The sequence below is a fragment of the Zophobas morio genome, unplaced genomic scaffold (assembly GCF_036711695.1).
Source record: "Zophobas morio isolate AGI-343-1 ecotype UQ-CSIRO unplaced genomic scaffold, CSIRO_AGI_Zmor_V1 ptg000012l, whole genome shotgun sequence".
NCBI classification, from domain to species: Eukaryota; Metazoa; Arthropoda; class Insecta; order Coleoptera; family Tenebrionidae; genus Zophobas; species Zophobas morio.
Window position 1 is genome coordinate 13,338,537 of NW_026972117.1, and position 70,190 is coordinate 13,408,726.

The 70,190-nt window shown below is 33.5% G+C and overlaps 8 protein-coding genes across 9 annotated transcripts; 4 read left to right on the forward strand and 4 right to left on the reverse strand.

The window, feature by feature from the left end:
* The first annotated feature begins 4,043 nt into the window (after positions 1-4,043).
* Positions 4,044-5,264, forward strand: LOC135128332 (uncharacterized). Its single transcript, XM_064055241.1, has 5 exons — positions 4,044-4,165; positions 4,217-4,466; positions 4,514-4,785; positions 4,840-4,868; positions 5,035-5,264. The coding sequence occupies exons 1-5, from the start codon at positions 4,109-4,111 to the stop codon at positions 5,183-5,185; spliced, it is 759 nt and encodes a 252-aa protein (XP_063911311.1). The 5' UTR covers positions 4,044-4,108; the 3' UTR covers positions 5,186-5,264.
* A 9,631-nt stretch (positions 5,265-14,895) lies between these two features.
* Positions 14,896-16,199, forward strand: LOC135128333 (uncharacterized). The gene is made up of 6 exons (XM_064055242.1): positions 14,896-15,005; positions 15,060-15,198; positions 15,254-15,355; positions 15,406-15,659; positions 15,720-15,745; positions 15,798-16,199. The coding sequence occupies exons 1-6, from the start codon at positions 14,946-14,948 to the stop codon at positions 16,018-16,020; spliced, it is 804 nt and encodes a 267-aa protein (XP_063911312.1). The 5' UTR covers positions 14,896-14,945; the 3' UTR covers positions 16,021-16,199.
* Positions 16,200-21,647: 5,448 nt separating this feature from the next.
* Positions 21,648-22,727, reverse strand: LOC135128334 (uncharacterized). Its single transcript, XM_064055243.1, has 5 exons — positions 22,626-22,727; positions 22,387-22,570; positions 22,083-22,336; positions 21,997-22,022; positions 21,648-21,944 (listed from the first exon to the last, which is right to left on the reverse strand). The coding sequence occupies exons 1-5, from the start codon at positions 22,683-22,685 to the stop codon at positions 21,815-21,817; spliced, it is 654 nt and encodes a 217-aa protein (XP_063911313.1). The 5' UTR covers positions 22,686-22,727; the 3' UTR covers positions 21,648-21,814.
* A 4,478-nt stretch (positions 22,728-27,205) lies between these two features.
* On the forward strand, positions 27,206-28,518 carry LOC135128335 (uncharacterized). The gene is made up of 6 exons (XM_064055244.1): positions 27,206-27,315; positions 27,371-27,443; positions 27,499-27,609; positions 27,662-27,924; positions 27,985-28,010; positions 28,062-28,518. Exons 1-6 carry the CDS (start codon positions 27,256-27,258, stop codon positions 28,291-28,293), a joined length of 765 nt encoding a protein of 254 aa, XP_063911314.1. The 5' UTR covers positions 27,206-27,255; the 3' UTR covers positions 28,294-28,518.
* Positions 28,519-33,498: 4,980 nt separating this feature from the next.
* Positions 33,499-35,071, forward strand: LOC135128337 (uncharacterized). Its single transcript, XM_064055246.1, has 6 exons — positions 33,499-33,645; positions 33,702-33,831; positions 33,885-34,001; positions 34,054-34,316; positions 34,370-34,407; positions 34,534-35,071. The coding sequence occupies exons 1-6, from the start codon at positions 33,586-33,588 to the stop codon at positions 34,886-34,888; spliced, it is 963 nt and encodes a 320-aa protein (XP_063911316.1). The 5' UTR covers positions 33,499-33,585; the 3' UTR covers positions 34,889-35,071.
* Positions 35,072-35,290: 219 nt separating this feature from the next.
* LOC135128336 (uncharacterized) lies at positions 35,291-45,579 on the reverse strand. The gene is made up of 5 exons (XM_064055245.1): positions 45,471-45,579; positions 45,284-45,419; positions 45,071-45,178; positions 35,824-36,119; positions 35,291-35,768 (listed from the first exon to the last, which is right to left on the reverse strand). The coding sequence occupies exons 1-5, from the start codon at positions 45,528-45,530 to the stop codon at positions 35,364-35,366; spliced, it is 1,005 nt and encodes a 334-aa protein (XP_063911315.1). The 5' UTR covers positions 45,531-45,579; the 3' UTR covers positions 35,291-35,363.
* Positions 45,580-46,541: 962 nt separating this feature from the next.
* Positions 46,542-47,629, reverse strand: LOC135128338 (uncharacterized). Of its 2 annotated transcripts, none has more exons than XM_064055247.1 (5): positions 47,509-47,629; positions 47,327-47,456; positions 47,169-47,276; positions 46,810-47,116; positions 46,542-46,760 (listed from the first exon to the last, which is right to left on the reverse strand). In XM_064055247.1, the coding sequence occupies exons 1-5, from the start codon at positions 47,569-47,571 to the stop codon at positions 46,595-46,597; spliced, it is 774 nt and encodes a 257-aa protein (XP_063911317.1). In that variant the 5' UTR covers positions 47,572-47,629; the 3' UTR covers positions 46,542-46,594. The 2 variants fall into 2 exon arrangements, with proteins under 2 accessions (XP_063911317.1, XP_063911318.1); XM_064055248.1 differs by having other exon boundaries at positions 47,327-47,469.
* A 20,516-nt stretch (positions 47,630-68,145) lies between these two features.
* LOC135128340 (uncharacterized) lies at positions 68,146-69,433 on the reverse strand. Its single transcript, XM_064055249.1, has 6 exons — positions 69,298-69,433; positions 69,123-69,252; positions 68,960-69,067; positions 68,625-68,905; positions 68,493-68,521; positions 68,146-68,438 (listed from the first exon to the last, which is right to left on the reverse strand). The coding sequence occupies exons 1-6, from the start codon at positions 69,364-69,366 to the stop codon at positions 68,306-68,308; spliced, it is 750 nt and encodes a 249-aa protein (XP_063911319.1). The 5' UTR covers positions 69,367-69,433; the 3' UTR covers positions 68,146-68,305.
* Positions 69,434-70,190: the final 757 nt, after the last annotated feature.

Consider the following 70,190-nt stretch of genomic DNA (forward strand, 5'->3'; position numbering starts at 1 on the left):
AGATTCTTTCAAATTATGTACTTCAAAACTAAACACAAGGGATCTCCTAGATGATTTCAAACTACTTCAAAAACAAAACAAGCAAGCTCCCCGAGATTTTTTGAAACCATTTCAAAAACGGGGCACAACAGATTCAAGATTCGTTGAAACGATTTCAAACACAAAACAAGGGTCTCCAAGAGTCTTTCAAACTATGTACCTCAAAAGCAAACAGAAAGGGCCTCCGAGATTATTTCAAACTACTTCAAAAACCAGACAAAAAAAGTTCCCGGATTCTTTGTAACTACTTGAAAATCTAAATACAAATGATCCCCGAGATTCTTCCAAACTGCTTCAAAACGAAAACAGAAGGTATCCTCGAGATTCTCTCATACTACTTCAAAAACCAGACACCAAATGTCGTCGAAATGCTTTCAAACTACTTTAAAAATAAAACGAAATTTCAAACTACTTCAAAACCAAAACAAAATGAGTTCCCGAGTTTCTTTCAAACTATGTACTTCAAAAACCAGACACAAGAAGTATCAGAAGTTTTTTTCAAACTACTTCAAAAACCAAGTGCAAGGGGCCTCCGATATTTTTTCAAACTACTTCAAAAACTAGACACCAAAGGCCTTAGAAATACGTTCAAACTACTTCAAAAAGAAAACAAAATTTCGAACTACTTCAAAAGTAAATTACATGGGGTTCCCGATATTCTTCCAAACAGCTTCAAAACCAAAACAGAAGGGATCCCTGAGATTCTTTCAAATTACTTCAAAAACCAGACACCAAAGGTCCTCGAAATATCTTTAAATTACTTCAAAATCAAAAAAAAAATCAAACCACTTCAAAACCAAAACAGAATGGGTTCCCGAAATTTTTTCAAACTACATATGTACTTCGAAAACCGGACGCAAGAAGTATCTGAGGTTTTTTCAAAGTACTTGAAAAACCAGTTGCAACGGGTCTCCGAGATTCTTTCAAAGTACTTCAAAAACAAAACATACAGGCCCTCCGAGATTTTTGAAAGTATTTAAAAAAACAGGCACAGGAGATTCGAGATTCTTTTAAACGATTTCAAACACCAGTTACAAGGTTCCCCGAGATTTTTTCAAATTATGTACTTTAAAACCAAACAGAAAGGGTCCCCGAGATTATTTCAAACTACTTCAAAAACCAGGCATAAAAGAATTTCCAGAGATTCTTTCAAACTACTTCAAAAACTAAATACAAGTGATCCCCGAGATTCTTCCAAACTGCTTCAAAACCAAAACATAAGGTATGCTCGAGATTGTTTCAAACTACTTCAAAAACGAGACACCAAAGGTACTCGAAATATTTTCAAACTATGTCAAAAACACAACAAAATTTTAAACTACTTACTTCAAAACCAAAACAGAATAGGTTCCCGAGATTCTCTCAAACTAGGTACTTTAAAAACCAGACGCAAGAGGTATCAGAGTTTTTTTCAAACTACTTGAAAAACCAGGTGCAAGAGGTCTCCGAGGTTCTTTCAAAATACTTCAAAAACAAAACAAGAGTTGTAAAATGTTTATTTTCATTAATGTTTATGATTCATTTATCCTTTTTTAGATTTTTTATTGAAGCAAGGAGTTTTACTGAAAGTTTTTCAAACTACTTACTTGAAAAACCAGAGGCAAGGGGTCCCCGAGATTTTTTGAAACTACTTCAAAAAACAAAACACATGTGGTCTTCGAGATTCTTTCAAATAGCTTCAAGAACAGTACACAAAAGTGCTGCTAATATCGTTACCAAAAATAAAGTTACCTGTTATCTATAATCTATATTACAGTTTCCTACTTTACCTGATATGTACATTCAAGATTCCTGCAAACAAACCTACTCGATCACTATTTAAATTTTATAAAATTCTCTTATACCTGTAATTTATGACTCCGCCTTACGCTTTTCTTTTAGATATCCACATTTTCGCAAAAAAAAACAAAGTTTATAGCAACATTTTATTCTAACATAACGCTTGCCAGCGTGGCAACTTTTCCTGAAATTATTATTTCAGAATTAATTTAATTTTTTTTCTCATTTTTATTTTAAAAATAAAATAGTACTGATTCTATTTTTCATTTTTTACTGTATTAACGTTTATTCCTTCAATTAAATTAATCGTTTTCATTTAAATATTTTTATCTCAAAGACGAAGAGTGTCAAGAAATATTTCTTTATTAAAAAAAAAATAATTTTCGTTGACCATGCGGCGTACGTCAGCAATGCAGTTGAAATTGTTGATGTAAGCGTCATCGCCAATTAGAGCAGAAATTAAATAATCACTCGATATTATTGTTATAAGATTACGACTAGATTTTAATCGATCGTAAAATATCTATGACGTGAGATAAAGCAAAAGAAAACCCAATTTTTATTAATAAATTTGGAAATTCAGAAAATTTTAATTTAACTGTCACCAAGGAAGCAGAAGACCTCCTGAAACAGTGGCCAGGATATCCAATTCTATATCTCTGTCTACTTAACTTTTGAAGATTGTTATTTTCGTTATAAGTGCACCACTTTCCATAACAATTGAATGCAGTTTCAAGCACCGATAGCGTTTATGTATTTATTTTAAATAAGTAATTCGTTACTAAGGCAACTGTCAAAAAGCGTACTTTGACTTGATTGCTTTAAAATTTAGTTCAATTATTAATTTAAGCTAGTAATACATTTTTGTACGAACTTTGATTGGTAGCGCTCATTATGATACCGATCGTGTTGTCACTCTCGGCTGACGCTACGATCTTTATAACACAAATAACTATTACAGGTACTTTGGAAGTGCAAGCCGTCATTATTTAAAAATACTTCATTAATATCAGAGCTTTTCAACTACTTTGACGTAACGAACTCTGATGATATTATTAAGAATGAGATAAATTGTATTATCATTAATATGAAACAAAAATTATTATTAGACTTAGAAAGCTAGTGATTGAAAATAAAAATAAAAATAATAATAAACGGGACTTTGTTCTTCGATAACTTTTTATTTTGATTTGCTAACACAATTTAATAATACAATAAAAACAGTAATGAGTAATTTAGTGGTTTTATTAATTTACATAGATTCCTGGAATACTTGTGTGCAAGATAAGAGATCAAAAGTGAAAGCATTAAAGATTAGATAAACCAATGTCAGATAATTAAACTCATCATCAAAATAGAGTTCTATATTGTGCGATGCTTCTAGTTATTCAAGCTTTTTAATACATAAAATAAAAAAAAATTAATCTGAAACCCGGCGCATCCACCAATTTTGTAACAGTTACACATTAATTCATTAATAGGAGTAATCAAAAGACTATATCATTTATAGATAACAATTAATAAGTTTCAGAGTTTTCCAGAACACAAACATTTTTTTTGTCTTCTACCAAAGAATCATGTGCTATAAATACAAATATTGTTTCATTGAAATTTATCGTAATTAATAACGTGATTAAATATTTTTCGAACATTGCTTTGTTAAACCCAACTGATAAATCTAAGGAATGTGTTTTATCGTTAGTTATGATAACAGATTCGACGAATTTCTGAACATCTGGAAGATATAAATTTGAAAGTTATTACAGTTTAATGTGTTGTCATTTTCATAGCACTTAAACTTTTAAACTTTTTAAAGTCACATAAAATGTGGAACGAAGTAATTTTGGCAAATTTTACGGTTAGAAATATATCAGACAATATCGTAAACAAAGCATACCGCTAGATAACGATTTTATCTTTTTATTTTCTTGACGTTTATCTGAAATGACTCATTTTATTGTCGGAAATGTGACCTCAAGTATATTTAATAGATGAAAATATAGTGTGCACATTTTGATGCCATATGCAAGTCCATTGTACCACTTTTTTCCAATTATTTATTACACATAATCTAGGATTATTTCCCTGTCAAAAAATCTAAATCCACGAGTCTTACACTGCCTTGACATATTTGTGCACTGTATGCAAGTAAACCAGGATTAAAAAATTCTGGAAAATTGAAAATCCACTTATCTCTCTTATCAATCAATCAACATCGTGGAAAACGTCATTTTACAGTAATTATGTATCAATTAGTCGAAACTGGTGCTGTGATATAGTTCTGTCTACAATGCCTCTGTCCAACTACCAGAAAGCTATAGGTTATATATCAGGAGTTTTGGGAACTGTAGGAATCAAAATAAGTTTCTGTACTAACTAACTAAAACTTTATTTTTAGCTGCAAGCAATAATATGGTTCATACTTTCACTACTCTGCCTAATCTATTATTACAAAGACATAACCATTACATCACGTTCCTTATCTATTCTTGAAGCTATCTACGTGAAATTTTTAGATCCCAATTTTTTCTACTGGCATTATTCTTCAGACGACGTAATCATCGAACCTGCAGCTTTTGCTGCCTATAACTGGGTGTACATCTTCATTGATGTTCTCTGGTTTGCCGTTTCTGTAAATCAAATTATTGGTAAGTTATCAAATACATTACAAAAATTATCTAAAAAATAATTTTAGATTTTTCTACAAACTCTAAGGGGTTGTATAAGTCGATACGGTCTTTCATTGCTGCCACAGTAATCGTCTCAGTACTTGATGTCATTTTTGTGGTTTCTCTTGGAATAGATTATAATGAAACTTGTGTTAACTCTGAATGGGAGCTTAATACAGAGCTTTGCGACAAAGCGCTCATTCCGGTGTTAATAATTAGTGCCAAAGTGTTTGTTCTGTGGGTACTGAACGTAATTTTTGTTTACATGCTAAGACATATAGCTACGAAGTTACAAATGGTAAAAATTAACAACAAGATATTTAAATTTACTGTATTATGTTTTGTGTTACAGGAGATATTAGAAGTGGGTTTGCAAACTTGGTAAGTGACAGATAAAGTATACAGGGGGTTAATCTCAAGTCGTTCATAAAAGTTACAAAATCAGTTAAAATAGCCTTCGTTGAGTTAACATCAAACGTTTTAAATTTTTTGCTCTTGTTTTTGGAAAGGGTTTATTTGTATTTTTTTTTTTTCATTTTATTTTAAGGACTGTCACGCCCGTTACGATATATAGCCCGGAACCTCCACCTCCTCCTGTGAATACACTGATTGTAGAAGAGACTATAGTTGTTATGGCAGTTCAAGCTTCCGTCGATAGCCCCACTTCAGACACTTTAGATGGACGATATAGATATTAGCTGTATCATTATATGCCAAAGCTGAAATGTGTTTGTCTACTATTTTATGCGATTTTTTAATAATATGATGGACGTACTAGTTTTTTATTTATCATATACATATAGATTTTAAAGTAGATTTCGAGAACAGTAAACAAAATATAATCTCATTTGCCAAAATCGCTCTTATCTTAGCAGACACTAGCCCCGCCCACCCACCCTTTATTTTCTTCGTAGGTATAATTATATCTATTATCCATTCACGATCATTATATAGTAAAGTAGGCTTTGATATTTTTTCTTTAAGTTGGATAAACTGATTTGATGATTTAGTTTTTTATCTGTCAGTAGTCTGATTGACATTTGCTTTGAGCTCGATTGCCACTTTTCTACTTCATTTATTCGATCAAAATTATTAGACGCAATTTTTAATCAGGCACACAAATGTTTTAATTTTGTCGGCATAGATAATTTGTCATTGTGACAGATTCCCAGATCATTGCGACATTATTTAAAAAAAAAATGCCTAAAATAGTTTTACTGCAACAAAAAATTGCGATAAAAAGATGTTTTTTGGAGTTTCGAAAAGACAGGCCCGATTTTTCTTTCGAAGTAGTAACTATGAGGGTCTCGAACATATTTTCTGTAATGTAAAAATACGCTGAAAAATATTTTTTAATTTTTTTTCTCATAGGTGGGAACATCAACTGTGGCGAAAATTTTATCAACAGGGGACCAAAATTTAAAAACATCACTATCTGGCAAGCGAAAACCAACGGATTTATTTACAAATTATATGTTTCGGAAAGACATCCAACAACAAATTTGGCAACTTAATGAAAAAAACGAATATTTTACTGTAGATACTCTTTTGGCATATATATTATAGGGAACAGTTGGAATTTAAAGGAGGGCGAACCACATTATACAAAATTCTTAAGTCAATATTCTAGAGTGCAGAGACCAGTTCAATCAACTAAAAAAATATGGCTGAGAAATATCGTAAAAAAATCACCACTGTATGTTTTCTTTTTAAGTTTTTTGAGTCATAACCATCATAGAATCGCTTGAAAATTGGCACATGGATAAAATATCACTTTTTACAGGGCGCAGAGTCACTAAATGTTTGTTAGTGGTACAATTTGTTTAAATAATAATGTGTTTATTAAAATCAAAATATACCACAAATTAATGCAAAATACGTCGAATAATTTTAAAAGGAATATCAGAGGAAAATTAATGATCTATTGGTTAGCAGAGTTTTTAACAAAAACTAACAATTATTGAAAAAAATGGGTATCAATTCGACAGAATTTCAGCAGTTAGTTCAGTACTTTGCCGATAGGAGCGCCACTAAAATTTACGGAAGGGACTTCCGAGGTAAAACCCTTATCGCCTGCTCTACCATAAGCTGATTGTTAGAGTTCTCGGCTGATTTTTCTAATTTATGGCAAGGAACTCAGTTTTATAACAAGCCGCCAGGACCGGCCGTAGTAATCTATTGTTAAGGAATTTAAATTTTAGCAATGAGGTACTATCATAAAACCGATTAAAACTGGGGAACTATAATATTTTTACTCCACTCAGGATCCTGAATTCAATACACATGATTACTAAAAATTCATTGTAATATTATTGTTAATATATATTTTGCTTTGTTAATTAATAAAACTAATAAACTTATTTATAATAATAATAATAAAAATCAACTCGAAATCCGACGAACACCTATTACTGCAGTCTCCGAAGAGGTCGATGGAGCACGTGGCATCACCTCGGGAAACACTACCACAAGGACAATTAACAACGTATTAGTCTCTAATGTTTCTCAGACAAATCAGCCTCAGACCATTAGAAGACGAGAAGAACCGAAAAAGCGTAAAAAATGGTCTCTAGACATGAATTTACATATTATGCGCTTATATTATAAAATTACAAACAATGAAACTGATGTAAGTAATTATCGTACAGCTCTACACGAAGCCTTCAGCCGTGAGTACCCAAATTTTCCAGTTACCATTCAAAATTTAGCAGATCAACGTAGAGCTATAGTTAAAAATAACTACATACCTCAACTTACTCTAGAACAATTAAAAAATGAACTTTCTAAAACCATTAATCCACTTCCTGAAGATATCAACAACACAGTACCAAATACATTACTGACTGACACATCTGTCACCAATTTGTCAAAAACAACATCTCAAAATAAGATCCCAATTATACCACAAAATAGTAATAGTAGTATATTAAATACACCAGAGACACGAACTGACAGATTTACTAAAGATTTATTAAACAAAACACCTCAAAATAAGATCACAACCGTAACACAAATTACCAACACATTAACTGACAAATCACTTAACAATTCATCAAGAACAATCCAAAACCAAATTAACATCACAGATAATCTACAAAACACGTACTACAACACAGAAGACACATTAATCAAAACTGTCAACAAAAATTTTAAATTTCACATTAATTTCCAAAATGAAATTGAAGACCAATTTAAATTAACTTTCGAAACATGTTCTAAATTAAAACCAAATGATAGACAATCACTTCCCCGCCAGTGTTATTCTAAAAAGTTTCTGGCAATTGTAGAAATAATGAACTCCTTCATTTTACCAAAATATCTCACAAACTCGATCTCTTTTGAAAAACTTCATACAATTATCTACTGTGCAGCTTTAACTTGTATTCAAATTAACACATGTAAAGATAACATAATAAATACAAACAACAATCGCATACCCTCCACCCCTCATTGGGAAACACGGTTAAATTATAAAATTAATAACATTAGAAAACAACTAGGTCAAATAACACAGTACCTTAGAGGAGTTAAAACACCACACATCATGACATGTATGCATTCGATACTGACCAACAATAATTTTCATCAAACTGATTACGATGAGTACAACACAACACTATCCGAAATTAAAGATACACTATTACAAAAGCTTTCCTTATATAGCAAAAGACTTAAAAGATACAAACAATCACATCTCAGAAAAATTCATAACACTAAATTTTTAAACAACGAAAAACTATTCTATCAACATTTAACTAATTCAAGCAAAACTCAATTATCCGGTGAACTACCAAGTTCACAAGATGTAACAACATTTTGGTCAAAACTTTGGTCTCAAGAATTTGAATTTAACCAATCTGCCAAATGGATTCCTCATATATATAATAAACTATCCACAGTTACACCAATGAATGATCATCAGATAACACTTGCCGAATTAATAAATACCATCAATAAGACACACAACTGGAAATCACCAGGACCAGACAAAATCCATAATTTTTGGATAAAAAAATTAAATTGTGTACATATTCATTTACTACATCACTTAAATCAGTTCCTTCTTGACCCATCATCTTTTCCAACATTCTTATGTCATGGTGTAACATACTTAAAACCTAAAGATAACGACACAAAAAATCCATCAAAATACAGACCTATCACATGTTTACCGACAATCTATAAAATATTAACCTCATGCATTACACAAAAAATATATCAACACTGTTTTAACTCTGACATCATTAATGAAGAACAGAAAGGATGTATTAAAGGATCCTTTGGCTGCAAAGAGCAATTAATCATAGATTCCATCATCTGTGAACAAGCTAGAAAAGAAAACCGAAACATATATACTGCTTTTATTGATTATAAGAAAGCTTACGATTCTGTCCCTCATTCCTGGTTATGCAAAATTCTGGAATTATACAAGATTGATACTAAAATCTGCACTTTTCTCAAATGTTCCATGGAATTTTGGAAGACCACCCTCCAAATAACCTTAAATGAACAAACAATTCAGTCAGACCCAATAATGATCCGAAGAGGAATTTTTCAAGGCGATTCTCTTAGCCCGTTATGGTTCTGCTTAGCAATAAATCCCCTCTCCGATATCCTGAACAGCTGCAATTATGGGTTCAATATAAGAATTAACAAACAAAGAGAAAACAGAATAAGTCACTTGCTGTATATGGATGACATAAAAATATATGCAAGTACACAAAATCAGTTAACAAACCTATTAAATCTGACTGAACAATTTTCCGGTGATATTGGTATGTCCTTTGGTATTGAGAAATGTAAGACCCAAGCAATCAGAAAAGGCGTGTTTCACCAAGTACCACATATAACACAGAATAAGGAAATAATTGAAGCCCAAGAACGAAACGATACATACAAATATCTGGGTTTCTGTCAATCCTCCCACATCAATCATACCAAAACGAAAACACAGTTGAAAGATCAATACGTAGCGAGATTAAAATTAATATTGAAGACACAGTTAAATGGAAAAAATTTAATGAAAGCAGTAAATACATTCTGCGTTCCACTGCTAACATATTCTTTTGGAGTCATTAAATGGTCCAAAACTGATCTTGAAAATTTAAACATCGCAACAAGGAAAATCTTCACACAGTATAGAAGGCATCACCCAAAATCATCGATTGAAAGATTCTCATTACCAAGACAGAATGGAGGAAGGGGTTTCCAGAACTTAGAAAACTTATATCAGAGACAAATCTCAGATTTGAAGAAGTATTTCTTGAAACGAGCGGAAAGAAATGAAATGTTTCGCACCATCACAAGAGCAGATTTGAACCACACACCCTTAAATCTGTCGAACACCGAAAAAATCCACACCCCCCACACAATAGATAAAATAATAAGTGGGCTAAAACAAAAACAACTACATGGAAAATTCTACAAAGACTTAGAAGAAAATCATGTCAATAAGAAGATGTCATTGATTTGGTTAAAAAAATCAAGTTTGTATGCCGAAACAGAAGGATTTGTGTTTGCTATTCAAGACCAAGTAATCAATACCAAGAATTATAGAAAATACATCAAAGATCCGAACATAAAAAACGACTGCTGTCGCCTATGGAAAGCAAAACCTGAAACGATCCAGCACATAATCTCTTCTTGCAGCATCCTAGCACAAACTGATTACAAAGCTAGACACGACAACGCAGCCAAAATCATTCACAAAGAATTAGCAACACTTATGAACTTAATCGAAGATACGACACCCTATTACACTTACATTCCGTCTCCATTCCTTGAAAATAACAAATACAAATTATACTGGGATCGCACAATACTTACAGACTGAGGGGTCAATTCCAAGTTGGTGGCGCAAGTCAGTGGTGCAGCGCAACTTTATAATGCTAATTTGGGTATCAAATGCTGGTTGCTAGGGGTGACGGAATAAACAAGCGCAATTTTTCGAGATAAATTGCGCCAACTTGCACTGCCTACTAGAGGTGCCGCAACTCCATGGTGCAAATTTCAATGGAAAATTTCAATTTATCTCGAAAAATTGCGCTTGTTTATTCCGTCACCCCTAGCAACCAGCATTTGATACCCAAATTAGCATTATAAAGTTGCGCTGCACCACTGACTTGCGCCACCAACTTGGAATTGACCCCTGAGGGGCCAATTCCAAGTTGGTGGCGCAAGTCACTGGTGCAGCGCAACTTTATAATGCTAATTTGGGTATCAAATGCTGGTTGCTAGGGGTGACGGAATAAACAAGCGCAATTTTTCGAATTTTCCATTGAAATTTGCACCATGGAGTTGCGGCACCTCTAGTAGGCAGTGCAAGTTGGCGCAATTTATCTCGAAAAATTGCGCTTGTTTATTCCGTCACCCCTAGCAACCAGGCTTTGATACCCAAATTAGCATTATAAAGTTGCGCTGCACCAGTGATTTGCGCCGACAACTTGGAATTGGCCCCTTAGGGGCCAATTCCAAGTTGGTGGCGCAAGTCACTGGTGCAGCGCAACTTTATAACGCTAATTTGGGTATCAAATGCTGGTTGCTAGGGGTGACGGAATAAACAAACGCAATTTTTCGAGATAAATTGCGCCAACTTGCACTGCCTACTAGAGGTGCCGCAACTCCATGGTGCAAATTTCAATGGAAAATTCGACACAACTGCGTTTGTTGATTCCGTCACCCCTAGCAACCAGCATTTGATACCCAAATTAGCATTATAAAGTTGCGCTGCACCAGTGACTTGCGCCACCAACTTGGAATTGGCCCCTTAAACATTACAGCTAACAGACCAGACATCATACTTATCAAAAAACACACGAACGAAGCCATTCTCATTGACATTGCTATTCCCAACACAAACAACATTATTCAAACATACGACACCAAGATTTCCAAATATCTACAATTATCGATAGAAATGAAATCCATGTTAAATCTTAAAAAAATTTCAATTCTACCCCTAGTTATCTCTAATGTAGGTGTAGTTCCAAATAGCTTAGTTGAGAATTTAAAGTCTTTGCATTTGAATGATTCAATAATTGTCAAAATTCAAAAAGCTGTTTTGTTAGGAACATGTCATATTGTTCGTAAGTTTCTTGAACAGTCTGATCATGTCAGTCAGATTAGATTAGCACCAGTAGGTCAGAATAGTGTAGGTCACTTTTCATGTGATGCGCGGATAAATGGTCGGTAGTTAGGCTAGACTTTTGGGGATGGGGTGAGATTAGAGAATAATAGCAGACTAATTTGTATGCTGTAATTCTAGAATCTCGAAAGTTGTTCTGTTAATCTAATCAATGCATATCATTACTTGGTCTTAGTACCCGTAATGATAGAAGTCTTGCCTGAATGCCGGTCATTTCCGGGTCAGTGGTGGGTCTTAATAAAAAATTATAAAATACAGCTTTTGTTTAACACGTATAAGTGGCTAAGTGTATCTACCACTTATCCCAGAAAGGAGGTGTTTTAAAAAAGCCCTACGCCCAGTAACTTCTCCCTTCATTGTTTACTCGAAAAAAGTGCTCGTATATGTTTTCATTTGCCGAGAGATCATTTTCAAAATATATTTATAATAAAAATATGCAAGTCTCGGTGATGAAAAATGTACTCCTAATAAATTATTAAAGTACATAAAAAAATAGAAACAAATTTTATTTATTTTAAAAAAATCTCTCGCAAAGGCAGGTTCCTCTTTCTTCTTGAATCAATTATTTCGGGCAATAATGCGCCAAAGTAAAATCTGCCAATTTTATCTGCCATCTTTTTACATATATTTCTTCGTCTTTATAAATTTTTTTCTATATTTATTCCTTTGGGTGTCCATAAAACAAAATAAACTTGTGAAATACCCGTAACAAGCATTTGTCCCTGGACTTGAAAGTAGTAATCATGATTTTTTTTTAGTTTCAATTCTCTGTCTGTCAATGTACAAAATTTGATTATTTTTTTTCTAACCGCTTCTTCAGGGGACAAATCTTGCGATTTTGAAGGGCATTTAATTTCGACTAATGCACTTCTATCCTCTAGAACCCTGTCTGGACTAGCAGCCAAGTAAGGACATTGTTTTGAAATAAACAAGCCAGTTTTTATATTTTTATTTATTTCAAAACACTAGACAGCTTTTTCCTCACTTTGCTGTTCATAGTATGTATGGATATTACCTCTAAATGTACTGTACAACAGAGACTCCACAGTTTTAGCTATTGCTGTAGTCGGTCTAAGTTTGTAAATACGTCCAAACTTTGAAGCCGTAACCCTAATTTCTCTTTCTTTGACCAAATGTGCCTGTTGTCTAATGTCTATTTCAATTTGGTCTAAATTCAAAGATAATTTTCCCAAAAAAACCTCTTTGGCTGTCACAAATGTTTCTACATCCATGACAGGATTTTCTAAAAAATATTTAAACTATAATCGCAGTCGGGACCAGTATACGTAAATTTTTTTACGACATATTTTTTTACGAATACTTTGTCTAAGACGAGCTTGTTTTATAGACGAACAATATTTTTTTGTTATTAAACCAGGACCGTTTTAATCACAATATATTTACTTATCCCCTCTAAAAAATTGATTTATTCACCTCAAAATTTTGCTGAATAAATCCTATCTAAATTGTATAAAATATGATGAGTCTCTTCTTGTGATTTATCATTCCATTCATGTTTTTTGGATTTGCATATACAGGATGACCCCAAAAATTAATGAATGCGTAAATTTATTTTATTGATTTATTACAGAACCCAATGCTTTGAAATCTTGCAAATGTTTTAAGGTTATAAAGAGCATAATAAATTTTTAGTCAAAATATATTTGCTTATCCCCTCCAAAAAATTGATAACGTCAGCTCAAAAGTTTGCCGATAATCCTGTTTAAAATTTGCAAAATATGATGAGTCTCTTGTTGTAATTTATCATTCCATCATATTGATTGGATTCGGATATACAGGGTGACTCAAAAAATTTAATAAATGCGCCAATTTATTTTATTAATTTAATCAGGAACTACAAAACCGAATGCTTTGAAATCTAATGTGAAAAAAAAAACATAATAGGCATGCAGTCGTCACGTTTCCGATAGCGAGGGGAGTACTGTTTAAACTCATCAGACCAATTTTTTTGATTTTGCCATTTTTCCTTTTCTCAATTTTTCGATGTTTTAGTTTGGGATTTTTTCACTGTTTCGATTATTTAATTTTCCTTCCATTTTTAGATTTTCCAGTATTTCAGCTTTGGAATTTTGCAATATTTCGTTTCTTCAATTTTTCAAATTTTTGATATTGTGTTTTCTCGGTTTTTAAATTTTTCGATATTTTAATTTTTCAGTTTTTAAAGTTTTAGGTTTTTAGATTTCTATCTCGACTTTTCGATTTTTCAGTTCCATGATTTTTCAATTTGTCGAATTTTTAAATTTTAGATTTTTTGTTCTTGATCATTCAATTTTCTGAGTTTTCAGGCTTAGATTTTTTTTATTGTTCAATTCTTGGATTTTTAAAATTTTTGTTTTTCAAATTTTCCTATTTATCAACTTACTGGGATTGCAATGTTTTGATTTTTTGATTGTTCAGTTTCTCGATTTTTTGAATTTTTAGTTTTTGATACGATTTTTTTTTTCAAAAATTTTCAGTTTTTCAATTTATTAACTTTACGATATTTCAGTTTTACGATTTTTAATTTTTTTTATTTTTCAGTTTTCAATTTTTGACGTTTCTAAATTTTTCGATTTTTCAATTTTTCGATTAACTGATTTTTTGATTTTTCTATTTCTCCATTTCTCGATTTTTCAATTCTTTCTTCAATTGCGATTTTTAAATTTTTCGATTTCTGGATTTTTCAATGTTTCAGTTTTGGATTTTTTCACTTTTCCGATTCTTCAATTTTCTTTCCATTTTTCAGTTTTTCAAGATTTCAGTTTTGAATTTTTTCACTTTTTCGATTTTTCAATTTTCCTTTCATTTTACAGTTTTTCAGTATTTCAGTTCTGACATTTTGCAATGTTTCGGTTCTTGAAGGTATTTTAATTTTTCAATTTTTAAGTTCTAGATTTTCCGTTAATTTTTTGGTTTTCCTTAATGTTTTGATTTCTCGATTATTCGATTTTTCAAGTGTATTTTTTTAGTTTATTAAAAATTACAGCTTGTTTTATTAATAAAAAAAAATAACAGGTGGAATGTAAGAAAAGTAAGAAAATTGTCCACGGAGCTTCCTGAGTCTAATTATTTTCGCTGTAGTATCATCACTTAAACTGTGTGTCCTCTTTTGATACACTGTGTATATTTTCACCATTCTAGCGACACACATGCCTACTTAGTAGTTTTTCTGTGATAAACTCTGCGTTTAGTTCCTGCTCAACCGCTAAATTGTTTTTTAAGCTTATCCTTATCTATCACCGGAGCGGGTATTACGAAGGGAGATTACAAAATAGGTTCATAAAATTCATTTGTCACAACAAAATTGAGTGAAAATGACGAAACTAACAAAGCCTCAATACAGACTAGCAACCGTTGCCTCTGTTTTAGGAATAGTAAGTGCTTTATTATCATATTTTTTTAATTTAAATTATACGTAAATTTTGTAGCTTCAGGGGACAGCTTGGCTTGTTATGTCGATAATCTGTATTGTAGTATATTTAGAGAGCAAAAGTGGACCTCCCGATCTTCCTCAGCAAACAACCCTGGATATCTTCAATCGCGACGTTTTTAGAATTTTTCTGAATGGTTGTTATTGTTTCGCCTGTACATATTTTACATATTGTTTTATCTTATTTTTTAGGAAACTCAGGGCCTATAAGTTCTAACGGTTTTACTGTATTTATGTGGGTGTATTTGATTACTGATAGCATTTGGACAGTCGTTTCTATTTTGCAGTTACGCAGTAAGTACAAAATAGTTTGAAGTGTTTGTCGTTTGACCCACTTTTTTCAGTAATAAATAAAACCCACAGTAACTGTCTTAACTTATTCAAGTGCTGGGCAGTAATAACATTTTTAATTGCCTGCATTGATTTGTTACTAGTAGTGCTGCTTGGAGTTGATTATCATGAAAATTGTTCACTACCCTATAGGTGTACTGATGTATACATTCCCGTACTTGTTATAGCTGCGAAAGGATTTTTCTTGTGGATTATTAATGTTATTTTCGTTTATGTTTTCTACAAAATCATTAGGACCATCCAGTCTGTAAGTAACTACTATTGTTAAAAATTAAATTAATCCAACTTGTCTTTGTGTATGTTTCAGGGAAAAAATTTGAGCAGAAGTTTGCTGTGAGTGATTTTTTTATTCGTGTGGATGTATTTTAATGTCTTTGAATTGTAGAAGCGCAGATCCACAAATTCCTCGAGCGACTCTTCAGTCGTCTACCAATCGGAGTAACGGGGCAAATCAGAATAACTGGTCGAATCAGTCTGCACCCTATAATAATAATGATAATTTTTGGAGTAATAATCCAAGACCTGTTGCCTATGATGGAAGGAGTCCACCAACAAGTCCTATGTATTATCCAGTGCAGCAGCAGCAGCCATCTTATGCCAGATATTAGAAAGCATCGACATACTTTTCGTTGATTACCTTTTATTGAGGATTAAGATAAAAATTCTTAAATGACTGTATATTGCTTAACGTGTGTTGATTAATTTAAAACTGTGTCGTCTCAACTGTCGTTTTATAATTTCTAGGTATAGAAGGAAATAATTTAGTCATTAAAAGTATTAAATAAAATATTTTTATTTTACTACTTTCTAGTTCCACTTAAACAAATAATTATTTGAAATGGTCTTCACTAAGAAAACACAGAACCTCGCTCGCCTTTGAAGTACATTAGAACAAATCCAGTTTGTTAGAAAAATGATAAATTAGATTTTGTGAATTTTATTTTTTTAGTTAAGTTAAACCAAAGATATGTGTGGATGGATAAAGAGGCATGCTGTGGGTGTTTCAAGTGAGCCTTTTGCTAACCAAATTTTGTAATGAGGTTATCATGTTATCAATATTATAGTAAGGACACGTATATTTAAATAGATTCAATGTAATACTAATAATAACAATACTATATTTTTAAATTTTGTCGAAAATATGTGAACTGTTTTTGTTTTGATTGATAAAATAAATAATCTAATCAAAATATGGCCTTTAGAATGTACAAACGTTCTATAATAAAATGAAAAAAAAAAGCAGCTTAAATCGCTATGCTAATTTATGACATTTAGATAATAGTTAGACAGACAGACGTTTAAAATAAATCGCGGGGTTTGTATATTTTTTAAATGCCAATAATAGTTATATAAATATCATTCCTTATCATTCTTCTAGACTTTGGTTTATTAATTCGCTCTTTTGCCCCAGACATCCAGATTTTTAAAATTTTATGTTAGCAATATGAACGAAGGCCGTATTTTATAGACCACCAATGTTGTATTTTATAAAAATTGAACCCTATATTTTTAATAGAATTACTTTTACAGGGCATCTCAAATAAATCAATGAAATAATTTATTTTATTTATCAAAACAAAAAAGGTTCACCTATTTTCGATAAAATTTGATAATTTAGTACTGTTATTGTTAGTATACCATTGAACCTATTGAAATTGATATACGTGTCCTTACAAAAAAGATTGATAATGTCATTACAAAATTTTGTAAGAGATAAACTCACTTGAAACATGCACCCAGCATGTCTCTTTAGCTACACATATCTTTGTTTTAACTTAACATTCATAAGAGCAAATTTTATAATTTTTCTAAGAAATTGGATTTGTTGGAGTATATTTCAGAGGCGAGGGAGTTCTATCTTATACCTTTGACTAATTTTTTATAACATGAAATAATAATTTGGTAGTTATACAACACAATATTTTAAACCCTACAACAATTTTTAAATAATTAGAATCAGTAACAACATTTTCGTTTAAATTATTTCCTTCTTCCACCTAGAAATTATAAAACACATTGAGACGATACAATTTCAAATTAATTAACACAACTTAAACAACATACAGTAATTTATAATTTTTTATCTAAATCCCCAATAAAAGTTAATCAACGAAACTACGTCTGTACTTTATAATACTTGGCAAAAGATTGCTGTTGCTGCACTGGATAATACGTAGGACTTGTTGGTGGATTTCTTCCATCTTAGGAAACATGTCTTGGATTATTACTCCAAAAACTATCACTAGAGAGCGGATTTATATGCACAAAAAAATTAAGAATAGGCGCTTAAATAAGCACAACATTTTCAATAAAAAAAGTTTTATTTTAAGCAAAAAAGCATTAAATAAGTATAACACTTTCATTAAAAAAGTTTTATTTTAAGCAAAAAAGCATTAAAAACATAATCATATTACAAATCAAAGAACACTTCTTAGAACTTTGGATAAAATATTATTACAATAATCCTAGACTTTATATTTTACACACGTATTTCAGTTTTCTTTAAAACAATTTCATGCATGGTCTGCTGTTTAATTTTAGAAACTTCAAACATTTTCTTCCTTTCTACATGAAGAGTCGTTCTGACATGTTGCGTCACGTTATATTTTTTATCACTTTGAATCTAAAACAACGTACATATAGAGGACTAGCTGACCCCGTGAACTCCGTTTCACCTACAATTTAATTTTGAATCTGCAAAATCGAATGCTTTGAAATCTTGCAGATGTTTTAAACGTATGATAAGCATAATAAATTTTTATTCAAAATATATTTACTTATCCCCTCCAAAAAATTGATGACGTCAGCCCAAAATTTTGTCAAATGAATCCTATCTAAAATGTCCAAAATAGGATGAGACTATACTTGTGATTTATCATTCCATTCATATTTTTTAGTTTTGCTTATAGGGGGTGTCTCAAAAAAATTAATCACTGAGTCAATTTATTTTATTGATTGAATCAAGAATTGCAAAACTGAATTTTGAAATATTGCAGACGTTTTGAAGTTACTGTTTGACATGGTAGGTTTTCAATCAAAATATACTTATCTGTTTATCAAGCCCAAAAACTTGAAGACATCATCTCAAGATTTTGCCGAATAAATCCTATCTAAAATGTGGAAAATATCATCAGTATATTTTCGTAATTTATCACTGCATTCATATTTTTTAGATTTGCTTTTACAGTGACTCAAAAAAATATATGGATCAGTCAATTTATTTTAGTGAATAACTCAAGAGTTGCAAAAATGAATATTTTGAGATCTTGCAGACGTTTTAAAGTTATTGTAAGCATGGTAAATTGTTAAGAATATTTATTTATTACCCCCAAAAAATTGATGGAATGGCTCACTCGATTTTCGCAGATAATTTTGGGAATACAATACAGTTATTTTTAGTATTACACTGCACCAATCCAAGGTGGTATACCTACGTGTTGATAGTAAATGTTGATTAGGTCATCACAAAATTGTGTGAAGAAATGACTCAACTCGAAAATGTTGAATAAGTTTCATTATACTTTTGGTGCGAAGGAAGTTCTGTCGAAACAACGTTCGATCAATTTTTTGACAATGGTTGATATAAATAAAACTCAGTAGATGCTCATACTCGAAATACGAAGTATCTATGTACTCGAAATCAAAATATTTCTAGTTTTTCTAGATGATACTAATACTTCAGTAAGTAACAGTTGATGCTCAAGTAGCATCTCGATACAACAAAAAAGAACAACAGTGACAGTGTTCAACCATCAAGGCAAAAATCGAGTCACCAAAATATAAGTTAGTGTGGGGTAGACACCTTGCGATGGGAATCTCTATGGCCAGTGTTAGAAAAAACGCACTGCACAATTTATGCATAAATAAAAGTTAATTACATGAAAAGTTTTCGATATTCCTGCTCCTAATGTGTTTTTCAAACTGAATGCACTTTTTGACGACGTTCCACATTCATGAAAGTCACTATGTTTAGTTAAAATTCACTCTTACAACGATCCTACTGGTTTTCTAAGCTACTTTACAGACAGCTCAGTTATTTGCCACGCCGATGCTCATTTCTAGATTAAATGCTCACAAAACGCGTAGATGTTCAGTTTGTGTCCGGGGAGATACAATGTTTCCCAGTAGGTACTCAGTACATAGAGTAGATGCTCAGGTATATAAGAGTAATAATGAAGTAGGTACTTCGTACTTCGAATATGAGTATCTACTCAGTTTTATTCATACCACCCAATGTCTCGCTTCAACGTTTGACTATTATGTTGATTATGAGCACAACGCTGATCAACTTCCATATCCGAATTACCCATGAAATAAATCAATGCGGTTTGCACCTGAGGTAGTTCGTCGCACATTTGATTCGTGGACCTATGTGAGGATGTCGTCTTCTCGGCATTTTAATGAACTTCATAAAACGACACAGAATTATTTTCAGTCAATCAAATCTGTAAATTTTGTCTTGAGAATTTTAAAATATTGAAAACTTCAAATTAAATCCTCGAATAACGGTAAAGTTTGAGGTTTTGTCGAAACCAACAAAGTGAATATAGGTAAATAGAATGGCAGATCAAAATAAATAAGAAACTTTCGCAATGTGTAATTAAATTCACTTTAACCAAGATTTTTCTTAAAATAAACGACGTTTTTTTTACGAAAAAACAAAAAACGATTTCAAATGCAATATACTTTTCACAATCGCACGGAAGAATTAGTTTTGTATGACACGTCAGTTAGACGACGGGTCCGTCAGAAACTAATGAAAGTAATTCGAAGTGGCGATTCCCATACATAATTTTTAGAATTTTTTAATTTTTTACTGTTCTTTTAAGTTATCCTTATTTTTTTTTATTTATAAAGCATCCCCGTAATATAAAAAGTGTTTCAAATCGGTCAAGCCGTTTTTGAGTCTTAGCGAGACTAATAGGAACAGCAATTGATTTTTATTTTATAGATGATTAATAAATGGGGGTTGGTGGTAGAAAGGTGAAAATTTAGGGTTATGTGTATTTTTTGATGCCAAATCTTAAAAAAATAAAAATAAAAAAATTTGTCAAAAAAATAGACAAATTTTTAGGGTGGGCCACCCTTATCACTTTGGGGTTTAAAAAATAGTTTTCAGCCTATTGTCAGACGTACCGAATAGACATAAAAAATTTCATACAAATCGGTCTACCCATTTCGGAGAAGTTCGGTTACAAACAGTGTGACGCGAGAGTTTTATACATAATGCATTATTATTTTAGAACAAATTTCATTACTATAAAAAAGGTTATACTGACTCGACCTTAAAAGATAGACATATGCTGTCGCGGACTTTTGTTTAGAACTTTTAGAGGGGAACAATTTCGTCATACATGATTTTTACGTAACTTTAACCGTTTAAGCAGCGTAAGCAACGGAAGCTGTCAAAGGAGGAATAATTTTCCCGTTTTTCCGAATTTTTCATTGCTACTTCGCTCCTAATGATCGTAGCGTGATTTTATATACCTATATGTAGATATGATACATGCACTATCCAACACAAAAAGATTTTTTGAATTTGAACCAGTAGTTTCTGAGATTAGCGTGTTCAAATAAACAACAGCTTCAGCTTTATTATATAAGTATAGATTAACAACGGAAAATAGATAAAAAAAAAATAGTGGGCTTACGGTTTTCACACAAGCTCTGCAGAATATTTTGTTGTTTTCTAATTTTAATTCTGGAAAGTCCCTTATCCACTCATCCGGTGTCGATTTTACTTTCGGCATTCTTTTAAAATATTAGTAATATTACCAAAAAGAACTCAACATGTAACAAGGGAGAACCACGTATAACACTGTACTACGACAGATGCGATAGACTGATGGTTGTGAAATAAACGGTTCATTTACTTAAAAGTTTCCATTAGAAAAATTTTAAGGTAGGTAGTTGGGTACAATAATCCTTTTTTCTAGAAAATCTTCAACGGTCTTGCCGCAAAATGCCGAAAAAGAACATCTGGTTAAAAGCTTTAATTCATTATCAACGGAAGTAAGGATTTAAAGTCATAAAATCTATGGAGTAGTTTTCCAATCCTATAATAAAATTTTATTACTCAAACGACCGGAACCTATTCACAGAAAGGGTCTCGAGTAAGTGTACTTCAATGGTCAAGTCCAGGTAAAATGCATACGCTACGATACGGCTAACTAACAAGTATTTGTTATCCCGACAAAGCCGGCATTTGAACAAAATAGGCATTAAAACTCATATCATTAAATAAGCATAGATGTTTTAATATGCATAAAATTGAAAAAAAAGCAAATAAACATAAAAAAAAATGTGTCAAATGACTCCAAATTGTATCATAGTTACAGATATAAAAAAGTTTTGAAGTGCTTACATTTTTCACAAAAAACATTAAACCTAGAAATCCGCTCTCTAACTATCACTATTATTATAGGGTGCAGACTGCTTTGACCAGTTATTCTGATTTGTCCCGTTACTCTGATTTAGGCAGTTATTAGTAGACGGTTGAGAAATCGCCCGAGGAATTTGTGGATCTGCGCTACTACAATCCAAAGACATTAAAATACACCCACACGAATAAAAAAATCACTCACGGCAAACTTCTGCTCAGATTTTTTCCCTAAAACATACACAAAAAGAAGTTCGCTTAATCTCATTTTTAAAAATAGCCGCTACTTACAGATTCGATGGTCCTGATGATCCTGTAGAAAACATAAACGAAAACAACATTCACAATCCACAGGATAAAACCTTTCGCAGCTATAACAAGTAAGGCAGGAGTACAACTGAGTTCTCCTGAACCCCGTATACAATTTTCATTATAATCAGCTCCCACCAGCACTGCTAATATCAAATCAATGAAGGCAATTAAAAATGTTATTACTCCCCAACACTTGAATATGCGAAGACAGTTACTGTGGGTTTTATTTATTGCTGAAAAAAATGGGTCCATCGACAAACACTTCAAACTTTTGTGTACTTACTGCGTAACTGCAAAATAGAAACGACTACCCAAACGCTGTCAGTAATCAAATATACCCACAAAAATACCATTAAACCGTATGGACTAACAATATAGATAGACTCCTTCCTTCCTTCCAGATAGTTGGTCGCTATAAATAGTCCAATAAATGTAGCTGACAAAAAAATCCAAGCTGTCCCCTCAAGCTACAAAATTTATGTAAAAATTAAATTAAAAAAATTATAATAATAAAGCACTTACTATTCCCAAAACAGAGGCAATGGTTGCTAGTCTATATTGAGGCTTTGTTAGTTTCGTCATTTTCAGTCAATTTTGTTGCGACAAACAGCATCTACGGACTTATTCTGTAATCTCCCTTCTTAATAACCATTCCCAAAATAGATAAAGATAAGCTTAAAAAATTATTTAGCGGTTGAACAATATCTAAATAGCAATGCGGAGATTATTAAGGAAATAATATTTTTCTTTGTTGTATGAATGTTTGTTGCTAGAATGGTGAAAATGTACACAAAAGAGACACAGTTTATTTGTCGTATTTTATTCTATTTCTGGAAATTATAAATCTCAAAAAGAAAAAAAAAATCAGTATTTTTTTCTTATTCTTGATACATGTAATATAACAATAATACAGTAATTTGACACAATAATTCTCCATAACTATAAAATAAAGTACTTTTGTTTTTTCTTTAGATTGCCATAAAATTACTTGCACAGAACTTTCTTTATCTCCGAAGCATAAAAACAACACAGCTGACGTCACTAAGTTCATATTACCGTCACAAATCAGATTTTTATGCTTATTCTGTTTAAATAATAAAAAAAATGATGTAGTACTGAAGTTATTTCACACTGCTTATCAACGAAAATGGAAATATATTAATTTTGTTAGTGTACAGGTGAGTCACTAAGTGCCGCGCTCACCGGTATCTCAATAAATATTAGAAATAGAAAATAAGTCTAAGACTAAAATTGTACAGTTCTTCGAGGACCATATACTAAATTTATATAAGCTATACAGAGTGTTCTATTTTTAAGGCTTAACACACAGTTTAGTTCTTTCAACTAGAATACCCTATAGACTTTGACATTCAGATTAACCTGCTCTGAGACTCTATAAACATAGCTTATTGTCGAAATCCGATGTTTGAGCAAGGTCACATTATAATTTGATTTTCTTGAAATTTTTTAGCAATGGAAGGGTGGGTCCACCAAAAAAATCCGAATGAGGCTACTTTTAAAATCTGAGTCACAACATTTTGTGAAGAGTTAAATAAAGATACGCACTTTTTTGCGGAGGAAATAACATTGTGTTTTAATATACGGCGTGTTTATAAAAAATATGAAATTTTCAAATATCTGTATCAGAGTTTTTTTGTTGCAATTTTAAGGAATATATCGAGGTATTGAAGGAAAGAGAACAAAAAATAAAATGAAATGCAGTAATAAAATACATTTGAAAAACTGAAACATGTATCTATATCGGAAAACTGTAAGCTTAAGTTTTTTAAAAGCACTCTGTATATTAAAATTGTATTTAATTGATATCATAACAAAGCACGTACCTCTGCCTATAAAGCATTGAAATACACATCTTAAAAATATCAATATTTCAATTTTTTTTGAACCATTGATTTGATAAAAAATAAAAAAAAATGGGATGAAATGGCAACGTCCTATTTTAATTTCAAAAATAAATTATCGCTATGAAGCCTAGGAAAAGGCTAATAAGAATATGTAGAAATATACCGGGTGTCTGGAAAATGGCGGATTAACACTCCGCTACGCTCTTAACAATCAACTGATGAGTCTGGGAAAAATAGTAAAAAAATTCCTTCTCATATTTTGGTGGCCCTGTTTAATTACAATTTCATTGAGAAGGTACGAAGATATGGTTGTTTTGTTTTTGTAATAATTTGAAAACAATGTTTACTTGATATAAAGCAAAAGTACAAATCAACAAAAATCGAATAAGCAATTCAAAATGTTTGACGTATAAAAAATTGTCAAAGTTTTCAAAACCCTACGTTTAAAATCTTCAGAGTTAATTTAAGGTCCCCTGGTGTTTTCGGATAAATTTAAAGGAATCTGGTGTTCTGTTGAAAACAATCTTTTGAGCTTTTAGTTTTTATTTTTTATGAATGTGAAAAAGTATTGAGTGTCGCGGTTTTTTTTTTTTTTTTTAATTCGGTAGACTCTTGGGTGTCCATGGTGTATTATTTTGCGAGCTCATGGGGATTTTTTTTGTAAATTATTTAAAACAATTTTGGGGGACTTTGGTCTTCTATTGTTAGAAAATTCTGACTTGATCTATTTTTGAGTTAATGGTGGAACCCCGTTTTTTTTGAAAATTTTAAAACAATCTTGAGATTGTAGATATTCCAGTTTGGAAAAAGTTTGAAAGTGCTTTGGAGCCTCTAGTGTCTTTTCTTATAATAATTTAATTAAATTTCTTAGAGAATACGTCATTTGCTAAAGTCAGTCTGATCTTAACAGGTACTAGCCCTACCCACCCGCCCTCTTTTTTTTAAGGGTATGTCATTTGCCAAAATCAGTCTTATCCTAACTAATAGTTGCTAAGAAAAAATTAATTTTGGCAAATGCCATATTCTCTAAGAAAAGAGAAGGTGGGTGGGCGGGGCTAGTAGATGCTAAGATAAGACTGATTTTGGCAAATGAGATCTCTCTAAGAAAGTAGAGGGCGGGTGGGCAGGGTTAGTACTGCTAAAATAAGATCAATTTTGGCAAATGGCATGCACTCTAAAAAAAGATAGGTTGGGTGGGAGGGGCTAATAGCTGCTAAAATCAGTTTGTTGCGTTTATTGTCCTGAGAAAAAATAAAGGTGGATTTCAGTCACCATCGTTACTAAGAAATCAGAAATTAAGCCCGAGGTATTCACGCATTAGGTGCGTGCACTGTTGCCCATTTTACTTTTATAAAATTACGTTTTTTTCGTAATCTACATCATAAAGAATTTTTTAATTATTTTTTTGGGAAACCTCCGTACATAACGTACTAAAAAGTTAATCCGCCATTTTCCACTCACCCGACAAAGGCTATTCCATTAAAAGAAATATTTTGTGCTATACCTCTAAAACAAAACACTCTGTATAGTTGAAATTAATTTTAATACTTGTTAGTCAAGCAGCCATACACAATATCTGACTTTTTCTATCTCTAATAATAATTAATGAGATATCGAGGACCACGCCCTTAGTGACTCGCCCTGTATATAATGATCTGTACATATACACGGTGAGTTCTTGGAAGACTCTACTCTAAATTATGTTTAACTTAGAAAATGTTCTATTTTAAAAGCGTAACATAGGACTTCATTTTTTAAATGAAACATCTTATTATTATCATCTAATATTAACATTGAATTTTATTTTACTTTTTACTCTTAGTTTAGAACGACTTATACGAGACGTCTTTAAATTAAGTTTCAAATTCAATTAGTATTTTAACGAAAAAATGCAAAACCAGCGTAACAAAGGAACTGAAAATGTGTGTGTTTTTAAATATTAATATTTTTAAGATGTGTATTTCAATATTTTATGGATAAATAAACAGAGGTACGCGTTTTCTTATGGTATCAATTAAATACAATTTTAATATACAGAGTGCTTTTAAAAAACTTAAGCATACAGTTTTCAGATATATATCTGTAGATATGTGTTTCAGTTTTTCAAATGTATTTTATTACTGCAATTCATTTTATTTTTTTCTTCAATACATTCGAGTATTTCTTAAAATTGCAAAAAAAATCACAAACTTTGATATCGATATTTGAAAATTTCTATTTTTTATAAACACACTGTATATTAAAACTCCAATTTCATTCCACCTAAATAAAATGCGTATATTTATTTAACTTTCACAAAATATTGTGACCCATATTTTAAAAGTAAGCTCATTCCGAATTTTTTGTTGCTAAAAAATTTCAAGAAAATCAAATTAATTGAGCAAGGTCGCAATGGATTTCGACAATAAGCTATGTTTATAGAGTCTCAGAGCAGGTTAAACTGAATATATCAAAGTCTATAGGGTATGATATTTGAAAGAACTAAATTGTGTGTTACGCCTTAAAAATAAAACACTAATATTTATTGAGATATCGAGGAGGGCGCGCGCTTAGTGACTCACCCTGTATACTAGCAAAATTAATATGTTCCATTTTCGTTGATAAGCAGCGTGAAATAACTTCAGTAATATCTTCTTTTTTTGTTATTTAGACATAATAAACATAACAAATCTGATTTTTGACGATAATAATTTTGGAAGCACAGTTGCTCTGTAAAATTTTATTATATTCACTCCTAATATCAATTTAGTGACGTGTGGTCTTGTTCTGCTTCGGGGATTAAGTAAGTTCTGTGTAAATTATTTTATCGCAATATAAAAAAAATCAGAAGTACATTATTTTATGAAAAATTATTGTGTCAAATTAAGCTCTTCTACGAGGTCTAAGATGTCCATAATTTAGCATCTTACTGTATTTTTGTCATACAACGTGTATCAAAAATAAAAACAAATACTGCAGTCTAGTTTGAAATATTATTATTAGGGCTTTTTGAGAACTTATAATTTCCAGAAATAAAATAAAATACGAATCTAAATATTTTGTACTAAATTAACTTAAAACATGTCTCTTCTTTTGGTACACTGTGTTTTTCACCATTCTAGCAATACACATTCTTACAACACAGAAAAATAGTATTTCCTTAATAAGCTCCGCCTTGGTATTTAGAAATTGCTCAACCGCTAAATAATTTTTAAGCTTATCTTTATCGATAATGGCAATGGTTATTACGAAGGGAGATTACAGAATAAGTCAATAAATGCTATTTGTCACAACAAAATTGAGTGAAAATGACGAAGCTAACAAAACCTCAATACAGACTGGCAACCATTGCCTCTGTCTTGGGAATAGTAAGTGTTTTATTATTATAATTTTTTTAATTTAATTCATACATAAATTTTGTAGCTTGAGGGGACAGTTTGGATTCTTTTGTCTGGGATGTTTATTCCAATAATTTTAGGGAGCCCCTTTCTGGATGGTTGTTATTGTTTTCTCAGTGCATATTTTAGTTACTGTTTTATCTTATTTTGCAGGAAAGTTGGAGTCTGACTATATTATTGTTCCACGCGGTTTGGTGGTATTTTTGTGTATATATTTGATTACTGACTTCATTTGGGTAGTCGTTTCTATTTGGCAGTTATGCGGTAAGTACAGAAAAATTTGGAGTGTTTGTCGTTGGACCCACTTTTTTTTTAGCAATAAATAAAACCCACAGTAACTGTCTTAACGTATTCAAGTGCTGGGCAGTAATAGCATTTTTAATTGCATTCATTGATTTCATATTAGTAGTGCTGGTTGGAGTTGATTATAATGTAAATTGTATACCGGATTCAGGAGAACGCATTTGCACTCCTGTATTCATTCCCGTACTTGTTGTAGCTGCGAAAGGTTTTATCCTATGGATTGTGAATGTTATTTTCGTTTATGTTTTCTACAGGATCATCAGAACCATCCAATCTGTAAGTAACTACTATTTTTAAAAATTTAATTAACCTAACTTGTCTTTGTGTACGTTTCAGGGAAAAAATTTGAGCAGAAGTTTGCCGTGAGTGATTTGTTGTTCATGTGGGTGTATTTTAATGTCTTTGGATTGTAGTAGCGCAGATCCACAAATTCCTCGGACGACTCTTCAACCGTCTACAAATAACTGGCCAAATCAGAGCAACGAGTCAAATCAGAATAACTGGTCGAATCAGTCTGCACCCTATAATAATAATGATAATTTTTTGAATAATAATCCAAGACCTGTTTCCTACGATGGAATGAGCCCACCAACAGGTCCTACGTATTATCCAGTGCAGCGGCAGCAGTCTTTTGCCAAGTATTAGAAAGTACCGACATACTTGTCACTGATGAACTTTTATTGAGGATTTAGATAAGAAATTTTAAATGGCTATATTGTGTGACGTGTGTTAAATAATTTAAAACTGTATCGTCTCAACGCGTTGTTTTATAATTTCTATGCCGTTGAAGAAATAATTTAAACGAAAATGTTGTAGGATAGTGAGTTATGTTTAAGAAACATGTTTTCTAATTAAAGTCTTATTTGACCACTTTCTTGTTCTACTTAAAGAAATAATTGAGTTAGCGGTAAAATGTAATTATGCTGTGCTAATTTTGTTGCAAACATTTAGGCGTTTAAGGAAAAAACTCAAAGCGGATTCATACACCACAAGTATAGGAGTACATTATTGCATGACATTTAAACAATCTTAAAATAGAATTCTTTGAAATGACGCTAAATCTCGCCATCATTCTTTTCTTTTTTATACTCTGTCTGTGCTTTGGTACTTCAGCCTTTACTGTTTTTCTATACTCTCCATTATATTTAGACTCCGATGTTCTCGATCTGCGTTCTTGGTTAACTATATCCTTATCTCTTACACTCAGTTCCTCTTTCATACTCCTTCCCATTTCTCTCATTCTCTCTATTTCTTCACATGCATATCCCTTTCCTTCATAATACTTGTCCCTTTCGTTCCAAATATTTTTCCCCCTTCCTTTTTTATTTCTTTCCAACATTCTTGCAATCACCAAATCATCTGCGTACGCCAACGACCACACTTTCTCTTTGCCGACTACCACCACTCCTGTCTGTGCTTTTCTCAACATTTCATCTATATTATCTCCTAGATAAGCTGCAAACAATGCGGGGCTGAGTGGACATCCTTGTCTCACTCCTCTATTTGTATAAAAACTCTCACTCTCTATTCCATTCACTCTCACCGTATTTACTGTTTCTTCATATATTTCTTCCATTTTCGTTACCAAGTATGCATCTACTCCCTTTCTCCTCAAATACTCCCACATTTTCTCTCTATTCACGCTATCAAACGCTGCTTTGAAATCTGTGAACAATGCGTACATTCGTACACCCTCTTTCCTTATTTCTCTTCCCACTAAATGCCGCAGGATGTACACATTGTCCATAGTACCTCTTCCTTTCCTAAACTCTGCCTGGCCGTCTGGTAACATACCCCTTGCTTCCATTTCCTTTCGTAACCTCTCATCGAGTATCATTGCATATATCTTGTACGCCGTATTGAGCAAGGTAATCCCTCGGTAGTTCTTCAGATCACTTTTTTGCCCCTTTTTAAATAATGGGATTATTATACCTTCTCTCCACTGCCGAGGAAACCCTTTTCCCTTCCAAACTCCATTTACCACTTCCCATATCTTTTCTTTCACTTCTTCTGTCCCGAACATCCACGCTTCGTTCTGGATTCCATCCCCTCCTGGTGCCTTTCCTCTTTTCAGTCTTCCAGTCTGTCTTTCTATTTCATCTTTTGTTATTTCCGAACCTCTCCACATTTCTTCCGTCGTTGTGATTCCTTTATTTATTTTGCAGCATTTTTCCTCACAAATTCCCAATAATTCCACAAAGTGTGTTTTCCATTCATGTATTTTGATTTTCCCGCTGATTTCAGTCTTCCTTCTCCGTTTCTTGTTTATATATCTCCATACTTGCTCTTCTGTTTTCAGGGACTTTATTGTCTTCTCTTCTTCTTCTCGTTTTTCTCTTTTTCTTTCTTCCCATTTTCTCCTATAAGTCTCTCTTGCTTTTAGGTACTCTTCTTTCCTTCCCTTGTTATTCTTCCATTTTCTTTATTTTTCTCTTGTTTTTCTCTTCAACTCACTACATTCTCCGTTCCATCCATTATCCCTCCCTTGCCATATGTATATCTTTTTTCCGTAGCTTCTACAATTAGGTTGCTCAGTTCCACCATCATAGCTTCTATATCTTCTTTTACTTCGAATTTCTTTTTTTCTAGTCTACTTCTGTATCTTTGAATTCCCTCTTCATCCCATATTCTTTTTTCTAATTCTTTTCTTTCGTGTCTTTTCTCTTGTTTTTCGTACTCTTGCTCTTTTCCTTTGATTTTTATTTCTAGAGGCATGTGGTCTGATTCTACCCTTTCCCCCATTTTGAAACTCTCTATTTCTTCCCTCGCCTCTTCGTTGACAATCCCATAGTCTATAATTGATTCTCCCCTAGCCCCTACGTATGTCCATTCTCCTTCTTCATCCCCTTCTTTGTTTCCATTCAAAATTTCCCATCCCATTTCTTCTATTATCTGCCGCAATATTTTCCCTTCTTTGTTATTTGCTTTATCTTTTGATCCTCTTTTCTCTCCCTTTTCTTTATCTATTATTCTTGTCCCCTTATCGCCCAATCTTGCTTTAAAATCTCCTCCTATAAGTATTTTTTCATCTACCTTTTCTTTTGTTTCCATTTCTATGTTCTATCTTGGTTTCCTCCATTTTCTTGCTATAAACGGTTATTATTTCCCATCGATTGTTATTCAGCTGTATTACTTTCTTCATTAGTCCGTTTTTGTTATTACTTCCCTTTTCCAATTCTTGTATTTCTTTTCGAATTCCCATTACTATTCCCCCGCTTGCTCTCCCCTTTTTCTTTTCCTTTGTCGCCCCTTGACACTCCCACACATATTCTTGTGGTAGTGTCTCTTCCAATTTCTCCCAGTTTTCTCTTTGCACCCAAGTCTCTACTAGCCCCACAACATCAAATTTTCCCACGTAGTCCCAGAACTCCTTTTCCTTTTTTCGCAACCCTTGGGCATTCCAAAACAGTACCTTCACCCCTTTTTCTTCTAATTTTGTACCAGCTTCCCTTTTTCCGATTTCCCTATCTACATCCTTTATTCCCTTTCCTTTTCCTTTGCCTTGTTTGCTTCCCTTTTTCCTCGTTTTCTTCCTTCTCTTTTGGCTCTTTACTAAAAATTTTCTGCCTTCTTAAGTCTGCCCTCTTCTTCATTCCATTTAAAATTTCTGTCGTCTACAGTTAACTTTTTATATCCCATTCTAACCATTTTTCCTTTATTTCTCTCTTTTGTTGCCTCTTCTTTTATCTTGTTTTGAATTTTTCTTTCCGTTTTCGTCAGATCATCATTTATGTAAATTGACGACCTTTTTAAGTTCTTCTTGCTTTTCATTACATTTATTTTTTCTTCTCTGTTTTCGAATTCCACTACATAAACTTTCTCTGCAATTTTGTACGCGCTTTTAACTTTACTCTCTACTTTGACTTTCTCTTCTAAAAATTTTATCACTTTTCCAATTATCTGCTTCTGCTCTCCTGTTTCTATGTCCAATCCCATCATCACTACTTTATTTCTTCTCTTTTCTCTCTCCATTCAATCTAGTTGACTTTCTACTTCACCCACTCTCTTTCCCATTTCTTCCTTAGCTCTCTTCCATTCTTCATACTTATCTCTAATTTCTTGATTTTGCTCCTCTGGTTGATCTCTTGCTTGCTTTAATTCTTCTCTTATTGTTTTAAGCTCCTCTTTAAGCTGTGTATTCCATTCGTTCATTAATTGTTTATTACTTTCTCTCATATCATCTCTGATTTGTGTCGCAAGTTCGCTGATCATCTTCTTGACCTCCTCCATCTCTATATCTTCTTCATTTTCCTTCTCTCTCGATTGCAGAGGTGATCTTACTGTTATTTTGCTTCTTTGGAAAACCTGCTCGTTCTCTTTCGGCGACTCTGCTTCTCTATCCCTTTTCTTTCTTTCTGTCCCTTTACTACTCATTACCTCTTTGTCTTTGACTTCCTTTACGGCGGAAGGATATAACCCAGATTGTCTCTTCGGAGGTTATTCTCCTATCCGTGTTTACGTTTATCCGATATCTGTGTTGATCCCTCGCTTTTTACTCCCCTATCGCCTCGCTGTTATCGTTTCACTTAAAAACGGCTCCGCACTTTTTGCACTTCTACTCGTAATTGTACTTGCCAGTATTTTAGTAAATTATTGTCTGTTTTCAGGGACTTTATTGTCTTCTCTTCTTCTTCTCGTTTTTCTCTTTTTCTTTCTTCCCATTTTCTCCTATAATTGTCTCTTGCTTTTAGGTACTCTTCTTTCCATCCCTTGTTATTCTCCCATTTTTTTAATTTTTCCCTTGTTTTTCTCTTCAACTCACTACATTCTCCGTTCCATCCATTATTCCTCTTTTCCATATGTATAACTTAATTTTTTTCGTAGCTTCTACAATTAGGTTGCTCAGTTTCGCTATCATAGCTTCTATATCTTCTTTTATTTCGAATTTCTTTTTTTTTAGTCTACTTCTGTATCTTTGAATTCCCTCTTCATCCCATATTGTTATTTCCATTTCTTTTCTTTCGTTTTTTCTCTCTTGTTTTTCGTACTCTTGCTCTTTTCCTTTGATTTTTATTTCTAGAGGCAAGTGGTCTGATTCTACCCTTTCCCCCACTTTGAAACTCTCTATTTCTTCCCACGCCTCTTCGTTGACAATCCCATAGTCTATAATTGATTCTCCCCTAGTCCCTACGTACGTCCATTCTCCTTCTTCATCCCCTTCTTTGTTTCCATTCAAAATTTCCCATCCCATTTCTTCTATTATCTGCCGCAATATTTTCCCTTCTTTGTTATTTGCTTTATCTTTTGATCCTCTTTTCTCTCCCTTTTCTTTATCTATTATTCTTGTCTCCTTATCGCCCAATCTTGCGTTAAAATCCCCTCCTATAAGTATTTTTTCATCTCCTTTTCCTTTTGTTTCCTTTTCTATGTTTATCTTGGTTTCCTCCATTTTCTTGCTATACACGGTTATTATTTCCCATCGATTGTTATCCAGCTATTATCTCTCTCGTGGTGTTCCAAGTGAGTAAATTTGTTTCTCAGCACTGATCTTGTTTTTGGTGTAACTAATTGTAATTGTTTGAACCCGTCAATAAAACTTTTAGACAAACCGAAAAATTTTCCATTTTGTAAGCTACTTATAAAAATCATTAGAATCAAATACGTAGTTGTAGAAAAGTTGCCATAAATATATACACCTACACAACTAATTTAATTTTATAAATTCTAACTCTACTCACCGATTTTTCGGATGGTTTACGTTGTTTGGTAAATTTTTAGCCTGCATTATTACACATACACCTTTAGCACCCAAATAAGTGGAATTTTTGAAATGTCGCTAATGGTGATGTAATCTACCCAATCAATCATATCATCGCTTAAAACAAAATCTGAGCTCCTAACTTCTTTATCAGATACGGTACAGAGAACACTTGTCTATAAGAAGAAAAGCTAGTGAAAACTTAGTTTTGTATTATCTTGCTCTTAAAACCGTCAAGTATGGCGCACGTTACCTCAGGCCAAATAACTTTAGGAAAAGCTGCTTCCCTCTTAGGAATAGTAAGTAATAAAAATATTATATACAACTACATAAAAAAAATATTTTTTGTTTGCAGATTCAGGGGATAGCGTGGTTTGCGCTGTCATTAGCTTGTATAATTGAATATAATATAAAAACCCCCCCACAAAATGCGACAAGTTATATGGACACTTTTAACAGCAGAGTGTATTATTTTTATCTATACAGTAAAATTCCAACACAATTAATAGTCATTTTAAAAAAATTTTTGAATTTTTAGAGGACGCTAAGTTTCCACCAGGAACTTCCGTGACGCCTTTGGCTTTCACGGTGTTTATGTGCATTTACATCGTTCTTAACACTGCTTGGGTCGTCACATCCGTTGTCCAACTTAACGGTAGGTTTTTGAAATCACAATTATTTATATATTAACGACGAATCATTTTTAGTTCTTAGAAAACTAAGTTTAAACGTCCCTATAGTGTTTAAAGACTGGGCGCTAATCACTTGGATTATTTCTTTGGTTGACCTTATTCTAGTAATAATGTTAGGTTTTGATTATGGACGTTATTGCAAAGACGCTTATGGTGAAGAGCACTGCACAAATACTGTGATTCCAATTCTAGTCATAGCTGCTAGAGGCTTCATTTTGTGGTTCGTCAATGTTATCATTGCTTGGAGAATGTTGGTGAATGCTGATTTACTGAGACGGGTAAGTCATTTGATTTTATTTTGACGTTTTTTCGAAAAAAGTGTGTTTTTTAGGGCGGCTCTTATGAAGGCACGTTTGGAGGCATTTTCCCGTAAGTACCATAATCATCAATATTGATATCAATACTTAAAATATGACAAAAACTGCAAGTGATAATCTGGCGCCAGATTGATTGATTGACAGCTTAGGTATCTTCTGACGTTTCTTTTGTTTTTAGAATTTACAGAATCACTGGACACATCCCACGAGCAAATGTTTCGTCTGCACCCAGTTTGTACAGTCAGCAGGCTGTAAATATCAACACTGAAAAGAATTTGTGGAACGTGAATTTACGGACTGCTATGGATGCTAGAACACCTCCTGTTAGCCCTAGGAATACTCAAGGGTTCTTTGATAACAACAGATCCAGAAGTCCTAAGACTCCTTATGAAAGGAATCAAGAATTTTTTGGCAATAACAGACCCTTGAGTCCTAGGACTCCTTATGAAAGGAACCAAGACTTCTTTGGTGTCAGTAGGACTCCCAGCCCTAGATCACCCAATGGACGAAACCACTTCTCTAGTCGATACTAATTCAAGAGCGGTTACGTATTCTCTTATTTATTTAAGTGATTGATTATTATTTATCTCAGTATTCGTCTTTATGTATATACTTTTTTATATAAATAGACACTTAAGATAAGATATTTGTATTAAGATGTAACTCGATATTTTTATAACAATAAGTAGAAAGATATTAATTGTGAGGTTGATTTATCTGATGTTTTAATGATAACGATAACATTGTGAAAATGCTCCTTGGTGGTCATATATTATGGACGCATGTAGAGATTTTAGAAATCAGATGTTATCAAACAATGTATTTTTAGGGATGACAGATTTGTAAAAATATACAATTTTCGTTCTCAGTTGTGATTTAAAAATCGAGATTATGACGAATCTTGATTTGGCATTTGTACATAATAAAACACTGTATTTCTTCAATTGCATTTATTAAAAACGACCTCTATACAACTTAACTCTATCACTATTTACAAATAATACTCAGTCAGTGTCGTCTAGGAGGAGAGTGAAGCACAAAAGGTCGTTGGGTCTGGTTTGACAGAATTTGTTGCCGGGATGGTACTCTTGACACAGTCGGCGACGATCTGTTGCTATTATTCATGTCGGTTCTGTACGAAGACGCTGGTGAATTTCGGGGTGAGCCTGTGTGAACATTCCATGATCTGGTAGGTTTTGGAGGTGGGCTGGGAGCGAACTTTTGTTTTTGGGCGACAGGACTGGTGTAAATGGGAGAGCCTTGAAGCTGGGAGTTCTGTCGATGATATGGGTTGGCTGGTACAGAGTGGCGGTGAGGATGAGGAGAATTAATTTGGGGGTAAGGTGTTTGTGGATGTCCAGTTTCGGGGAAATATGGCTTAGAGTTATCGAAATTGGAGAAAACGTTTGCGTTCTAAAAACAAAGTACTTCATGGTGAGGAAATAATAATACGTGGTATTAAACTGACCTGTTCCTGTTTCAGTTTGTTGGCTATTGACAGAAGGACAATAAGAAAAGCAAAATTAACCAGCCATAAAACAAATCCTTTTGCTGCTATCATCAAGACTGGTATGATTCCATTGGTACAGCCAGTTTCTATAGCTATTTTGTTGGCCCTTTCGAGATCGCTGGCTATGTCTAAACATTTCTGGTGATCTGTTCCAAGTATAACAGTTACAATAAAGTCATACAGGCAATTCAACCACGTGATAAGGCTCCATAGTTTTAGAGAAATGATTACTTTATTATTTTGCCTGAAGAGAACTGAAAGCAAAAATGTAATATTAGTCTTCATAATACTATTTTCTTGACAGGTCAAGACAGATCAGGAAAGGTCAGGTCAGGTCAGGTCAAGCTTTGAGGAAGAAAGAGACAAAGAACTTGGGGAAACATTCTATGTACTGGTGGAGAAGTAAGGAAGTAATGCAATAGAGAAAGAAGAAGTATCAGATTAAGACGGCAACAATTATATGTAGAAGAAATAGAAGAGTCTACTAGGTGCAAAGAAAAAAGAAAGCGTTGAGATATAAAAATCATAATTCTAAAGGAGTTCAAGGAAGCAAGATTAATACACGTCAGCTAAACTGTTAGAAATCATGATGATGGATAAGAAAGGAAATGTCGACAAAAGGAAATCTATTGGAGAACCAATTTAGATTTCACAAAGGAAGGTCAACGATAGACGCTACAATGAAGGTTAAAGAGAAGATAAATAAGATAAATAAAATCTGCTATAGATACCGTAAAATATGTTTACATGTGACAAACGCACTTAATACGGCAGGATGGGAGGCAATAATAAAAGAATTGGAAGAAAAGTGTAAAATTAGCACATATGATAAAAAGTTAATTGAGTAGTAGAAGTTTATGGGTAGAGCAAAATAACCTCTAGGTAAGCTGTGGAGTCCCACAGGAATCCGTGTTGGTACCAATTCTTTGAATTATACGATACGATGGGGTATTTATAGTGACGAAACGGATGTAATCGGATATGTAGATGACCTGGCGTCAGTAATAATTGGAAGAACGAGAGAAGTTGGAGGAGACAGCTGAGATAGCGGCCAGGAAGGTGATAACATTTTTGGAGAAGAAGGAGTTGAAAATTGCCCTGAAAAGACGGAAACGATTCTGTTGGATAAACTGGTCGATGACCAAGGCCAGTAGACGGAGAAAACATGTGGACAATGCTGGTACTTTGAAAAGATATGGCCATGATAGTGTTGGCCAAGAAACCCGAGGATCTTAGAAGAAAGGTAGAACGGTCACTATGTGAAATATATGAAGAAATAAGGAAGAAAAACTTAGAATTAGAATTAGACAAAACGGAGATGGAGATTTTGTCCTGGGGAAAATTAAAAGCTCTGGAATTGACTTTTCAAGGCAAACAGATAAACAGTAAAGATAAAAAAATATCTATGTGTGTATATTTTCATAAATTCCAAGGATGACGAGGTGGAAAAAGAGGGCAAATCTATGGAAACCTTGGCGAAAAAAAAACTCAGATTGAAAAGAACTCAGACAAGGAACCATCTTAAAATGGCAAGAAGAGTGGGACAAGACTGGGAAAGATTTATGGTTAAGACGACTAATTAGCAGTAACCCTGGATAGAGAAAATGGGGACAAGTAAATTATCCCATATGTCATTGTCTAACGGGTCATATAGAAGGAAAACAGGGTGTGATATGCACTGTGGGGAACGAGGTGACCCGTGGAATTCTTTAAATTCTTTAATATTGCAAGAGATTCAAAATAATATCATAAAGCTCCCTGTATATTTTATCGCATTGACTATGTTATTTATTTTCTTTCTCATGAATTTTGGTGTTAAAATAGAACAATCTATCTTTGAAAAAAAAAGATAAGGGGTGTAGTGCAAAATGCTATACAGGAATGGTCATTGTTTTTTCCCATGTCTAATAATAATTAAAGAGATATGACGGGGTGCACGCTTATTGGCTCACTCTGTATATCTAGCCCCATTTATTTATGTCTAGGAAGAATGCAGCTAACTTTCTGGAAAACTGAATTTTGTAGTATACGAGTTTCCTAATTTATTTTGGATTATCCCTATATATATATATATATCCGACGAATGGCCACTTTTATATTTTCTCGACGTTTCATGACCCCTAGAGTACGAAAAATGTAGTCTCCCGTTTCCGTCTGTCTATCTGTCTGTCTGTCTGTCTGGTGTCTGTGTTCATTTTTATTAGACACGTAATCTCCGAAACTGCTTCAACAATTATTGTCAAATTTTGAATGTATATTAGAAATATTATGTAGATGCTAACCAAAATGTTGCTAATCATCCCCACCCACAATTTGACGTTATTTCAAAGAATTCTATTTTTATTTGATTAAATTGTTATACAACAATATGATCCTATAAGTGTGGTATACGAATCCGTTTTCAGTTTTTCCTTAACTGTCCAAATTTTTGCAAAAACATAATGTAAGTTCCAAAAAAAAAATCTCACACTCGTGAAAACACCAAAAAGCTCCAAATAAAATGAAATACATTGTGTACAAGATACATTTAATACATCACGACCAACAACACTGGATAGATTTCTTGTGGTAGTAGTAGTTTATGTGTTCATGCCATAGTAATTTTGTATCTAATAATACCGAGGAACTTTGTAACATTTTCAGTATTTAAAAATAAGTTACTTCTCTTCAGAGAAAAAACCGTATTGACAGATTTTTTTTGTTGAGGCAAAGTTTATTAGCTAAAAACCAGGGTTCTCCATGGGAATGTATATTAAGAAGAGAAGTTGTCACTAATTCAGTGGCTGATACACTTTTACCAATAGTGGTATCATCTGCATATCAAATTACAGAATAATTTTGAGAAAAAAAAGGTCATTCACGTGGATTAAAAAAATTGGTCTAAAGAGTTTAGACAGTACTTCCCTCGCTGTCGGAAACGTGACGACTGCATGCCTAGTATGTTTTTTTTCGCAGTAGATTTCAAAGCATTCGGTTTTGTAGTTCCTGAGTAAATCAATAAAATAAATTTACGCATTCGTTATTTTTTTGGGTCACCCGGTATATGCAAATTCAAAAAATATTAATGGAATAATAAATTACAAGTACAGACTCTTCATATTTTGTACATTCTAGATAGGATTTATTTGGCAAACTTTTGAGCTGACGTCATCAGTTTTTTGGAGAAGATAACCGAATATTTGGTTTGTAGTTCCTGAGTAAATCAATAAAATAAATTTACGCATTCATTAATTTTTTGAGTCACCCTGTATATGCAAATCCAAAAAATATGAATGGAGTGATATATCACAAGTACAGACTCATCATATATTGTACATTTTAGATAAGATTTATTCGGCAAACTTTTGAGGTGACGTCATCAAGTTTTTGGAGGGGATAACCAAATATATTTTGAGTAAACATTTATGATGCTCTTTATAGTCTTAAAACATCTGCAACATTTCAAAACACTCGAGTTAGTAGATTCAAAATTAAATTGCAAAATGTTTTATAATTTTGATTTTTTTTCCAAAAATCTGAACGTTTCGGGTAAATTCGGAGTCGTAAACTACATGTGTAGGACTATGTTATTTTATACAATTTAAAACCCATTTACTATGTACAATTTTGAAGTGACGTCATCGCATTAGTGGTGGGGATGATTAGACAAATTTTGGTTAGCCTTTTACCATCTACTTGATTTTCCTAATATAAGTACAAAATTTCACAATAATCGGTCCAGTACTTTCGGAGATTATCTGTCTAATAAAAATCCGGGACGGCAGACAGACGGACAGACAGACAGACAGACGAAAATTATACCATGAATGACTTTTTACTTCCCGAGCGTAAGCAAAAGAAGTATTGTAATCGAGTCCGTCGGCCGACTCTCTACTTTTACGTTTTCTTCGTCTTCTAGGGGTCATGAAAGATCGAGAAAACGTAAAAGTAGAGAGTCGGCCGACGGACTCGATTACAATACTTCCTTTGCTTACGCTCGGGCAGTAAAAAGTCATTCATGGTATAATAACTGTTTACCATTAGCGTAAGGCATTTCGGTGGTGGTTTAGTGGTTACGAGTCAGGAACTCGGGCCAGACGTCACACGTTCGATTCCAAAATTGTCCTTTCGTTTTTTTTTCTTTTTTTTTCTCTTTTTCTCTCCCATTGTGTACTATCTGTGTCTATGACGTCATAACAAATTTTTTATTGATGAAATTACCCCACTTTCTCGAAAAGGTGAGAATATGCCCCTCTTTAGTTAAAAATGTAAAACCTTATCAGGTGTCCCAACTGTCCCTTTTAAAAATGTAAAGCCTTCTCTGGGGCGCCAAATAATGTGAAACCTTCTCGGGGGCCCCAAATGTATTTTTTTTTAGAATCTGAAACCTTCTCGGGGGTCCCACCTGTCTTTTTTAAAAATGTAAAAACTTTTCGGGGGCGCCAAATTATGTCAAACCTTCTCGGGGGTTTCAATTGCCTTTTTTTAAAAAGTAAAACCATTTCGAGGTCGCCAAAAGTCTTTTTAGAATGTGAAACCTTCTCGGGGGTCCCACCTGTCTTTTTTAAAAATGCAAAACCTTCTCGGAGGCCTCAATTTTTTTTTTTTTTAATGTGAAACCTTCTCGAGGTTCCCAATTGTATTTTTTTTAATGTAAAACCTTCTCGGGAGCTCCAAATGTCTTTTTAATCTGAAACCATCTCGGGGGTCCCAACTGTCCTTTTTTAAAGAAGGCAAAACCTTCTCGGGACCCAAACGTCTTTTTTTAAGAATATTAAATCTTCTCGGGGCTCCCAACTGTCTTTTTACTTCCCGAGCGTAAGCAAAGGAAGTATTGTAATCGAGTCCGTCGGCCGACTCTCTACTTTTACGTTTTCTCGATCTTTCATGACCCCTAGAAGACGAAGAAATAGGTCTCCCATTTCCGTCTGTCTGTCCGTCTGTCCGTCTGTCCGTCTGTCCGTCTGTCCGTCTGTCCGTCTGTCCGTCTGTCCGTCCGTCTGTCCGTCCGTCTGCCGTCCCGGATTTTTATTAGACAGATAATCTCCGAAAGTACTCGACCGATTGTTGTGAAATTTTGTACTTATATTAAGAATATCATGTAGATGGTAAAACGCTAACCAAAATTTGTCTAATCATCCCCACCACTAATGCGATGACGTCACTTCAAAATTGTACATAGTAAATGGGTTTTCAATTGTATAAAATAACATAGTCCTACACATGTAGTTTACAACTCTGAATCGACTTTTCACCCGAAACGTCCAGATTTTTGGAAAAAAAATCAAAATTATAAAACAACATTTTGAAATTTAATTTTTAATCTGCTAACCAGAATGCTTTGAAATGTTGCAGATGTTTTAAGGCTATAAAGAGCATCATAAATCTTTAGTCAAAAAATATTTGCTTATCCCCTCCAAAAACTTGATGACGTCAGCTCAAAAGTTTGTGGAATAAATCATATCTAAAATGTACAAAATATGATGAGTCTGTACTTGTGATCTATCACTCCATTCATATTTTTTGGATTTGCATATACAGGGTTACTCAAAAAAATTAATGAATGCGTAAATTTATTTTACTGATTTACTCAAAAACTACAAAACCGAATGCTTTGAAATCTTGCAGATGTTTTAAGGTTATAAAGAGCATAATAAATGTTTAGTCAAAATATATTTGCTTATCCCCTCCAAAAAATTGATGACGTCAGCTCGAAAGTTTGCCGAATAAATCCTATCCAAACTGTAAAAATATGATGAGTCTGTACTTGTAATTTATCACTCCATTCATATTTTTTGGATTTGCATATACAGGTGACTCAAAAAAATTAATGAATGCGTAAATATATTTTATTGATTTAATCAGGAACTACAAAACCGAATGCTCTGAAATCTTGCAGATGTTTTAAGGTCATAAAGAGCATAATAAATGTTTAGTCAAAATATATTTGCTTATCCCCTCCAAAAACTTGATGACGTCAGCTCGAAAGTTTGCCGAATAAATCCTATCCAAACTGTAAAAATATGATGAGTCTGTACTTGTAATTTATCACTCCATTCATATTTTTTGGATTTGCATATGCAGGGTGACTCAAAAAATTTAATGAAGGCGTGAATTTATTTTATCGATTTAATCAGGAATTACAAAACCGAATGCTTTGAAATCTTGGGAATATTTTAAAGTTATAGGCATGGTAAACTTTTGTTCAAAATGTATTTGTTCATCCCTCCTAAAAAAATTGATGACGTCACCCTTAAATTTTGCTGAATAAATCCTATCTAAAATGCAAAAAATATGATGAGTTTGTACTTGTGATTTATCATTCCATTCATATTTTTTAGATTTTCTTAAGAGGTGGTTCAAAAAAATTAATGAAGTCAATTTATTTTATTGATTAAATTAAAGGCAACACTTATTATTAGTATTACACCCCAACCAACCCAATTTGGTAGACACAAAATTTGTTAAAGGAAAAACTCGGTTGAAACATAAGGGTAGCACGCTTATTTACATCGACTTTAACATTACATACCTGCATTTGTTTTATGCGCTCACTTGGTTCCGCGTATGTGAAATAGATATGTTTATAATCAACCAATTGTGAATTTCACCGTCAAGAATTAAAATAAAACCCAATGTTTTATATAATAAGCGGAAGTCGAAGCAATAAAACCGATGGTCGTTTTGTTTACAGTTTCTCTGTTTGACTCTCACGTATGCTGTTACGCTTGTCATCTTAAATTAAGAATGTTTATACATAAACGATTTTCAGTTGCCCTTCATATTACTAGACAGAGGATTTTTGTCGGGCCACGTCACGATTATAGGTGGGGACGCGCTGGATCGCCGGGACTCAGTAGCGGGTGATAGATAATCACTGAATTTAATCAGTACTAATTCCATAAATATAATTAACGATTTATTAATTAAACGGCTAAGTAAATGAGAACGGGAATTAACAGCAGAGTGCAACGAAACAGCGTTATTCTAATCTCAAATAAACGAAGTGCAGTCCGCAACCGCAATGAATTCGTATCCCGTACGAGCCGTACCGAGTTTGGCCTTGCCTAGCCCGACAGAAATCCGCTCCCTAGATATTACACACCGGCGCCGTATACGTGAGTAAATTATTTCGTTATTTTATTGATTATAACAAATCAATATTCAAAACGACCCAATTCATTTTCCTGAAAATTTGGGAATACAATAATTTTATTCTTAGTATTACACTACATCTATCCCAACTGATATACGTGTCCTTGCAAAAATGTTGATGACGTCATCACATTTTTTTTTTAAATTTCCACTACAAAAATGTAATGAGAAAAAAAAACACAATAGGCATGCAGTCGTCAAGTTTCCGACAGCGAGGGAAGTACTGTCTAAACTCTTTAGACCAATTTTTTAAAAATGTAAAACCTTCTCGGGGGGCTCAAATGTATTTTTTTTTAAATGTGAAATATTCTCGAGGCTCCCAATTGTAGATACAACAGTCATGATTTTCTAAAAAATGTGAAACAATATTTGATACGAAAGGCATTTTATTCATTAGATGAATACCTAAATAATAATTTTAATGACCTGGTGTTACTATCTAGTGGTGCTTAATTTATTATATAGTAGATCATATATATTTATAGAGTTAATTCTAATTTGTTTCTTTTAAAAATTGTTATTTATTTTTATAAAATTATGTTCGATGTATTTACTAGCTTCTTCTGACGCGTGTAAAATTTTTTATTAGCACAAATAAAGATTTATTATTATTATTATTATTATTATTATTAATATTATTATGTACTTTTTTTATGTAAAACTCTTTCGGGGGCACCAAATATTTTTTCTAAAATGTGAAACCTTCTCGGGTGTCCCAATTAATTATCTTTTATAAAAAAGTAAAACCTCCTCGGGGGTCCCAACTGTCTTTTTTAAAAATGTAAAACCCTCTCGAAGGCGACTATTGCATTTTTTAAGAATGTGAAACCTTCTCGGGGGCTCCAAATGTGGTTTTTTTAATCTGAAACCTTCTCGGGGACCCAAGCGTCTTTTTTTAAAATATTAAATCTTCTCGGGGCTCCCAACTGTCTTTTTTAAAAATGTAAAACCTTCTCGGGGGCTCCAAATGTCTTTTTTTTAATGTGAAACCTTCTCGGGAGTCCCAACTGTCTTTTTTAAAAATGTAAAACCTTCTCGGGGGCTCTAAATGTCTTTTTTTAATGTGAAACCTTCTCGGGGGTCCCAGCTGTCTTTTTTAAAAATGGAAAACCTTCTCGGGGGCGCTAAATAATGTGAGACCTTCTCGGAGGCCTCAATTGTCTTTTTTAAAAATGTAAAACCTTCTCGGGGGCCTCAAATGTATTTTTTTTTTTAATATGAAACCTCGGGGCTCCCAATTGTATTTTTTTAAAACGTAAAACCTTCTCGGGGGCACCAAATGTTTTTTCTAATTATTATTTTTTAAATGTAAAACCTTCTCGGGGACCCAAGCGTCTTTTTTTTTAAGAATATTAAACCTTCTCGGGGGTCCCAACTGTCTTTTTTAAAAATGTAAAACCTTCCCGGAGGCCTCAAATGTATTTTTTTTTAAATGTGAAACCTTCTCGAGGCTCCCATTTTATTTTTTTTTTAATGTAAAACCTTCTCGGGAACACCAAATTTTTTTTCTAAAATGTGAAACCTTCTCGGGTGTCCCAGTTATCTTTTATAAAAATGTAAAACCTTCTCACTTATCAACATCTAGTTTAATAGCTAATAATCCCTCCCAAAAATTGATAAGAATTTCGAATTAGTGTAACAAATTTTTACTTGAGGTCATTTTTAGACATCTTTTCCAAAAATGTAAAGCAGTCGAAATGTAGTGTACCAAAACGTATGAAGCACGTAAGTGTCATACGTAGTAGTGTTGGCACCCTTGAAACATGAGTACCAATTACATGCTCGTTCAATAATAATATATTTAACTATAAACAAAGATAACAGAAAAAATGTAAGAAGTTTCAAAATTATATCAGTAAATTATCACTGCGATCAGGAATTTTTTTGTAATAGATAAACAGCAACCAAAAGTATGCATTGAGGGCCAAATATTTTGAAAATATTAAAATGACTAATAATTTCGGTATGTGTTCTTAACCTCAAAATTGCAAACAAAATTTAAAAATGGAATGCATTCTTAAATAACAAAACGTATCAAAACGTATTAAAACGTAACAAAAACGTAACTTACTGTTAAGTGAAGCTAAAATCCAGGCCAAATTCAAGACAAGGTAAATACACACAACTACGATGAAACCATCGGGGGTCAAAACTGGATCGCCTCTTTGTACGCCAACATCTGTAAAATTGGTGTATAGCAGTTAATTCAAAACATAGAAGAATGAAATTTTAATTAAAATACTTTTAAATGTTGCAGACTATAAACTAGCACTAATAGAAGTACCTTTAACATAAAAAATGTATAAAAAGTACTGAACCTCGCCCATGTAAGAAACATAGTCGACAATACTGTCCCAATTATCCTGGTTGTAAATAATTAGATAGATGATTGACAACACTACCCATGTTAAACCTTGGAGCTTAAACACGAAAACTTTAGTCGAGAGTTTAAACACAAAATTATGACTTACACATCCCAAAATTCCGGCAAACGTTTTGAAATTTCTTTGCGTGGTGGACAGGAACTCCATTTCACTAAGGCAATGTTGTAAATTGTTGTAGATGATGTTTGAACTGATAATATAATGAATGCTATCAGAAGCGTAATGAGCAACAAATGTGTAGAGATAACTAGAAGTAGGTGACGTACTGGTAAAATTATGTTGAGGATAAAATTTTGCGAATTTTTTGATTGAGTACCAAGAAAAAAAATGAAGATCACAATTCTGTTTAACACTGTGTGCCCAGTTTGATATTTTGGTAATTTAGTCGTACTAATTTTGTCTTAAAATTCCTTGCTTCGATTGATAGTGTTCGCAGTTATTTTTTGACGAATTCACAGAAATCTGACGAAAATTGCTACAAAATTGGAGCTTGTGTATAGTAAATTTTAAATGTGTATAGTAAATTTTAAATGAGTATAATTATTTCTGTTTCTATTTTTAGTTGTTGTAATTTTTTTCTAATCTAAACTATGACGTGGCTCGATAAATTAACTGCGTAAATTTTACTATGCGTGAGTTCATAGAAAAGTACCTCTTAAAAAATGCGTCCTTAAATTTTATCCAACAATTTAAACACTGATGATCCGATTAAAAAGATCTTATTTTGTTGTTTATTAGAAATTAATTATCGACAATCTGTTAAATCTTAACGTTATCTCAAATCTGTACCTTGAAAACAGTAATTAGAAAGTAGATACTGTTTGAGTCATATTGTTCAATTAAATAGATGTTTTTATCAGATTCATGGTCAAAGTTTTCGAAGATATTATGCGATTACAAGGTGTTCATTTACAAACATCGTGGGCGAATTTTTTTAATACAAAATTTGTATTTATCAAATTAAGAAGTTCTAGTATGTAATTTTTTTGATAGTGATCATAGTTCACTCATATTGTCGTTGAAAAATTATTTTTGTCTTCAAGAAATTCACAGAGTGGGTGACATCTAGTGGCAAAAATATAGAACAGAAACTAATGTGATAATTTCCTTCAATCTAATAAACAGTTGTATTAATTGTCGGAAACAACCATAAACTACTGAACCATCAAAAAGTTATGTATTTTCGAAAATTACAGGTTTTATACAAGCTTTTAGAAAAGCTTCAGTGGACTTCTCAGCACACAAGGTTCTTCAAGCTGACTTCGCCTTTGTATGACTGGAAACTCGTTGTATGCTTGTAGGATCTGAAGACTTGAAGAATATTCTCCTTCACTATAGAACTGAGACGATGGAATAAAAAGGGACTGCATTTTTTTTCTAAAATTTGAACGCTGTTTTAACTCAAAACATTAATGTTAAGTCTTACGATGCCGAATCTTGTTGTTTATCAGGGAGCTGTGTTGATATTCTGAACAAAATAAAAGCAAAAATGACGTTTACTATCCACAAGGTAAATCCTTTGGCCGCTATTATCAGAACGGGAAGAATTATATTAGCACAAACTTGTTCAGATGCTAATTCAGCAAATACAACTCTAGAGGCATCGTTGAAACAGTTTTGGTAGTCAATACCAAGCAAGATGGATAGAATTAGATCTAGAAGACAGATCACAGATGTCGCTAGACTCCACAGACGTAGAGCAAGTTTTTCTCTCTTTTGTTTCTTGCCTAGAACTAAACTAACAGTTTTGATTGATATTCTGTGTATTTTGATTGGGTAGCTTACCATAAAACGATACCAAAACCCATATGAGATCCAAAAATAAGTATGTCCACATGAAACCAGCAAAAATTCTAGCATTTATGATTTGTCCATCGGTGTATTTCCCATCATCTTTTAAAACAAGTGTTACTTAAGTAATTTAAGTAAATTAAGTATATTACTTATCAAGAAAGATGTGTAGATGTTCACTACGACCTTTTCCATGTAAGTGTGTATTGAAATATTCTCCACTTCTTTGATGTAGAAAACAATGCAGAGTATGGATATGATCATCCATGATACCCCCTGAAACTATAAAAAATTACTAAAATTGAATGTAGTATGTAGTTATAAGATTACTTACTATTCCCAAAACTGCAGCAAATTTCTTTATAGTACTGTTTTCTGTGCCTGCAGCCTTCTGCATGTTATTAAAAATGCTCTTCAAAATGTTTATAAGTTCATTATTTTTTGTTTAATCTATAAATACATATCGTATCGCAGATAATGAAACAATGTTTTAGATAATAATGTGCTGAATTTTAACTACGTGGATAAGTGACAGGTTCTTATAGCTGGTGATGGATGAAACCTATAATATTAAAAAAAGTTATTTGTGGAAAAGTTTTCCTTAGTCACATAACCTATATCGAATTTTGGCGCCAAATTATTTGGTATATGTTTCTGTTATTTGTGCATAAGGGGAAGTCGCCACAGTCTGAAACTTAAAAAATCTACGCCCTCTGTCAGCAGCAACGAAAAGTATAAGTTATCTTTACATAAAAGCTTGAAGGTCAAGTTTACAGATTGACCTTAAGTAGTGCTTGTGTTTCCTTGAGTTGAATTCGAACGCAATCACTTTTATTTCTTTTTTTTTATCATTAAATTTTTCAGTTTTTAATCTTCCAGTAGCAGTTCATTTTTCAGCGCTATATATAAAACGTGGTTTCCTCGTATAAGTAAATTTGTTAAAAAATTAGAGTATCTTATTACGTAATAAACTTGTTCCTTTTGTAAAAATCTGCAGTATTTGTTTTAGGTTCGCATTGATTTAGATAAGGTATCTGTCAAGTACGGAAATAATAAAAATAATTTAACAATATTATGTTATCTCTAAATTAAATGAATTTCGGGAATTACCTACTTATGAATTTTACAGCTCTTCATGTTTTAATTGAAGCTGTATGGTCTACAGGGTTGTAAAACTACAAATTTCACGTATCACGTAATTTGTATACAATTTTAATTTATAAGACACTAATAGGGCACAAAATTTTATAGATATGTATGCCAAAAGCGTGCTTAGAATAATTTTATTTTTAATTTAAGAATATATGGTTATTAATGGTCACTAGATAGGAGAATAACCTCCGAAAAGACGATCTGGGTTATATCCTTCCGCCGTGAAGGAAGTCAAAGACAAAGAGGTAATGAGTAGTAAAGGGACAGAAAGAAAGAAAAGGGATAGAGAAGTAGAGTCGCCGCAAGAGAACGAGCAGGTCTTCCAAAGAAGCAAAATAACAGTAAGATCACCTCTGCAATCGAGAGAGAAGGAAAATCAAGGAGATATAGAGATGGAGGACGTCAAAAAAATGATCAGCGAACTTGCGACACAAATCAGAGATGATATGAGAGAAAGTAATAAACAATTATTGAACGAATGGAATACACAGCTTAAAGAGGAGCTTAAAACAAAAAGAGAAGAATTAAAGCAAGCAAGAGATCAACTACAGGAGCAAAATCAAGAAATTAGAGATAAGTATGAAGAAATGGGAAAGAGTGGGTGAAGTAGAAAGTGAACAAGATCGAATGGAGAGAGAAAAGAGAAGAAATAAAGTAGTGATGATGGGATTGGACATAGAAACAGGAGAGCAGAAGCAGATAATTGGAAAAGTGACAAAATTTTTAGAAGAGAAAGTCAAAGTAGAGAGTAAAGTTAAAAGCGCGTACAAAATTGCAGAGAAAATTTTATGTATTGGCATTCGAAAACAGAGAAGAAAAAATAAATGTAATGAAAAGCAAGAAGAACTTAAAAGGGTCGTCAGTTTACGTAAATGATAATCTGACGAAAACGGAAAGAAACATTCAAAACAAGAAAGAAGAGGCAACAAAAGAGAGAAATAAAGGGAAAATGGTTAGAATGGGATATAAAAAGTTAACTGAAGACGGCAGAAATTTTGAATGGAATGAAAAAGAGGGCAGACTTAAGAAGGCAGAAAATTTTTAGTAAAGAGCCAAAAGAGAAGGAAGAAAACGAGGAAAAATGGAAGCAAACAAGGCAAAGGAAAAGGAATAAAGGATGCAGATAGGGAAATCGGAAAAAGGGAAGCTGGTACAAAATTAGGAGAAAACGGGGTGAAGGTACTGTTTTGGAATGTCCAAGGGTTGCGAAAAAAGGAAAAGGAGTTCTGGGACTACGTGGGAAAATTTGATGTTGTGGGGCTAGTAGAGACTTGGGTACAAAGAGAAAACTGGGAGAAATTGGGAGAGGCACTACCACAAGAATATGTGTGGGAGTGTCAAGGGGCGACAAAGGAATAGAAAAAGGGGAGAGCAAGCGGGGGAATAGTAATGGGAATTCGAAAAGAAATGCAAGAATTGGAAAAGGGAAGTAATAACAAAAACGGACTAATGAAAAAAGTAATACAGCTGGATAACAATCGACGGGAAATAATAACCGTTTATAACAAGAAAATGGAGGAAATCAAGACAAACATAGAAAAGGAAACAAAAGAAAAAGGAGATGAAAAAATACTTTTTTTATTTTAACGCAAGATTGGGCGATAAGGGGACAAGAATAATAGATAAAGAAAAGCGAGAGAAAAGAGGATCAAAAGATAAAGCAAATAACAAAGAAGGGAAAATATTGTGGAGATAATAGAAGGAATGGGATGGGAAATTTTGAATGGAAACAAGGAAGGAGATGAAGAAGGAGAATGGACGTACGTAGGGGCTAGGGGAGAATCAATTATAGACTATGGGATTGTCAACGAAGAGGCGTGGGAAGAAATAGAGAGTTTCAAAGTGGGGGAAAGGGTAGAATCAGACCACATGCCACTAGAAATAAAAATCAAAGCAAAAGAGCAAGAGTACGAAAAACAAGAGAGAAGAAACGAAAGAAAAGAATTAGAAAAAAGAATATGGGATGAAGAGGAAATTCAAAGATACAGAAGTAGACTAGAAAAAAAGAAATTCGAAGTAACAGAAGGTATAGAAGCTATGATGGCGGAACTGAGCAACCTAATCATAGAAGCTACGGAAAAAAAGAAAGATATATATATGGCAAGGGAGGAATAATGGATGGAACGGAGATGGAGTGAGTTGAAGAGAAAAGCAAGGGAAAAATTAAGAAAATGGAAGAATAACAAGGGAGGAAAAAAGAGTACCTAAAAGCAAGAGAGAATTATAGGAGAAAATGGGAAGAAAGAAAAAGAGAAAAACGAGAAGAAGAAGAGAAGACAATAAAGTCCCTGAAAACAGAAGAGCAAGTATGGAGATATATAAACAAGGAACGGAGAAGGAAGACTGAAATCAGCGGGAAAATCGAAATACATGAATGGAAAACACACTTTATGGAATTATTGGGAGATTGTGAGGAAAAATGCTGCAAAATAAATAAAGGAATCACAACGACGGAAGAAATGTGGATAGGTTCGGAAATAACAAAAGATGAAATAGGAGGAAAGATTGAAAGACTGAAAAGAGGAAAGGCACCAGGAGGGGAAGGAATACAGAAGGAGTGAAAGGAAAGATATGGGAAGTGGTAAATGGAATTTGGAAGGGAAAAGGGTTTCCTCGGCAGTGGAGAGAAGGTATAATAATCCCATTATTTAAAAAGGGGCAAAAAAGTGATCTGAAGAACTACCGAGGGATTACCTTGCTCAATACGGCGTACAAGATATATGCAATGATACTAGATGAGAGGTTACGAAAGGAGATGGAAGCAAGGGGTATGTTACCAGACGGTCAGGCAGGGTTTAGGAAAGGAAGAGGTACTATGGACAATGTGTACATCCTGCGGGATTTAGTGGGAAGAGAAATAAGGAAAGAGGGTGGACGAATGTACGCATTGTTCATAGGTTTCAAAGCAGCGTTTGATAGCGTGAATAGAGAGAAAATGTGGGAGTATTTGAGGAGAAAGGGAGTAGACGCATACTTGGTAACAAAAATGGAAGAAATATATGAAGAAACAGTAAATACGGTGAGAGTGAATGGAATAGAGAGCGAGAGTTTTTATACAAATAGAGGAGTGCGACAAGGATGGCCACTCAGCCCCGCATTGTTTGCAGCTTATCTAGGAGATATAGATGAAATGTTCAGTAAAGCACAGACAGGAGGGATGGTAGTGGGCAAAGAGAAAGTGTGTTCGTTGGCGTACGCAGATAATTTGGTGATTGTGGCAAAGAAAAGAGAAGAAATGAAAGCATTGATTAAAAGTTTGGAGAAGTATGTAAAAAAAAAAGGAATTTGAAGTGAATGTGAAAAAAACAAAAATGGTGGTGTTTGGGAAGAAAGTAAGAAAGGAGAAGGAAGAGTGGGCATCGAGAGGGAAGAACATTGAACAGGTGAAAGAATTCCAGTACTTAGGATATACATTAAAGAGCAATATCTCAGATAGAGCGCATATTCAAGAAATGGTCCAAAAAGCGAACAAAGTGATAGGAATAGTATGGGGAATAGGAGAGAGAAAATTTGGACATGATTATAAGAGAAGAATGATGATGTTTGATAGTTTGATCAAAAGTGTATTTTTGTACGGAGCTGAGATTTGGGGATGGAGGGAATATGAAGGAATAGAGAGAGTGCAAGAAAAATACTTAAAATGGACATTGGGATTTGAAAAGCATACGCCGGGGTATATAGTGAGAGAAGAAACTTAAAGGGAGAGAATGAGAGTGGAAGCGGGTATGAAAGAAGAACTGAGTGTAAGAAATAAGGATATAAATAGCTAAGCAAGAAAGTAGATCTAGAATATCGGAGTCTAGATGTAATGCAGACTATAGAAAAATAGTAAAGGATGAAGTACCAAAGTACACACAGAGAGAGAGTATAAAGGAGAAAAGAATGATGGCGAGATTTAGGTGTGGAAATGAAGAGAAAGAGAATAATTTTTGTATGGATGGAACTGACAGAAGGTGTAGGATATGTTGGAGAGAAGGAGAAACAATAGAGCATATGCTGGAAGGATGTGAAGGATTGAGAGAATCGGAGGAAAGTAGGGAAGAAGTGCTAAACGAGGATGGAAGAGAACTGGACTGGATGAAAGAAGTATGGAAGGTAAGGGAACCATGGCAAGGAGTGGGCAAGCAGAAAGAATAGAACATTTATTATATAGCACTCGAATATTTATTTTACTTCCTCTTGTCTTGTTAAAGCTCGTTTACTGTCGTCTGAACTAACTGGGTAAATTAGCCTTTACACGCACCCTGCCTGTAAAGCGTTACCGTGGCAGCTTTACAGGCACCGTGCCTGTAAAACGTTGTCATGACAGCACCGGAATCAAACACACATTCGCTGCGTCGGCCTTTTTCTTAATCTCACTAATGCTGTGCTAATACTAACGTTAAAATCACCTTCAAACTCTTCATCTTCATCGAATTCCACAATTAACAGAGCTCACAAACAAAATTAAACTATTTAAATTATTAATCGAATTTACAAATTGACAGTCCCGTTATTTTCAAACAATTCAATTTTCCATAGTTACCGGAGCAAACTATGAAAAATGACTATAATTTCTATGACTGTAATTTCAAGTAAAATTTCTAGAGATGCCAAAGTTGTTCATTTTCAGGATTTTCAGCAAGAGGAAGTAAAACGTTGTACGCGGCTCGCTTGCAACTAGCCTTTACTGGGGCTCACCGGATTACAGGACTCGCTCCTACGTCGCTCGCCCTGCAAACATTCCGGCTCGCCCGTAAAGGCTAATTTACTAAGCTTGCCACGTAAATAACTATTATTTATTTTATTTTATTTGATTTATTTTTATTTTTATTGATTTATCTGATGTAGATTAAGTTAATTTGTACCCCTACTGGGAATATTATTAAGCCTGTAAGGCAAATAATAAATTAATACTACTATTAATGGGCACTAATGTGGATTATCGGTAAAATAATAAAACCTTATCAGCTGCTTTAAATATGTACATTGTATATCATGTATTAATAAGTTTTCATATCAAGGGGATCGCCAAACTGTAGATGTGATAAAAGTTGGAAGTTATTAGAAAATAATTTATTAACTTTCATTTTGACAAGGTCTGAAGGCAATTAAACTAAAGTATAAAAGTTGAACAAGTTTTAATAGTTTGTATATGTAATAATAATGCCATGTTCAACTTTTATTGCGTTTACGAGAGTGTCTTATTTGATAAAATTAGTAAAAACTATTATTGCAAACTTTGCAGATGACGTCATCCCATTTGTGGTGGGGATAATTAGCTAAATTTTGGTTAGCATTTAACCATCTACATGATGTTCCTAATATACATACATACAAAAGCTGACAACAATCGGTCCAGTAGTTTCCGAGATTACGTGTCTAATAAAATTCCGAGTTGGAAAATTAAGCGCTGACGAGCGTGGAATTTCGCTCGCCTCATAGGATCACAGACAGCCGGGGAGGTCTCGAAACTGCAGTCAATTTACTTCTGATTGGACATTTGTAACAGAAACCTGTAATACCTCAGCTGTCACCTATCCATCCAAGTCGCAATCTTTTCGCCACCTCCTCGACGTTCTGTGATCCTGGTAGTCCGAAGCCGAATATCGAGGCTCGCCGGCTTGGTATTTTAGTAAAGGAGTGCAAAAAATTATGCAACCCAAAAAACACATGCCATATTAACGCTCCGATTTCGCAATTGTTTAAACTTTACATCAAAGTGTCTTGTTAAATGTTGACTAATGTTGCGTGAAAATTAACAAGTAAGAGAATGTTTTGGAAAAAATAAATAAGAACAAATTTATCTTCCACATACGCAAAATTACGCAACGGAAGAAAGTTCAACATCAGATTTTGCTGACATGCATTTATAACTCCTCCAGTCCTCCGTATCTATGCGCCCGGGTTTCGCCTGCTGCTGTTTTAGTTTGGGTACGAATTCGAATGAAAAGTGATTGCGATTGACGGTTTTTATGGGTGTACGGTTCTGCGCATTTTGTTCGCAATATCTGACAAGCGCAATGATATTTGAAATTTGCAAATATGCTAATTTTGTTCTTACGTTTGGGGATGGTGGTCGAGTCTGATTGTCTGTTTGAATGGTACTATAAACAGATTTGGACATGGGTGTTAAGTCTTTTTGTTGCGATTTTCTAGTAAAGTGATTTTGTGACGCGTCGCCACACTAAAAAAAAAAACGTTAACATTAAATTTGTCCTTCAACTTATTATTGTTTTTTATGAAATAAAACTAACTGATTTATTTTCAAAGTGGACTGTATAGTACCTAAGTAAATTTATTTCGTACCTAGCTTTATTCGTAGTTCGCCACTGGAGCGAGGGAAGTTGTGTCAATCCGTTTTTTTTTATTAAATAAATTTAAATTCCGGGTCTCCAAGACCGGGAAAATTCTGCGCTGACGAGCCTGGATTCTCGCTCGCCTAATAGGATCACAGACAGTCGAGGAGGTCCCAAAACGGCTACTAATTTGCTCCCAATGACATTTGTGATAGAAACCTGTATTACCTCATCCAACTCGTAATCTTCTCGTCAACACCTCCTCGACGATCTGTGATCCTGACAGTCTGAAGCCGAATATCGAGGCTCACCGGCTTGGTATAACTTTAATTTAAAGTAAAGGAGTGCAAAAAATTATGCAACCCGAAAAACACACCCCATAAACGCGCCGATTTCACATTTGTTTAAAATTAAAAATTAAAATTCCAAGACTGGGACAACTATGCGCTGACGAGCGTGGATTTTCGCTCGCCTGATAGGATCACAGATGGTCGAGGAGGTCTCGAAACGTCCTGTAGTCGTTGTTTCTGTTCGCCACCTCCTCGACGACCTGTGATCCTGGTAGTCCGAAGCCGAATATCGAGGCTCGCCGGATTGGGATAACGTAAATCTTGTAAATAAAGGTGAAGGAAAATTATGCAACCCAAAAAACACATACCATATTAATGGGGCGATTTCACAATTGTTTAAGCTTTACGTTATTGTCTCTCTCGTTAAATGTTGACTAGTGTTGCATGAAAATCAACAAGAGTTATCTTCATGTTGTGTATTTTCTGTTGCATAATCTTTTGTTTCTTCAAAAAATGAACCAAATACGAGCTGATCTAAGTTTGTTAACAACAATCTTGGATTTTTAATTTTTTTGTTCAGTGCATGGTTTAGTTTAGTTTATTCTCTAAATTTCTGGTTGTCAGCTGTCTTGATTAACAGATTGTTGTAGATCTTCGAGTTCTTTCATTACACAATTTTTTTGATGACGTCAGCAATTTTTTGGGGGGATGAACAAATATACAAATTTTGATTAACAATTTACCATGGTTACAATAAATTTAAAACATCTGCAAGGTTTCAAAGTATGCAGTTTTGCTATTCTTAATTTATTCGATAAAATATATTGAATGATTCATTCATTTTTTGAGGCACCCTGTATAAATAAATCTAAAACATATGAATCAATGAAAAATTACAAGTATAGTCTGATCATATTTTGCACATTTTCAAGAAGATTTATTCGACAAAATTTTGAGATGACGTCATAAATTTTTTTTTTGGGTTGATAAAACAGATACATTTTGATTAAAAAGTTACCATGCTTACAATAATTTCAAAATAAAAAAGATTTCAAAGCATTTGATTTTGCAGTTCCTGGTTAAATCAATAAAGTAAAGACAGACAGACAGAGGGACAGACTGACAGATGGAAATGGGAGACCTATTTCTCCGTACTCTAGGAGTCATGAAAGATCGAAAAAACGTAAAAGAACAGAGTTGGCCAACGGACTCGATACAACATTTCCTTCACTTACGCTTGAGAAGTAAAAGGCGGTTTTTTAATTACCTTTTTGTGATGTTTGGTGTGGAGAGCAGAAATTTTGAAATTTTAGAACAGTGTACAAATTAAACTAAATAAATTTATTTTTTATACATTTCTTTAATGAAACACATAATGTTACCAAATTCCATTAAGTGTATGTAAATTAATAAATAATATACAAGAATTAGAATTTTTTTATTAATAAATAAATAACTGCTCCCCCTAATTTATAGAATTCTGGGATCTGTAGAAAAATTCTGCGCTGACGAGTCTGGATTTTCGTTCGCCTAATAGGATCACAGACAGCCGAGGACGTCTCGGTGCATATGTTTTTTTTTTGTAATAGAAACCTGCAATAATTCGCCTGTTCCCTCTTATCCATCCAACTCGTAATCTACTCGTTAACTCGTTGTTTCTTTTCGCCACCTTCTTGAAGATCTGTGATCCTAGACGTTCAAAGCCGAATATCGAGGCTCGCCGGCTTGGTATACAACTTATTTTTAGTAAACTAGCCGAAAAATTATGCAACCCAAAAAACAGGTGTCATATTAACGTGCCGATTTCCCAATTGATCAAAGTGTCTGGTTGAATGTTGAATAAGTATTGCGTGAAAATCAACAAGAGATCTTTATGAAAAAATAAATAAATGAATAAATAAATAAATGTGTATGTTATGTAAAAAATAGACCCAAAGATTAAGCTTCACCTATACCCACTCCGATGTCGATTGTGACGAATTTTTCATTCGTTGTCAGACCGAGAGGCGGAGCGTAATTGCAGAAGATGTCAGCGGTCTAATTTTCTTCGTAAAAAAATATTTCTTAAAGCTCATTTGAGAATCCAATCTTTCCGGGAAGCCTAACCGAATTGTCCAATGCGTCCAGAACCTGTTCTGACAAGATTGAATCCAAAAAAAGTAAATCTTGAAAATGTTTGTGAATATTAAAGTTGAAGAGACCCTAGCTGCCTGAACGTGCTCGTTGCGCTCGTTTTCTAGGAGTGTGTTTTTTAAATCTAGACAGTTATTATTACAACTGAACACAAATGACTTCTCTAGGACTTTTTCTTTGAATATTTTTGAAATTAAATTTCAAAAAAAGAACGTTTAGAATGCGAGCGCATCTAGTACGTTCAGATATATTTTAAACAATTTTTCGTTGGTGTCCCTGAGATGCTAAATTATGAAGAAATATTTTTTATTATTGCGATTTTAAAAATGTTAGAGTGAAACATGAGGGTGGGTGGGCGGGCGTAGCTAGTATTTGCTAAGATAAGACTGACTATGGAAAAATTACGTACCCTCTAAGAAAATACAGGTTAGGTGGGCGGATCCAGTAAGAAATTAAGATAAGGCTGATTTTGGTAAATGACTGAACAATGTTAAGGGTGATCACTGGAATGAAGAGGGGGTGGGTGGGCGGGGTTATTGCTTGCTTATAAAAGACCTTAGACCTTAGATAACGCTACGCTCCCCTTTTAGGGGTTGATTTTTTGAGAGAAATTTACCTTCATAGTAAGATTTCAAAAATTATTACAACAGCAATTAAATTTCAAAATTGTCAAAAATTACAAGGCGTTAACATTCTTAAAATTGACAACAAAAATCAAACTCGAAGTGTTAAAAATCTCAGAAACAAATATTTTATTTAAAAATGTCAAACATGTTAAATAACTCAAAAATGTCAAATATCAAAAGCTCTACAAGAAATTATCATGTGAAATGTGTTCTTACGTAATCCTGTTAAAAAAAAACTACAAAAATTAATTTTTGCCAAATGATATTTTTCTTTATTTACAGTAGGTCCGTATATTCGAAGATGAGGGGATTCGCTAAGACTAGTAGCAGAAGTAGATGCCAAAAAGGTAGGATTTTTTTTCTTAATAAAATATCCTTTTTGCGGGATGTAATTTTCCGAATGCGCAATTAAAACATGTAGTGAAAAGTAGTGCTGTTGGAACTTCTATCCTGTGCGCGATGAAGAAATGGCGGCTCATCACCAACTGAACAGAATTTAAAAGGTAAGAATCACTTGTATAACATACTACTGAATTAAGAAAATTTTAAATTAAAAAAATATATAGTAAGTTGTTGAATGATAATTTTCTTTGAAAACAGTAACTGAAATTTGTGTAGAAGAATTGACTGCAAACTGTAGCAGGAGGAGCCAGCTGTCACAACAGGGGATTAAAGCAACATGGTGGACTATTTTAGACGACTGGAAGCAGTAGCAATATCGGTAGAGATTTCATGGGGGCCACTTGTTCTGTTTAGCCAATTGGCGACAGCTATGTCCCCATCAAGCGCAACCCAAACGTTATTAATTATATGTTGTGTCAAGAAATGGTAGCTCAACTCCAAACGGACAGACGATAAGACATTTGGACTGAATTTAAAGAGTAAGCATCATTCGCAGAATTGATTTTATCTGTAGGTTCTTAAGTGACTTTTTGTACTATTAGGACGGCTCATGTAGCAATGATTCAAACAAAGTTTAAATAAAAAATATATCACTCAATTATAAAAAAAACTTTTGCTAAATGATATGATTCTTTAGTTACAGGAGGCCCGCATCTTTGTAAATGAGGGGATTCGCTACAAATAGTAGCAGAAGTAGAAGCCAATAAGGTAGAATTTTTTTTCTTCAGAACATGTCGTTTTTGTTCGATGTTAATTTCCGAGTGCGGGATGTTAAGTGCCAAGTGCGCGTTGTTAAGTTCCGGGTGTGCGGTGATAAGTCCCGAGTGCGCGATTAAAACACGTAGTGAAAAGTAGTGTTGTTGGAACTTTGATCCCGAGGTGCATCAAGGAATGGTGGCTCAACTCCAACCGGACAGACGATAAGGCGTTTGGGCAGGATTTAAAGGGTAAGAATCATTTCTAGAATTGATTTTATCTTTAGGGATTTAAGTGACATTTGATATTAGGGAGGACACTGTAACAATGAATTGAACAAATTTTAAACAAAAAAAAATTATTATAGTGTTCACTTATACAAAAAATTAATTTTTGCTAAATGATATTTTTCTTTATTTACAGTAGGTCCGTATCTTCGAAGATGAGGGGATTCGCTAAGACTAGTAGCAGAAGTAGATGCCAAAAAGGTAGGATTTTTTTTCTTAATAAAATATCCTTTTTGCGGGGTGTAATTTTCCGAGTGCGCAATTAAAACATGTAGAGAAAAGTAGTGCTGATGGAACTTCTATCCTGTGCGCGGTCAAGAAATGGCGGCTCATCACCAACTGAACAGAATTGAAAAGGTAAGGATCATTTGTATAAAATATTTTATGTTTAAGTCTTTAAGAGATATCTTTACTACTGAATTGAGAAAATTTTAAATAAAAAAAAAATATATAGTAGGTCGCTAAACGATAATTTTCTTTGGAAACAGTAATTGGAATCCGTACAGTAGGTCCGTATCTTCGAAGACGAGGGGATTCGCTAAGACTAGTAGCAGAAGTAGATGCCAAAAAGGTAGGATTTTTTTTTAATAAAATATCTTTTTTGCGGGATGTAATTTTCCGAATGCGCAATTAAAACAGTGAAAAGTGGTGCTGTTGGAACTTCTATCATGTGCGCGGTCAAGAAATGGCGGCTCATCACCAACTGAACAGAATTTAAAAGGTAAGGATCACTTGTATAACCTATTTTAGGTTTAAGTCTTTAAGAAACGCCTTTACTACTAAATTAAGAAAATTTTAAATTAAAAAAATATGTAATAGATCGTCAAATGATAATTTTCTTTGAAAACAGTCATTGGAATCTGTGTGGAAGAAGGATTGACTTCAAATTGTAGCAGGAGGAGCCAGATGGCACAACAGGGGATTAAAGCAACATGGTGGACTATTTTGGACGACTGGAAGCAGTAGCAATATCGGTAGAGATTTCATGGGGGCCATTTGTTCTGTTTAGCCAATTGGCGACAGCTATGTCCCCATCAAGCGCAACCCAAACGTTATTGAATTATAGGTTATGTCAAGAAATGGTAGCTCAACTCCAAACGGACAGACGATAAGGCATTTGGACTGGATTTAAAGAGTAAGCATCATTCGTAGAATTGATTTTATATTTAGGTTTTTAAGTGACATTTGGTACAGGGTTTCTATAAATGATTATATGGTCGCAGTAGGTGATGTAAACGTGCCGCCTCTCAGATATAACTGAACCGAGGTCTGTACTAAATGCCCAAGGACGCACGACAAGGAGCAAACGCATTTGTATAACTGGTTGTCTAAATACCTCACATCTTTTTAACAAATAAAACTACTTCATTACGATAAAAAGAAACAAATTTATTGCGGTTAAACATCACAGTAAACGTTAAAAATATTCATGATTTTGTTCAAAAGACATGTTCACTCCATTTTTAATTTCAAAAATATTCTGTAACATCCTTTCGCCAAACTTTGGCCCCGCTGTTCAATTGTGCGATTCTGCTGAAGTCTTCCACGAGATTTATCTTTGTTGACACTGCCAGTTCGAACAAATCTGTGACGCTCTAACGATATTTCTTGAACTATTAAATCAGGGTATTTGGCCAGATACTCTTACTTACAAGCGGTTACAGGATACAGCCACTTTTTCTTTCCGAAGTCCCATTACGATAACAAGACGTGACGATGAAAGAAGTGTCTTGTTCAACCCAATAAACCATAAAAACACGATTTTCGTAGGCAACCACCAAGAGTTTTGAAAACGACTGTTTTGTTGTTTTGGGTTTGGATCAACGAGAATTACTGTAATTCGCACTTGAAAAACGTAAAAACAATAAAAACGACGACTTTAAATGACAGGTTACAAATGACATTAGACATTAATGTGACAAGTGAGAACTGTTATAATCAGGCATAATCACGGGCGTTATTTCAGTGAAGCGGGATTTTTTAAATCCATAGCCAACTCCGCCTTTAGAATCATTTATGAAAGCCCTGTACAGAAAGAATATTGTAACAAGGAATTCAACAAACGTTAAATAAAAAAATAATATGTCATTCAATTATACAAAAAATTAAGTTTTGCCAAATGATATTTTTCTTTAGTTACAGACGGTCCGTATTTTTTGAAGATAAGCTGATTCACTACATATAGTAAGAAGTAAAGGCCAAAAAGGTAGGATTTTTTTCCTAATGAAACAGAATAAGTCTCGAGTGCGCGATTAACACACGCAGTGAAAAGTGGTGCTGCTATAACTTCGATCCACCGTTGCGTCAAGAAAGGTAGCTCAACTCCAACCGGACAGACAATAAGCCATTCGGACTTGATTTAAAGGGTAGGAATCATTCGTAGAATTGATTTTATATTTAGGTTTTTAGTGACATTTTGTACTAGGACGAACAACCACTTAAACAAATTTTAAATAAAAAAATAGTATATCATTCAATTATACAACAAATTAACTTTTACTAAATGATATGTTTCTTTAGTTACAGGAGGCCCGTATCTTCTTAAATGAGGGGATTCGCTACAAATAGGATGTAGAAGCCAATAAGGTAGATTTTTTTTTCTTGATGAGAAGTCATTTTTGCTTTATGTTAAGTTCCAAGTGCGGGATGTTAAGTTCCGGGTGTGCGGTGATAAGTCCCGAGTGCGCGATTAAAATACGTAGTGAAAAGTAGTGCTGTTAGAACTTCGATTTGGAGGTGCGTCAACTCCAGCCGGACAGACGATAAGGCAATTGGGCCGGATTTAAAGGGTAGGAATCATTTGTAGAATTGAGTTTATCTTTAGGGTTTTAAGTGCCATTTTATACTAGGAACAACACTATAACAATGAATTGAACAAATTTTAATCAAAAAAAAAAAAAATTATAGCTTTCAGGTATACAAAAAATTAATTTTTGCAAAATGATATTTTTCTTTATTTACAGTAGGTCCGTATTTTCGAAGATGAGGGGATTCGCTAAGACTATTAGCAGAAGTAGAAGCCAATAAGGTAGGATTTTTTTTCTTAATGAATTATGATTTTTGCGGAATGTAATTTTCCGAATAAACGGCGTTAAGTTCTGAGTGCGCAATTAAAACATGTAGTGAAAAGTAGTGCTATTGGAACTTCGATCCTGTGCGCTGTCAAGAAATGGCGGCTCATCACGAACTGAACAGAATTTAAACGGTAAGGATCATTTGCATAACATATTTTATGTTTAAGTCTTTAATAAACACTTTTAATACTGAATTAAGAAAATTTTAAATTAAAAAAAAATAGTAGGGCCTTAAATGATGATTTTCTTTCAAAATAGTAGGTAATTGGAATTTTTGCTGAAGAGGGATTTACTGTAAATTGTAGCAGGAGGGGCTAGATCTTACAATAGGAGATTAAAGCAACATGGTCGACTATTTTGGACGACTGGAAGCAGTAGCAATACCGGTAGAAATTTCAACTTCGATCCTGCGTTGTGTCAAGAAATGGTAGCTCAACTTCTACCAGACCGACAATAGGCCATTTTGACTTGATTTAAAGGGTGAGAATCATTCGTAGAATTGATTTTATCTATATAGGTTCTTAAGTGACATTTTGTACTAGGACGGCTCATGTAGCAATGAATCAAACAAATTTTAAATAAAAAATATATCAATGAATTATAAAAAAAAAACTTTTGCTAAATGATATGATTCTTTAGTTACAGGAGGCCCACATCTGTGTAAATGAGTGGATTTGCTACAAATAGTAGCAGAAATAGAAGCCAATAAGGTAGAATTTTTTTTCTTGAGAACACGTCATTTTTGTTCGATGTTAATTTCCGAGTCCGGGATGTTAAGTGCCAAGTGTGTGTTGTTAAGTTCCGGGTGTGTGGTGATAAGTCCCGAGTGCGCGATTAAAACACGTAGTGAAAAGTAGTGCTGCTGGAACTTTGATCCCGAAGTGCGTCAAAGAATGGTGGCTCAACTCCAACCGGACAGACGATAAGGCATTTGGGCAGGATTTAAAGGGTAAGAATCATTTGTGAATTGATTTTATGTTTAGGGTTTTAAGTGGCATTTTGTACTAGGAAGGACACTGTAACAACGAATTGAAAAAAATTTAATTAAAAAAAATTATTGTAGCAAACAATTAAACAAAAATTTAACTCTTTCTAAACGATATTTTTCTTTATTTACAGTAGGTCCGTATTCGAAGATGAGGGGATTCGCTGACACTATTAGCAGAAGTAGAAGCCAAAAAGGTAGGATTTTTTTCTTAATATATCTTTTTGCGGGATATAATTTTCTGAGTGCGCAATGAAAACATGTAGAGAAAAGTAGTGCTGATATAACTTCGATCCTGTGCGCTGTCAAGAAATGGCGGCTCATCACCAACTGAACAGAGTTGAAAAGGTAAGGATCATTTGTATAACATATTTTATGTTTAAGACATATTTACTATTGAATTAAGAAAATTTTAAATAAATAAAATATATAGTAGGTCGTTAAACGATAACGTTTTTTCAAAACAGTAATTGGAATCTGTGCAGAAGAAGGATTCACAACAGGGGATTAAAGCAACATGGTCGGCTATTTTGGACGACTGGAAGCAGTAGCAATATCGGTAGAAATTTCAACCTCTATCCTGCGTTGGGTCAAGGAATGATAGCTCAAGTCCAACGGGAAATAAGCCATTTGGACTTGATTTAAAGGGTAAGAATCATTCGTAGAATTGATTTTACCTTTAGGTTTTTAGTTTTGTACTAGGAAGGTTACTGTAACAACCGATTAAACAAATTTTAATTAAAAAAATATTACTCCTATATCATTCAGTGTTGATATAAATTTTTTCGCAATTTGTAAACAAGTTTTTTAAAACTGAAATTTTGCTAATGGTCCTCCCTTCTTCAAATTTCGGCCAATTTTTGACATTTTGTAAACTTAACTAAACACATTTTACTGTAGATCTTACTTCCGGCATCGTTTGTTTGATAAGTGCAACCGTTTTCCCAGAATCGAAAATTGAAATATAGAAATTTTTAAAAATTTTCATAAATTCGCATTTCTCGTGGCGATTCATTTGAAAGTGTTACTCCGTGACCATCAACACGCTATATTCTTGGAATTAGCATGTCGATATTTAAGTCCCTAAATTTTTTCGCAATTTTTACACAACTTTTTAAAAGTGAAATTTTTTCAATGGTCCCCCCTTCTTCAAATTTCGATAGATTTTTGACATTTTCGAAACTGCACTAAATATATTTTCTTGTGGATTTCAGCTCTAGACTTCACTTCGGGCCTCATTTCTTTGATAACTGCAACCGTTTTTCCAGAATCGACCGTTGAATTATCGAAATTTTTAGAAATTCTCAAAAATTCACATTTCGTTACCAATTCTTTCGAAAATGTTGCTCCGTGACCATCTACTAGGTATATTTTGGAGTAAGCATGTCGAGATCTACGTGCCTGAATTTTTTCACAATTTTTAGACAACTTTTTTAAAAGTGAAATGTTTTCAATGGTCCCCTCCTTCAAATTTGGGCCAATTTTTGACATTTTCGAAAATTAACCAAATACATTTTCTCGTATATATCGAGCTCTAGAACTTACTTCCGGTCCCGTTGAAATATCGAAATTTTTAGAAATTATCAAAAATTCGCATTTCGTACCGATTATTTCGAAAATGTTGCTCCATGACCATGACGCTATATTTTTGGAATCATCTAGTCGGGATTTACGTCCCTGATTTTTTTCACAATATTTAGAGGACTTTTTAAAATTGAAATTTTTCAAACGGCCAAATTTTCGGCCAAATTTTGACATTTTCGAAACCTAACTGAATACATTTTCTTGTAGATTTCGAGCCCTAGAACTCACTTCCAGCCTCGATTCTTTGATAGCTGCAACCGTTTCTCCAGAATTGACGGTTGAAATATCGAAATTTTTGAAATTTTGAAAAATTCGCAATTTGTATCGATTCTTTCGAAAATGTCGCTCCGCGATCAACAACAGGTTATATTTTTGGAATTAGCACGTCAAGATCTACGTCCCTGTTTTTTTTTTCACAATTTTTAGACGACTTTTTTAAAATTGAAATTTTTCCAATGGTCCCCCCTTCTTCAATTTTCGGCCAAATTTTCACATTTTCGAAACCTAACTGAATACATTTTCTTGTAGATTTCGAGCCCTAGAACTCACTTCCGGCCTCGATTCTTTGATAACTGCAACTGTTTCTCCAGAATCGACGGTTGAAATGTCGAAATTTTTGAATTCTTGAAAAATTCGCATTTTGTACCGATTCTTTCGAAAATGTCGCTCCGCGACCATCGACAGATTATATTTTTGGAATCAGCACGTCGAGATCTAGGTCCCTGATTTTTTTCACAATTTTCAGACGACTTTTTTAAAATTAAAATTTTTCCAATGGTCCCCCCTTCTTCAATTTTCGGCCAAATTTTGACATTTTCGAAACCTAACTGAATACATTTTCTTGTAGATTTCGAGCTCCAGAACTCACTTCCGGTCTCGATTCTTTGATAGCTGCAACCGTTTCTCCAGAATTGACGGTTGAAATATCGAAATTTTTGAAATTTTGAAAAATTAGCAATTTGTATCGATTCTTTCGAAAATGTCGCTCCGCGATCAACAACAGGTTATATTTTTGGAATTAGCACGTTAAGATCTACGTCCCTGTTTTTTTTTCACAATTTTTAGACGATTTTTTTAAAATTGAAATTTTTCCAATGGTCCCCCCTTCTTCAATTTTCGGCCAAATTTTGACATTTTCGAAACCTAACTGAATACATTTTCTTGTAGATTTCGAGCCCTAGAACTCACTTCCGGCCTCGATTCTTTGATAACTGCAACTGTTTCTCCAGAATCGACGGTTGAAATGTCGAAATTTTTGAATTCTTGAAAAATTCGTATTTTGTACCGATTCTTTCGAAAATGTCGCTCCGCGACCATCGACAGATTATATTTTTGGAATCAGCACGTCGAGATCTAGGTCCCTGATTTTTTTCACAATTTTCAGACGACTTTTTTAAAATTAAAATTTTTCCAATGGTCCTTCTTCAATTTTCGGCCAAATTTTGACATTTTCGAAACCTAACTGAATACATTTTCTTGTAGATTTCGAGCTCCAGAACTCACTTCCGGTCTCGATTCTTTGATAGCTGCAACCGTTTCTCCAGAATTGACGGTTGAAATATCGAAATTTTTGAAATTTTGAAAAATTCGCAATTTGTATCGATTCTTTCGAAAATGTCGCTCCGCGATCAACAACAGGTTATATTTTTGGAATTAGCACGTCAAGATCTACGTCCCTGTTTTTTTTTCACAATTTTTAGACGACTTTTTTAAAATTGAAATTTTTCCAATGGTCCCCCCTTCTTCAATTTTCGGCCAAATTTTGACATTTTCGAAACCTAACTGAATACATTTTCTTGTTGATTTCGAACCCTGGAACTCACTTCCGGTCTCGATTCTTTGATAGCTGCAACCGTTTCTCCAGAATCGACGGTTGAAATATCGAAATTTTTCAAATTTTGAAAAATTTCCATTTCGTACCGATTCTTTCGAAAATGTCGCTTCGTGACCATCAACAGGTTATATTTTTGGAATCAACATGTCGAGATATTCGTCCCTGAATTTTTTCGCAATTTTTAGACAACTTTTTCAAAAGAGAACATTTTTCAATGGTCTCCTCTTCTTCAAATTTCGGCCAATTTTTAACATTTTCGTATCGTGCAAGTAGTTCAAATTTGAACCCAAAGATGTTTAATACGTGCTAATTTATGTAAAAAGTAGCTTATTTATTTTAAACTGTTAAATGTTTATAACAACAAAAGAAAAACGATTTCCAAAATTAAAAGACATACCTACCCATTTATTAAAAAACGGATATTTCCTATCCTTGAACAAAACTTGAATGTAGATAGCAAATTCGATAAAAAATCACAGTATACATTCTCTTATTACGCAAGAAACTTGTTCCTTTTACAAAAATTTACAGTATTTGTTGTTGGTTCGCTTTGATTTAGATAAGCTATCTGTTAAGTACGAAAGCAATAAAATTAATTGAACTTATTGCGTTATCTCTAAATTTGATAAATTCCGGGGATTACTTATTTCTGATTTTACAGATTTTCATATTTTGATTGGAACTTGTATTGTAGAACGTTGTAAAATGTATTACACAAATTTTGAAAGCTTGCCGGTTGCCTAACGCCGAATAGAGCCGCGTCTACAACTGAGTAACCAGATATGAATTATTTTATTTCAGCATTAAGTCGAAAAACATTATTATAATTATTTTTCGGAACACAATAACGTATTTGTGCAAAATTTTAATATATGTGACACTAATAGGGCATACAATTTTATAGGTATATCCTATATCAAAAGTGTGCTTAGAATAATTTTGTTTTCAATTTAGGAATATATGGTTATAAATTGGACACTAATGTGGATGATCGGTATAATAATAAAACCTTATCAGCTGCTTAAAATATGCACATTGTATATCACGTTTCAATAAATTTTCAGATCAAGGAGACCGCCAAACAATACAGTTAATTCAGAATTCACATTTAATAGTTTTTTGAAACATTTCAATAGTATTTTCTAAAAATCTAAAGAAAAATGGTATTCCTGAGGTGTCGGTGCGGCACGGTTGTCACGAAAATCACCCTTGCTCCGCATTCTTATCTCTGATTCCGACTCGTCAGAATTTGCTCAGACGTCTGATCAATGTAACCAGTGACAGTTCAGTATAACACCTTGTTTCCTAGGCGACCCATTTTTTTAATTGTTATCGAATTTTAAAAGATAATAATAACAATTCAATGTCTTGATGTCTATTCAAATATGACCTTATGTACATCCTGCACTTCAAGTGCGCAGTTCAAATTTGTAAAATAAATAACATATCTTGTCTGTAGTGTCGATAACATAGAATGCATTTTGTTAACCTTTTTCTGTGTATTCCAATTATGCATTGTAAAATTAATGCCAAATTTGTCAACAGCATCAGACACTTTCAAAACTGTATATTAAGTATTGTCAAATTTTTATTTTTTATTATCCTAATTATAATAAAGTTTAAGACAACGTTTGCTAAAAGCAATAACTTGTATTAAATAATAATGTAGTATATTACAAATCCTAATACTTAGTTAAAAAAATATATAACACAAGATCACTTTGTTAACAACAGTGTATACACTATTATGTTCTGTGTGTTAATCTCAAAAAAACACATCACCATTTATTCTAACGGTTTGAATAAGACATTTGCTGTTGGTATTGTGGATACGGTGATCCTGCAGGATTCCAGTTTGAGGCAGTCGGACTAGTTGGATATACTGGAGCTCTATAATTCGGTTGAACCATAATGGAAGAAGCCCTTAAATTAGTTTATATTTACAAAGCAAAAATACATAATATTAAAATAACTTACATTGTACTGGCAACATAAATTTGCTCCACCTGAAACAAAATCATGTTATGTAAGTATTGTCAAAACATGTATGTAAAAATGGTTTTGACACTGTTACAAACACTATTTTTTCTGATATCGGGACCGACTTACCCTCATACGCCGTGACATATTGTAGAGTACTTGTCCAAAGATAACATTGACGATCCATAGAACAAATCCTTTTGCAGCAATCACAAGTACTGGCAAAAATCCATTAGCACATGTTTCTTCTAGCGCAGTCGTTTGTACACCATACATATTCACACAATTATGGTAATCTACACCGAGAATGATGACTGTAATTAGGTCAAGAAGTGATATTAAAAGGGTTATTTCTGCCCACTGTTTAAGACGATTAGAAAGTACCAGTCCTGAAGTCTTTCCGTTTAGAACTAAACATAAAATAGCAAATAAAAATTCTACACACTAATCGTTAATGTTCTCACTTCTTAGAGAAAACCCAACCCACAGGATATTGAATGCTAAATACACCCACATAAAGCCAAAAAATACAGGTGGCTTTAAGGCTTGATGTGGAAAAGTCGCCGTTTCTCCTGTTAATCAAATTCTTTAGATTATGTTTTCACATTATTAATTATTAAGTCTTACGTGATAAGAAAATCATATACATCACAAAACCTATTTGGTCCATGTACGAGCTCACTGATGGAAAAAACGGTTTTTTAATGTAAAAAGCTATACATATCACCGATAGGATAATCCATGTGAATCCTTGAATCTGTGAACGGTCAAAATGATCGATTTTTAGAAAATATGTACTTACTATTCCCAAAATTGCAGCTGCTTTTCTTAACTGATATTCAATATTAAAATTCCCTACTGTCCTGGACATGATTTTAACTTTTTACTTGTGTAGAGAGAAAATAACTGAACGGTATTTGGATGGTGTGAATACTTCGAGTTCAAGAGCTAGATAAATATAGAGATTAATATACCAAAAGATAAAAGCTATTGATTGACACAAAATACAATGCGCGTTTTAAATACATATAGGAAAAGAGATTTATTAATGCTACTAGTATTACAAAGGGGATGATTAGCAGAATCACGTTTCCGGTGTTAAAAGTTGCTTAAAATTTTGCATCCAACATTGGAGGCGATTATCATCATTTACAGAATAATCCCATTTATTTGAAGTAATCAGTCTTTATTATCTTGGACCGGGGCCTCAAAATGTCACATTTTTGGAATTAGTATGTTGTAACTTCCAGCTTTTTTTTTTGGAATTTTACACAACTTTGCGAGAAGTTCAATTTATCAGTTCTGCCTCACTCTAAATTTTTTACCGTTCCTCAAACATCTTCGCAATTTTGAACTTTTTCACGGCCTCGGTTTTTCGAAAATTAACACCATTTTTTCGAAATCGTCAAAATAAAATATGGCAATTTTTGAGAAATTTTAAAAATTTGAATTTCAAGTGGAATATTCCGAAAACCAGTCGTCATTTTGACTTGGAATCAATGTCTCCGTTATTTAGGGATATTTTTCTGGAATCGCACTATACTATATACGTCTTGAACAATAATGACACAATTTCTTCGAAAGTTTGATGAGAACCCTCAATCCTGGACCGTCAGATTTTTTTTTTTGATTTTTGGACAACTTAACGAAAAGCTGAATTTTTCGATAATCCTCATGAAACTTTTGACCTTTCCT

Bases quoted from the DNA above. Each gene is read 5' to 3' on its own strand.
- LOC135128333 (XM_064055242.1), top strand. From the start codon at position 14,946: ATGACGAAACTAACAAAGCCTCAATACAGACTAGCAACCGTTGCCTCT. The intron at 15,199-15,253 runs GTTGTTATTGTT...CTTATTTTTTAG, and splicing joins TTTTAGAATTTTTCTGAATG to GAAACTCAGGGCCTATAAGT. The intron at 15,660-15,719 runs GTAAGTAACTAC...TGTATGTTTCAG, and splicing joins TCATTAGGACCATCCAGTCT to GGAAAAAATTTGAGCAGAAG.
- LOC135128336 (XM_064055245.1), bottom strand. From the start codon at position 45,530: ATGGAGTTCCTGTCCACCACGCAAAGAAATTTCAAAACGTTTGCCGGA. The intron at 45,420-45,470 runs GTAAGTCATAAT...TTCGTGTTTAAG, and splicing joins TTGCCGGAATTTTGGGATGT to CTCCAAGGTTTAACATGGGT. The intron at 36,120-45,070 runs GTAAGTTACGTT...TTTTGCTTTCAG, and splicing joins GATTTTAGCTTCACTTAACA to TTCTCTTCAGGCAAAATAAT.
- LOC135128335 (XM_064055244.1), top strand. From the start codon at position 27,256: ATGACGAAGCTAACAAAACCTCAATACAGACTGGCAACCATTGCCTCT. The intron at 27,925-27,984 runs GTAAGTAACTAC...TGTACGTTTCAG, and splicing joins TCATCAGAACCATCCAATCT to GGAAAAAATTTGAGCAGAAG. The intron at 28,011-28,061 runs GTGAGTGATTTG...TTTGGATTGTAG, and splicing joins AATTTGAGCAGAAGTTTGCC to TAGCGCAGATCCACAAATTC.
- LOC135128334 (XM_064055243.1), bottom strand. From the start codon at position 22,685: ATGACGAAACTAACAAAGCCTCAATATAGACTAGCAACCATTGCCTCT. The intron at 22,337-22,386 runs GTAAGTACACAA...CATTTTTTTCAG, and splicing joins TTCTATTTTGCAGTTACGCA to CAATAAATAAAACCCACAGT. The intron at 21,945-21,996 runs GTGAGTGATTTT...TTTGGATTGTAG, and splicing joins AATCTGAGCAGAAGTTTGCC to TAGCGCAGATCCACAAATTC.
- LOC135128338 (XM_064055247.1), bottom strand. From the start codon at position 47,571: ATGCAGAAGGCTGCAGGCACAGAAAACAGTACTATAAAGAAATTTGCT. The intron at 47,277-47,326 runs GTAATATACTTA...TTGTTTTAAAAG, and splicing joins CTACACATCTTTCTTGATAA to ATGATGGGAAATACACCGAT. The intron at 47,117-47,168 runs GTAAGCTACCCA...CTGTTAGTTTAG, and splicing joins GGTTTTGGTATCGTTTTATG to TTCTAGGCAAGAAACAAAAG.
- LOC135128332 (XM_064055241.1), top strand. From the start codon at position 4,109: ATGCCTCTGTCCAACTACCAGAAAGCTATAGGTTATATATCAGGAGTT. The intron at 4,786-4,839 runs GTAAAAATTAAC...TTTGTGTTACAG, and splicing joins TAGCTACGAAGTTACAAATG to GAGATATTAGAAGTGGGTTT. The intron at 4,869-5,034 runs GTAAGTGACAGA...TTTTATTTTAAG, and splicing joins GAAGTGGGTTTGCAAACTTG to GACTGTCACGCCCGTTACGA.
- LOC135128340 (XM_064055249.1), bottom strand. From the start codon at position 69,366: ATGTCCAGGACAGTAGGGAATTTTAATATTGAATATCAGTTAAGAAAA. The intron at 69,253-69,297 runs GTAAGTACATAT...GACCGTTCACAG, and splicing joins CAGCTGCAATTTTGGGAATA to ATTCAAGGATTCACATGGAT. The intron at 68,906-68,959 runs GTGAGAACATTA...TTTTATGTTTAG, and splicing joins GGTTGGGTTTTCTCTAAGAA to TTCTAAACGGAAAGACTTCA.
- LOC135128337 (XM_064055246.1), top strand. From the start codon at position 33,586: ATGGCGCACGTTACCTCAGGCCAAATAACTTTAGGAAAAGCTGCTTCC. The intron at 33,646-33,701 runs GTAAGTAATAAA...TTTTGTTTGCAG, and splicing joins CTGCTTCCCTCTTAGGAATA to ATTCAGGGGATAGCGTGGTT. The intron at 34,317-34,369 runs GTAAGTCATTTG...TGTGTTTTTTAG, and splicing joins ATGCTGATTTACTGAGACGG to GGCGGCTCTTATGAAGGCAC.